Source organism: Aegilops tauschii, chromosome 6 (assembly GCF_002575655.3).
Source record: "Aegilops tauschii subsp. strangulata cultivar AL8/78 chromosome 6, Aet v6.0, whole genome shotgun sequence".
NCBI classification, from domain to species: Eukaryota; Viridiplantae; Streptophyta; class Magnoliopsida; order Poales; family Poaceae; genus Aegilops; species Aegilops tauschii.
In genome coordinates, this window is record NC_053040.3 from 474465226 (window position 1) to 474537314 (window position 72089).

Here is a 72089-nt window from a genome sequence, read left to right on the forward strand (position 1 = left end):
ATCACCAAAACATACATCAAGTGAATCACGTGAATATCCCATTGTCACCACAGATAAGCACATGCAAGACATACATCAAGTGTTCTCAAATCCTTAAAAACTCAATCCGATAAGATAACTTCAAAGGGAAAACTCAATCCATTACAAGAGAGTAGAGGGGGAGAAACATCATAACATCCAACTATAGTGGCAAAGCTCGCGATACATCAAGATCGTACCACCTCAAGAACACAAGAGAGAGAGAGAGAGAGAGAGATCAAACACATAGTTACTGGTACATACCCTCAGCCCTGAGGGTGAGCTACTCCCTCCTTGTCATGGAGAGCGCCGGGATGATGAAGATGGCCACCAGTGAGGGATCCCCCCTCCGGCAGGGTGCCGGAACAGGGTCCCGATTGGTTTTTGGTGGCTACAGAGGCTTGCGGCGGCGGAACTCCCGATCTATGCTGCTCCCCGAAGTTTTTAGGGTATATGGATTTATATAGGCGAAAGAAGTCGGCCAGGGGAGCCATGAGGGGCCCACGAGGGTGGGGGCGCGCCCAGGGGGGCAGGCGCGCTTCCCTGCCTCGTGGCCTCCTCGTTGCTTCCGTGACGTACACTCCAAGTCTCCTGGATTGCTTCCGTTCCAAAAATAACTCTTCCGAAGGATTCATTCCGTTTGGACTCTGTTTGATATTCCTTTTCTTCGAAACACTGAAACAAGGGAAAAAACAGGAACTGGCACTGGGCTCTGGGTTAATAGCTTAGTCCCAAAAATAAAATAAAAGTGTAAAATAAAGCCATAAACATCCAAAACAGATAAGATAATAGCATGGAACAATCAAAAATTATAGATACGTTGGAGACGTATCAGTATCTAACCCGCGCCGGGAGGTTGAAGATATGGGCCGAGCCTCACCTGTCAGTGGCAGCAGAGAGAGTGAGAGAGAGAGAGAGAGAGAGAGAGCGAGAGAGAGAGAGAGGTCACGCGAGGCGAGCCGTCGATCGCACATAAAATAGACGGCTCTCAATACCTGCGTAGTTTCGGAAAATAAAAAGGTCATGGGCCGGTTTGTCTGCTGGCTGTCTGGTCGTTTGCTGGGCTGGCGCTACTTCGTACCCAGTCTGGCTACAAAACAAAATGTTTTCTATTTATTTAAACAATAGAAAATGATATTGGTTCAAATATTAGTCTTAATCATTTTATAAAATCACAACATAATCCAAAAACTAAATATAATTACGTAGAGCTTGGTGAACATTTATTCCAGTTCAAATGCAACTTTTCATAAATATATTTTTATTATTTCATAAAACCGATTCAGAAAATAATAAAAATTCCTATGTTTTAGGGTTTATTAAATGTCCAATTTTTTTTTACAATTCTAAATAAATATTCAACTCATTTTCTAATTAATTTATATTTGAATAAGTCATATTATCTTCTCTCAATTGTTTTCTTTTAAATTGGAAACTTGTTTGAATATTTAAAAATCAAAATAAACTCTCAAAATTAATTGAACTACAACCAAATTTCAAATGGAGCATTTTCGAAAAGTCATTTCATGCTCTCTCTTTTTTTTTAAAAATTCAGATAAACTCTCTAGAGTTTCAAATTCAACTGAAATTCAAATAAGATCAAAACATGCAATCAATAATATTTTAATTAATATAACATTCCAAAATTGAAAATTTTGACATGTTACAGAGCCTGTCGTGGCCTCCGTAAGACCATCCGCTCACGCTCAGGCCCGCATGGCCCCCGTCGCGCCCGTCGCTGCACCCACCGAGCTTGTTTTGCTTCCACCGTCACCACCACCACTCCCATTCATGGGCATCCAAACAAATTTGGTAATTAAAATTAACATTTTTATACCAAACTCTTAAACGTATCTAAAATCATTTTACCATACTAATACATTAATGAGTCACAATGCTATTGTTTAGCTGACATAGGTAACCACAATAACAATGTTATGTATATTGATTATATCATTATTTTCTATAAATTTTAATGTTTGTCACTCAAATATCATTTCTAAATTTTAGCATTATGTGTTAACAAAACTTATGTTTAAATAAATTTTGAGATTCGCATAAATTATGTAGTGCATATGTATACATTTGTGTGTATTTGCGTATTGGTGCATACTTTTAATATCATGGTTGATATATGTAAAGTGTTGTTTCTAACTAATATCTTAATTGTAGTTTCTAATGTATTATTACATCAATATTTATAGAACCTCCTAGAGTATAAGTTGAAAAATTTGCAAATGGCGCAAGTTAGGTTCAGTAACATGTTGGCAAGATGACACTAGTAGGGTAACTAAACTCACTGTCGCCTATTGGATTCCCAGTTACCTATTAGAATGGTTTGTTTCTATGTGGTACACTGTGACGCCCGGATAATTAAGCTACAGTAACCATCTACTAGTGATGCCATATCACCACTATTACTGCTACTAAACTCACTCTGATTCAAAGCCCGTTCGATTTCGGAATTCAAAATCAAGTTAAACGGTAAAAGATTTCAAACATTAAAACCGAAGTGTTCGAAATGTGGGAAATAATTCATAGTTAATATTGGTGGAGAAGCCAAAATTTTACAATGTGTTTAAAGTTCTAAAATAAATAAAACATTGGTGAAACAATTAAATGAAATGCCCTTTTAAGAATTGTAAAGATGTAAACTATTTTGAATGTGTACCAAACACTTTGTAGGAGTAGAGTAAACTAAAACATTAATTTAGGGACTAGGTTTAAGTTTTATGAAACTAAAATAAAATAAGACAAAAGGTAAATAAACAAAACAAAATAATAAAATGAAAAGAAGCCCCCCTCCCCGCTGGGCCTTGGCCCAGATGGCCAAGAGGCCCAGCCAAACTGCCCAGCCGGCCACCCCATAGCCTATATGGCCTCACCCACCCAAACCCCAACCCACCGACACCCTCACTTCCCCCACTCGCTCGTTCTCTCCCCTTCTCCCGATCCGATCAAGATCGGGACTCGACGCCGTCACACATCGCCCCCGACGCCGCTGGACCACATCACCGTCGCTGGAGCAACCTCGCCGGAGCTGCCCCATCGTCCTCTCCGTCGACGACCTCGTCCCCGTCTTCCTCCCCGAGCCCCACTGCCCTGTCCCTGCGCCCCGCGGTGAGCCCTGCCGCCGCGCTCGTCTCCGTCGCCCCCAACTACTCTGCTGCTGCTCTGCCCCAGTTCGTCCGCACCAGCACGCCAGAGCTCGCGCTCCGGGCCGCACCCGCCACCGCAGGCCCGCCTTCCCTGCCGCTGCCGCCGTCCGCGTGCGCCCCCACACCGGGCGCCCCTGCCTCACATCGGCACCATGCTGCTCGCCCCGTCCCCGACCCCACCCATCTGGCCGCGCCCGCCACTCCCTCTGCTCGCCACTGCCGCAACCGGGCGCACCCCTGTCCACGGCCACAAACGGTCGAGCATCCCCCGCTTCGCCCCGCTGCGGCTGCTCGCCGACCAACGCCTGCTTCCGCTCGCCCTCCTCGCCCCGTGCCCGCACCTGCTACTGCCGCTCAAGCCCCCCCGACGTGGCCTTGCTCCCCTGCTGCTCATCCACGTACAGCGCCCGCCTTGCTACTGCCTCCGCCCGCTACCGCCGCCATGAGCTCGCTCCGGCCTCGACCCGCAGCCCTTGCTCTGGCTCCGCCGTGCCCGCTCGCTGCCGGCCCCGCGGTCGCCCTCGCAGCTCACGTCGACCGTTGCCGCCCCCGCGACCAACTCCGGTGTCCCGCCACGCCTCGGCGGCCGTCGCCCGCGGACCCGGGTTCGCTCTATCGGGCGCGTGCCCGCACCCGCTACGCTCCAGTGCCCGCTGCGCCTGTTCGGGTGGCGCACGCAACGCCCGAACCCACTATGGCCCCTGGGGCTAATGACAAGTGGGGCCCCGGCCCTGGAACTTAAAAAAATAATTAAAAAATAATAATAAATAAAAATGAAAATAATTATTATTTATTTAACTAATTAATAAATTAACTTAATTAAAACTAGTTAATTAACCTAATCATTTAGTAGTTAAATAATCTGTTAGGTTAGTTAGTAGTCAATGACAGGTGGGTCCCACACGTCAGTTTGACCCAGTCAACGTCCTGTTGACTGCTGACGTCATGACGACGTCAGCATACACTATTTTGGACAATGTTGATTTAAAATAATTTAGTAAATTCTAGAAAATGGTAAAATTCTTTTAAAATTAATATAAAATAAACCGTAGCTCGGATGGAAAAACTTTGTACATGAAAGTTGCTCAGTCGACGAGACGAATCCGGATACGCAGCCCGTTCGTCCGCCACACATCCCTAGCATAGCAAACACGCAACTTCCCCCCTCCGGTTCATCTGTCCGAAAACGCGAAACCGGGGATACTTTCCCGGATGTTTCCCCCCTTCGTCGGTATCACCTACTACTACGTTAGGTCACCTCTAGCACCGTGTAATGCCATGTTACCCTTTGTGATGCTTTGATTGCTCTGTTATTTATTGTGTTCCCCCTCCGTTACTTCTTTCCGGTAGACCCCGTGACTGCCGGCGACCCCCAGTTCGACTACGGTGTTGACGACCCCTCCTTCTTGCCAGAGCAACCAGGAAAGCCCCCCTTTGATCACCAGATATCGCCTATTCCTTCTCTCTACTGCTTGCATTAGAGTAGTGTAGCATGTTACTGCTTTCGGTTAATCCTATTCTGCTGCATAGCCTGTCATTGTTGCTACAGTTGTTACCCTTACCTGCAATCCTAAATGCTTAGTATAGGATGCTACTGTTCCATTAGTAGCCCTACACTCTTGTCCGTCTGCCATGCTATACTACTAGACCGTGATCACTTCGGGAGGTGATCACGAGCATATGCTATATACTTTATACTGTTACATTACTTATGATAATGTTCGGAGATGGGGCTGAAGGGGCAGGTGGCTCCATCCCGGTAGAGGTGGGCCTGGGTTCCCGACGGCCCTCGACTGTTACTTTGCGGCGGAGCAACAGGGCAGGTTGAGACCACCTAGGAGAGAGGTGGGCCTGGCCCTGGTCGGGGTCCGCGGTTATTTCATAATAACACGCTTATCGAGATCTTGGTATTTGATCTGAGTTGGGTCATTGACCTTATACGCACTAACCGCCACGTGGGACAAGATATGGGCAACCGGCGTCGTGGTATCAGCCGAAGCTCTTTTTGACGTCGGCGACTGAGCGCCGCGCGCCGCATTGGACCGTAAGCTCGCGCTTGTATTAAGGGAGCTAGGTCTGCTTCCGGCCGCGTATGCAACGTGCAGGTGTGCAATGGGCGATGGGACCAGACCCCTGCGCATAGGATTTAGACCGGCGTGCTGACCTCTCTGTTGAGCGTAGGTGGGGCTGCGACGTGTTGATCTCCCGAGGCCGGACATGACCCAGGAAAGTGTGCCCGGCCAGAGGGATCGAGCGTGTCGGGTAATGTAGTTCACCCCTGCAGGGAAGTTTATCTATTTGAATAGCCGTGATCCTCGGTAACAGGACGACCCGGAGTTGTACCTAGACCTTATGACAACTAGAACCGGATACTTAAAAAAACACACCCTTCCAAGTGCCAGATATAACCCGGTGATCGCTCTCACACAGGGCGATGAGGGGAGGATCGCCGGGTAGGGTTCTGCTATGCGATGATACTTGGTGAACTTACCATCTACTCTCTTCTAGATGCTGCAAGATGGAGGCTTCCAGAAGCGTAGTCTTCGATAGGATTAGCTATCCCCCTCTTATTCTGGCATTCTGCAGTTCAGTCCACCGATATTGCCTCTTTACACAGATAACCATGCATATGTGGTGTAGATCCTTGCTTGAGAGTACTTTGGATGAGTACTCACGGTTGCTTTTCTCCCCCTTTTCCCCCCTTTCCTTTCTACCTGGTTGTCGCAACCAGATGCTGGAGCTCAGGAGCTTGACGCCACCGTTGAAGACGACTCCTTCTACACTGGAGGTGCCTACTACTACATGCAGGCCGCTGACGACGACCAGGAGTAGTTTAGGAGGATCCCAGGCAGGAGGCCTGCGCCTCTTTCGATCTGTATCCCAGTTTGTGCTAGCCATCTTATGGCAACTTGTTTAGCTTATGTCTGTACTCAGATATTGTTGCATCCGCTGACTCGTCTATGATCGAGCACTTGTATTCGAGCCCTCGAGGCCCCTGGCTTGTATTATGATGCTTGTATGACTTATTTTATTTTTAGAGTTGTGTTGTGATATCTTCCCGTGAGTCCCTGATCTTGATCGTACACGTTTGCGTGTATGATTAGTGTACGATTGAATCGGGGCGTCACAAGTTAGTATCAGAGCCGACTGCCTGTAGGAATCCCCCTTCCAAACTCCTTGGCCGGAGTTGAGTCTAGTCAGTGAAAACTGTTTTACTAACATGGCTGGGTGGCTTACGGGCCCACGTCGCCATTGGGTGGTATTAGGATCTTTTTATTCCTTGACCTATACTATGGGACTCTGCTCTCTCCTATTCGGCTTTAATGAATTTACTAAAATCTAACTTTAGGATCTCGTTACTACTTCCTCCCGGAGAACCCCTCACTCCAGATGATTTCTCGGTGCACCAGAAGAATTCGAAGATACTCTCCGATATTCTCTCGAGACCTTGTGCCTGTCGCTTTTGCAATTCCCTACCACCGAAACACCCTATGGATAAATGCTTACACATGTCGTTCTTACTTTTATTCCCAGTCGATCTTGTTATTGCAAGATACCCCGGGAATACTTTGTGCCTACTGCCTTGCAGTTCTTTGCCACCTGAATACGCCTACGAATAATTTCTCGCACTTATCGAGTATCCGCTCCTCCCCAGTTGATTCAACTAATTGACAAAAATCTTCGAAATGCTATTTGAACTTCCGAAAATCCCAAGCAGCCTATTGCTCTTGAAATTCTTGCTTGCTTGCATTATGGTTAATACCATAAGTCTCGTAATCATATTGGCATCCCTTATCATTATCATTTTGAGTCCGTTGATTCAAAATGTTGCGAATGCTCGGAATCCTCAATCAGATCCTAGAATTCATCCTTTCGGCTCAGACGTCATTTGAAACATGAGCTGAATCTCGACCAATCAAATTGTTGTCGATTTTACCCCTAAGCTTACTCAACTTATCCATCCTTAATCAGAGTGTTTGCTTCTGATCCTTTGATTTGGAAATCATAATCCCTTTACATGTGAGCTTTGAATTAGCCAGTTGCTTCTATAATCCAATGCCTTCGCATTGTTTCTTCCTCTGGTTGTGTGCCGATACTCACATCAGCTTCGCTATGGACCGTCGAATCCTTTGTTGAAATATCATCCGACAGTGTCCTTCGTATAGAAAAACCTCGAGAAGTTCTTTCCCTCATACATAATGCCTTCAGTAAATTGTATCCTCTCGTTTTGTCACCCATGCTCTACTATCGAGCTTGTATTATTTACTATTGAAGCTTGTGGTATAAGTTCCCAAGATGCCCCTAAGGGTTGAACCTATGCCTTCCCAGATCCGGGTAAACCCGAGAACTATCACGAGTCATACTCTTCTAGCGTTTTGCTAGATAAAATTTAAACATTACAACCTCTTCGAAAAATGAGAAGTGAATGAAAGGTTATGCATTGGAGAAGTGGGAGTCGACCATGAACTTTGTGTTCATGCCCATGGACACGATGTAGATCCTATCATGAAAGCTTCTTGTATTAATAACTATTTCCTTGATATAATATGCTTTGGTATCGGTGAATTGATCCTTTGCAATCGTGCTTCCGACCATATGTTCTTCTTTGATCCCATTTCTCGCGCAAGTTTAAGCACTTGTCTTCTGTGGATCAATACCCTGGTCCAACCTCTACTTTGATCTTTCATCGAGTATTACACTCTGGTATCTCGAGAATATCATGGAACTGCATAACTTCTTATGAGTTCTTCATCAAGTACTACATTCTCACTGATTACAATTTTTCATGGGCTCTGAGTTATTACACACTCAAAGACACCAATAATTGAACCGAGTCCGCACTACGGTTCAACAACTCTTAGTAATCTTCTTTAAGTACGAGTTTGTACCCGATTACGCCATTCCTAGCCTGTTCGGCTATATCATTGTCGTGATGATTTTAACTGTGCTACCTGGTCCTTATTCTCGGAGCACCACTTTTGATGAGCTATGCTTACGTCGATTTTCCTCGTCATATCATTTCGCCTTGAACATCAAGCTTGATTTCGAATTTGTGTCGTACTCGTGGTTCCAATAACCTTTCGCTTCATCATTCCTTTGACTTGATGTTATCGCAGATTAATTACATCTTCATGAAATCTCTTGATAAATGTGTCTAGATCATCATCAACATTCTGAGCGTTTCCAGGATATCAATCGAATTCATGATGAGAGATATCGTCCTTTCCCCTCAATGAATTGGGTTATCATCAACAACATTATTGCCTTCCCTCCAACACATACTTGTTCATGTTATGGAGTTCTTTGCTATCCAGCTTATGTTATGTTCTACCTTTGGGTACCACCGTCCTTTATGTTAAGAATGTCGGGAGAATTTCACCACCCCTTAAGAATTCTTGATACAAGTGATACTTATTACCATCACCATTCTTTTCTTGGTCTCCGTGTTATTCCTAACCGGAATACCGACATATGGTCTGTAATGAGTAAATTCAAAACTTCTAGCAACCCTATTGCTTTGACGTTAATGGTTGATAGCTTCATTCCAAGTCTATTGCTTATTGAATCATCATTCGAACATTGATCGTGCTATCTAGTCCAAAATTTCCGGGTGCACCTTTCTATCATTGTTCAATCGTGTATGTTTTCATTGAACATACATCATTATATCATTCGATCTGACTAATGTTATCTCCTTGCACTACAAAAAAAGACACATCCGTGACAATTTGGGCCGAACGAAAATCTTTTCTGTCATACTTATGACACTTCTATGACGATAATTGTGACAAAACCCGGTATCATCATAGATGTGGTGGGGTCCTACTTCCATGACAAAAAATCATGACTGAAAATGGGCTTTTCGTCCTGGGCGGGCCGGAGACGCAGCTGCATGACATTCTTTGGGCCGTCCATGACGGAAAAAACCGTGGTAGAAGCGAGGGCGCGGAAAATATCAGGGAGTCCCCGGTTACGGTGGGTGGTCGGGGGCCGAGCGATGCGCGTTTCTCTCATACGTACGCGCGTGTGTGCGAGGCGTTGGGCTCTAACTGAACACGAGCAAGGCGTTGGGCTCTAACTGAACCCGAGCGATTGCACTACAGGCTAAGCATTACTGAACCCGAGCGATCGATCGATGGCTGTTAACTGAACCCGATCGAGTGATTCCTTCGCTACTGCTGCTAATTGAAGCCGATCGATGCTACCTCTGGATGAACAGTGAGTGTTGCTGGGGGGTTTGGATGAACAGTCCCGGTGGGGGTGGATGAACAGGACCCCGTGGCGTTGCCTCTGGATGAATAGTGAGCGTTGCTGGGGGGTTTGGATGAACAGTCCCGGTGGGGGTGGATGAACAGGACCCCGATCGTTCGAGCCGGTTGGGGCTGGATGAACAGGACCCCGTGGAGGGCAGGATGAACAGGACCACCCCGTGGAGGGTAGTATGAACAGTAGACGGTGGAGGGCTGGATGAACGGTAGCCCGTGGAGGGGTGGTTGAACAGGAGCCCGTGGAGGGGTGGTTGAACAGGAGCCCGTGGAGAGGGCTGGTTGAACAGTAGCCGGTGGAGTAGCGCGCGGTGGAGGCTGGATGAACAGGAGCCCGTGGATGAACAGTCGCAGGTGGAGGCTGGAGGAAGTCGACGGTGGATGAACAGTAGCCCGTGGAGGCTGGAGGGGGTCGACGGTGGAGATGAACAGTATCCCGTGGAGTCCTGTTTTGCGGTACGCCACACCCCTCCCGATGAACAGGACCCCCGTTTCGACCGTAGCACTCCAACACAAGTCCGTTTCCTCCGTTTTGCGGTACGCCACACCCCACCCGATTAACAGGACCCCCGTTTCGACCTAGGAGGTCCGTTTCCTCCGTTTTGCGGTACACCAGACCCCTCCCAATGAACAGGATCCTGTTTCGAACGTGGCCGGTCGAACACAAGGCCGTTTGCTTCATTCTGCGGTACGCCAGGCCTCATTTCCATCGGCTGTTCCGTCCAAGCCATCCCGATGAACACGACGACGCATTCCGTTCCGACCCAGCCGGTTGGTTCCCCATGAACATGACGACGACACTGTTTCTTCGTTCCGACCCAGCCATGTACACGAGCCCTGGCCGTACGTATGCACGAGTAGGCATTCGAGACCCTGCCCGTATGTATGTACGTGGCCGTATTTTCTTTCTTGCACACTGGCTGTTGTACGTACGTGTACATGCTACGTGCGCGTCTCTACATCGACCAGCATGTACGTACACGTTCGCGACCAGAATGATAACGCTACGTACGCTTCGACCAGGTGGGTCCTGACTGTCAGGCACTTCCTTGCCTGCGAAGATGTAGCTGGTGGGTCCCAGCCGTCAGGGGGGCGAATCGTTTTTTTGCCAGGACGCACTTCCTTGCTTGCGAAGATGTAGCTGGTGGGTCCCAGCAGTCAGGGGGAAACATTTTTTCATGAAATATGGTGGCCCGTCCGGTGGGTCCCCGCTGTCAGGTGGAGGAATAATTATTTTGCGCGTAATAAGGAGGGACTTCCTTGCTACGGCCGTGGACCCAACTGTCAGCCTCTCCACGTACAGTCCACGTCCGATGGAAGCCGTTCCTTGACCATGTTGACCACGCCGCGTCGAGAGCACCAGGGCAGTGGACGACGGCGAGGCCTAGGAAGGGGACGACGCGGAGCCAGGGAAGACGCGGTAGTGGATGCCCACGCGTAGAGGAGTACGAGGGTTCACTGGTTCGTTGCGGTGTGAGGCTGCCGTCGCCGCAAAATAACGGGGTGTGTGGGTGAGTAGAGGGATGGCCTGGCCAGCGGTGGGAATAGTAAGGGGGCGGTGAGGCCTCTGCGGCAGCACAGCCGGCCACAGGAGGTAGGAGCAGGCGGCACGACCGGCGCTGCTTTGGGCGGCTGGAGCAACAAGACCAGAGGTTGAAGAAGCACTACGGCCGTTGGATGGACATCGTATGGTCACTAGAGCTAGAATCGTTCATATTGACTAAATTGACAAAGCACTCCGTCCCCGTCAACTTAGTAGGCCCACAAGTCAGCCTCCCACCTAGGTGGGTCCCAACCAGCAGGGGGAGTATTCATTTTTTGTGCGTAATAAGGAGGCACTTCCGGTGGGTCCAGGCTGACAGCAGGGGGAACGTTTTTTTTGCGCAATACGGTGGCCCATCCGGTGGGTCCCAACAGTCAGGGGGGAAACGTTTTTTTCGCGAAATACGGTGGCCCGTACGGTGGGTCCCTGCTGTCAGGTGGAGGAATCATTATTTTCCGCATAATAAGGAGGCACTTCCTTGCTGCCGTCGTGGACCCAGCTATCAGCCTCTCCACGTACAGTCCACGTCCGATGGAAGCCGTTCCTTGACCATGTTGACCACGCCGCGCCGAGAGCACCAGGGCGGTGGACGACGGCGAGGCCTAGGAAGGGGACGACGCGGAGCCGGGGAAGACGCGTCAGTGGAAGCCCGCACGGAGTGGAGTACGAGGGTTCACTGGTTCGGCTGCGGTGTGAGGCTGCCGTCGCCGCAGAATATCAGGGGGTGTGGGTGAGTAGAGGGATGCCCTGGCCAGCGGTGGGAGTAGTAGGGGGCAGTGAGGCCTGCACGGGAGGCGGGGGCAGGCGGTCCCGCCGGCGCTGGATTTGGCGGCTGTAGCAAGAAGATCAGAGATTGAAGAAACACGAGGGCCGTTGGATTGACATCCAACGGTTACGTCTGCTACAATCGTTTGTTGACGTATATAATAACTAAAAAAATCTTGCATACACGTCAACTTAATAGGCCCATAAGTCAGACCAATCCCTCTTTTTTTTAATAATTTATATATAGCTCATTGCGACTTCTTATGCAATTTATTGCAGTCCATTTTTTTTTGGTTTGCCAGGGCCAATTTCGCATATTTCTGTGGGTTCCAAACTATTTTTAATACCAAAATGTCGAGCCAGATTTAAAGTACTTTGCATACATATTTAAATTAGGTTAATGCCCAGTGAAATAGGAATCTGAAAATGTGAATTTTTTTAGAAATTATAAAGTAATTGCCAATTTGTCATCTGTTTTTATATTTACAACCCATTTCATATTACTTTCAAGATTTGCAGGCATCTTGAAAGAGTTGCAGCCCATCAGGGCGTAGAAAAATAAGTAGGCCTGGATTGGGTATTCTTCAGAAAAGATAAACTGGGCTCATTTTCACAAAGAAAAAAAATAGCTGGGCTGGTCACATGGTGAACATAGAATATAAACCTGGGCTAGACAGGCCACAGCCCAGTTCAAACCCTGCTCCGTCTTAACAATAAAAAAAATACTGCTCGAGCTACTACGTTCCAGGTGTCAGCCGATCTTGTGCTGTTCTCTTGTCTATTGACTATATACGCTCACAATGTCGTGGGTCCCAGATGTCAGGAAAACACTAGGAGGAAGCATTTTATTTTTCCATACGCTGACATGGTGGGCCCTAATGTCATCCTCTCCACTTACTTCTACCGATTCCTGTTGTTTGTTGACCATGTTGACAACACGAGAGGGCGGCGCCGCGGCGAGCGCACCAAAGCGCGCGGAGGATGACGGCGAGGCCTCGGACGTCGGCGTTAATGATTTAGGAGACGGTGGGGCGGCGATGCTTGCGCTGAGGCGCAGCCAGCCATGGGAGGCGGAAGCAGGCGGCCCCGCCGGCGTTGGTTTGGTTTTGGCGGCTGGAGGAAGACAGGACTGAAGAAACACGACAGACTGTAAAAGCAGCAGGAGTACTTAACAACCTTAACTGAAACCAGCAGGGGCACTTAACAACCATAGCTGAAAGCAGTATGAGTACTTATACAGGTTCAACCGTACAAAGCACGCCTCGAACAATGCTACTTTTCCTACAGTTGACCAAGCGTGAGGCCGCCAAGCCCCAGGACAAGGCCCAGGCACCACCCCGCGCATCCACAACCTTCTGAAAGCGGCTTCATCTCGCAATGTGGTCAATAAACAGGATATTCGCTTTAGATCCATGGAAAAGCAGGAACATAATCTTCTGTCCTATTCTCCAAGATGGACGGGCCTTCATTATTTGAGACCACCCATGAATAAGTATCTTTTCACCTCCAAGGGGAATGGAGTAGGTCGACATAAACGTCATGTTCTGACCAAGCGCAAGTCTGACCCGACCATGGTCAGGCGTATGTATAGGAACAATAGAACTGGGCAGTTTCTATTTCAAGAAGATCACAGCTGTAAAACTGTGTATAAGCAATAGTTTATGAACAACATATATAACAGAAAATAGCTCATACCATAAGTTTCTCGACACAGTTGGACCTGTTCAACGAGTGCAGCAGTGGCACACATATCCCACGTGGCCTTCCACCATTGAAACGCCCCATAAGGACCTCAAGACGATCAATAAAGTGTAGGAACTTGTGGATGTTGTCCCAGTCAACTTCAGTGCCATCAGTAACAGCCGAGTTGTTACAGAATAACAAACAAGTAGCCTGCTTAACTCTAAAAAAACCTAAACGTGCCACCAATTATAAGAAAATATTAGTTAGAAGTAGCATCTTCGTGAGAGATTCGTTGCTACTTCTACAGTTAAATTGTGATCACTTAGATAGAATAGGTGGATTAAGAAGTAATTGAGGCAACGAGCAAGAACCAGATACAAAACTAACATGGATGAACAATTGGAATGACGTCGGGGTGGAAGATCGCAGTGAAGATGAGACCAGGTTCTGCTATTTCCATCAACATTCGTGCGCCAACTTTCAGTCCGTAACACTTGAGAAAGTTTATCCAAGTTCGGCCATAAAAAAGCAGCGATCTTCTTGGTTCATGAACCCAACTCGAAACTTATATCTATGGGTTGTCTTCACTGCTACCATTAAACTGGTGTATTCAGTTATGGCAAGGCCGAGCATCTTGAGTACAGGTGTTCTGGCAGAGCAAGGAATGCACTGCAGGAAAAATAATATGAGAACACAATGTGTTCCCTATATCCAAATCTAGAAATACTTTCCTCCTTCACGTCAGTGTTGACCATGGTACTAGTACCTTTTATCCAAACATAGCAATCCAAATTTCCAAATTAGTCGACATCATGTTCAAAAAACCCCACCCTCCCGTATAGAAAGGAGGATTCTAGGAACATACTGTGCGCGTTTTAAAATCCTGTGTTAGGATGAGAAGGAACAAGTGTGGTGTAACACCCCAAAAATTTGACCTTGTTTTACTAATTAAAATTTTGCCAGGAAATTAATTTTTTTTTTCTGGATTTCCCTTTGATTTCAGAACCCCTCTTCTCTTTAATATTGTGGGTTTTTACCTCTAGTTGAAACTTTTCAAAAGTATTATTGGACTTGTATGCTCTCTCAATAAAACAATTCTTTATCAGTGGATTTATTTGCATAATTGTTTTCCTGAGCTTTATACTTTTAAAATGATCTTTCATTGATTTGGAGCCTCTTTTGCACTGCAACCATTTGATAAATGCTTTTGAAAATTTCCACCAAAATTTGGGGATGTCATGTGATGTTTCCCCATCACTTTTATGCAAAAATATCCTTTGGTCATTTGAGATTTTGAGCTCTACATCAATTTTTCAAATCTGGTCCAGTAGGTATTTTTGCAATACAACCTATATAAATATTCTTCTAAAAATTCTTCCAAGTGTTTGGAGATGTCAGTGGATGCTTATAATTCAACTTCATGCAAAAACCCAGTGATGTTCTTTGAAAATTTTGAGTGAATCATCTTCATTTTCATTCTGGTCCAGTTTGGTGATTTGTACTGCAACCCTATTTTATTTGGCTCTAGTGCTCATGAGCTTTTTCCCTACTTGTAGTCCTCCCTACCAAACACTTAAGTCCAGGAGATTGGACCCATTGGAGTATGTTTAGTGCATGCAATGATAGCCTTTAGTTTCTGCCCAAAACTGGTTTTCTCAAAAACTTGCACTAACAAGTTCCTGTTTTTGCCAAACTAACCTTACCACCTTCTTGAGCTCCTAAAGAGACTAGGATCTGGAGAGTCTGGCCACCCCAAGAGTTGCCTAGATGCCCATGGCATTCTGTCGAACACTTGGTGTGCCAAGTCAGATTTTGACATGAGTTTTAGTTTGCACTGTGATCTTGCTCCACTGACCCAGCAACCTTGTCCACTTAACTCCTAGCTATACCTTTCCTAGCCCTGTTAATTGCCAGCCTTCCTCTCGCACTCTTGGCTGCCCTGGCATTTCGTCGAGCATGTCCTGTGCGTGCTCTGGGCGCGCCCAGAGCGCACGTTTTGCACGCGCGCGCACTGAGCCGCCGCGTCGCACTGCCGCCCTCGTCGCGTCCCGTCCCTGGCCCCTGCTCGCTTGCTGAACCACGCCATGCACTCGCCCACTCGCCAGAAACCTCCAAGCCTCCCTGGCGCCCTACAGCGCCGCCGTCAGAGCTCCCTTGGCGGCACGCCGGTGTCGGCAGCGGGCTCTGCCGTGGACGGCGCCGCCCAAGCCACCCGCGCGCGCCAGCTGCCCCCTGTGTACAGCCCGAGCTCATCCACTTGCTCGTCGGCACGCGCTCGTCGCCGCCACGACGCCCTACAGCTACAGAAAGGCGGTCGCCGGCGATCTTATCCACCACCGCGGGAGCCAGCCCCGTCGCGCTATTTAAGGAGACCCCGAGCTCAACCTAGCACTCAGGCAACCCCAGGCCACCCCCAGAGTGCTCCCGCAGCCAGCAATCGACGGGGAAGGGCCTCCTTCCTCGCCTCCGGCCAGTTCGGCCGCCGCCGAGCTCGGGTGCAATACGTTGCAGCCAGGCCCTCCCCCGCCTATCCAACGCCACCAGACGTCTCCCCATGTCTTGCAGAGCTGCCCAACACCTCAGCCTCGACCAAGGACCACCGTAGCCTAAAACCCACTTTGCTCCCGAACCACCATCCGCCGCGGAGCTCGCCGCCAGTGGCTTACTCCGTCCCCACCTACCCAACGACCACCGGGAGGACCGCCCCAGTCTGGCGGGTCCATCCCTGCCCTCAGGTGCCCTCGAAGAGCCGCCGTTCGTCGACAGCGATCGCCGGAGGCCCGCCACCGTTCGGGCAGAGAGAAAGGAGGGAGAGGGAGACCAGTCAAACCTGACCAGTGGGCCCCCTGGACCCACTGTCAGTGACCCACTCGCCCGTCCTCTCTGGTTAAGTGAAAGCGCAAAGTCTGGAGTACGTCTCCTCTGCTTCAAAGGCGTATTTTCCCCGAAGCGTTTTCCTTTTTCTGATTTTATTAAAACAGAACTTTGACTGGCTATATCTTTTAAAATAAAACTCCAAATGAGTTGATTCTTTTTCCTACATCTCTCAAATTTCATCTAGTTTATTTTAAGATTTATTTCAAAAATATTTGGGACAACTTTTTGTACTGTATTTGAAATGTGTGTTATTTGAATATTTCTCAAAATAGGATTTTGGAGAAAAGGCAACCTTCAAAAAAAATGCACCCCACATGCATACTCTTGAAGGCAAGCATTCTGAACCCTGGCTTAATATTTTTGGTTGTTGTTGATACGGTTACAACATCACCTTGACCTGGAGCATACGCTATTTTATGTGACGGTAAGATCATACGCATGAGTGCATAAATGGAGATTTCTTTGCTGTTATAAACGGATATGCTGGTGATAGTGATCGTCCTCGTAAGCTTCTCATGCATGCCGGAAGGAAGTCGGGAAAGTCGCGGTCTTGGGTAGACGCGAGCTTGTCCCTAGTTCCTCGTTGAGACGAGTATGTCCGGTATGGCATGGTGGGGCTTGATGAGTGCTAAGCTTATCTGTTATTGGAAATATTTTTGTTATGCTAATCATGCAGGGAACACTTGAACCTCCTGAGTCGGCCTTAGATCGAGTCTTGTCCAGTAACCCCCACACTTGCTTCGTACTACCACTTGTCCCTGCCATAGGTAGGGTACGGTTCAGTAAGTTGTCAACCCCTTTCTAGCACACACCGTACAGAGAGGCCGGGATGAGGGTCCCGTGGCCATGGATTAAAGCCAGTCATCCGGTCCGGGGGCATGGGTGTTTCGGTTGTAGCCGAAGGGGTAGCTCCCCTAGTTTGCGCGCGGTATAAATTTTGTGATCCCATGCTACGTCGAGGTTGTAGCCTCCCCACTTAGAGTTTCACTTGACAGGTGTCGTGGGTGATTCCAGACACCGGTAAGTTAAGCTGGTGTGTGCAGGTCAGGCGTGTTTTCAATTAAAAGACCGTAGACGGAATTAGTCCCGATGGACTAAAGAAATCCGTTACCCGTGGGTAAAGCGTACACCCTCTGCAGAGATTATACATCTATTCGAATAGCCGTGTCCATGGTTAAGGACTACAGTCTGGGATAGGTCAAGTGTCAGTCTTAGTGTCAGTCTTTGGAGGAAAAGCGGCTAAACCAGAACATTGATTATGAACTGTGACACATATGGATTATGATCATTATTATTGTGGACTAACCATTTACTTTATTTGAATTATTGAGTATCCCTGGGACGGTTCTACCTCCTGGATATTCACTGTGATTGTCCTTTATAAGCCCTTTATGTGGTGTCGCTCAGACGCCCGACTGCGGCATGCTTGTTATTTAATTATCCTTTATAAGCCCTTTATGCAGTGTCGCTCAGACGCCCGACTGCGGCATGCTTGTTATTTATTTATTCTTTATAAGCCCTTTATGCGGTGTCGCTCAGACGCCCGACTGCGGCATTGTTAATTTATTTGCACCCCTTTTTGAGGAGTCATTTCAGACACTCGATCACTGCATTCTATTTATATATTGCATATTCTTATTTTACCCGCATGCGTACATCATGGATTTCGCATATTTCGTGACTGACGTGATGCTCATAGAATATTTTCGGAGCATGATTACCCCTTGTTATATTATACCCGTGTTCTAAATGTTTGCGAGTACATTCAAACATACTCACTGGCTTGTCCCTGGCTATTGTCTTGGCCAGATTTCTTGCATGGAGAAGAGCGTTACGACGACAGCCCCAGAACCCATGTAAAGGTGATAGCAACCTCGCGAAGATAGGAGTTATCCTGTTCAGCTGTTCTTGTGGGAAATGGAGTCCCATAGACGCAGATGAACCTCAAACCGCTTCCGCCATCAACCACTAGAAACCAAGTGTTGTACTCATAGGCCACAATGGTCTTGTACTACATATTTTGTACTTTGCTTGGAATTCTTGTATCAAGTTGGTGCCTCATCAGCTAACAGTAATCCTGGGGCTGGTGAGCACAAGGGCCGTTTTCTGGAGAATTAATATCCCGAAAATCCGGTCCTGACAGACTTGGTATCAGAGCCAGGCTGACCATTGGCTAACCCTATCTTAGCCAGGTCAATAAACCTAGGTTAACCAACCCACCAGACCTTAACCTAACCCCGGCCAAGCTTCTCGTGTAAGATAGCCACACAATGACCCCGACGCTTTTGGCAGTCGATGCCCAACCTATCAACTTAGCCTGTCGATCACGCGCCAGTGACCGACACCTAACTTGTCTCATTCGCAAGCGTGCGAAGGAAGACTCCGCCCCTTTTTCTATATAAAGGGCACACTAGCCTCAACACAGCACAGCCTCTTTCCTAAACCAAGTCAAGATGCCTGGCCCCATTGTTCACAATGAGACCACAACGACCAACCTTGGAAGTTTTGTGACCGTGCTCGCAAACCTCACCCGCCGTGCCTATGCATTAGAAGAGCCCCCAGAATATGTTGTGTACCAAGAACTCATGGGCGGTGAGAGCCGTCAGTTCTGGGTCACTGTACACATTTATGGTAGGGGTCTATCGCCAGAACGCCCCTACAGGTTCACTGGAAGGACCACTTCCTTTGAGCCACAAGCCATCCAACTGGCAGCTCGAGAAGCTATAGTTCAACTCCGGCACTTGTCACCCAGAGTTAACTGTCGCTCGTTCTACTACTACCCCAGTCGTAACAGGTATGGTAGGCCGCCCCAGGTTGCCAATGGAGATCACGAGACGGACCCTGCACTACTGCATCTGGTGCGCTATGTAGGTGCACTAGAGGAGCTGTTCGATCAAATCACTCTTGATCTGATCGCAGCTCGTGGAGAACTGTTTCGCTGGGCCCCGGCGAGAGGAGAAGTGGAGCCCGACGTCGACAACCCAGTCGTGCTGTTCGGACACCCAATCGAGCCCTTGAGGTCTGCCCCAGCCATCGACCAAAATACTTTGATGTCCCCAGAAGTGCTTTGCCGCCTTTTCGGAACACACTCCAACAGGGTTGTGGCCAACAACCCCCGCGATGGTCATCATCGCTACCCCGACCCTGCAGCCACGCAACCTCATCCGGCTAATCCCGACGGTGAAACCCGTGGAGAAGCTTCATCGTCCACTAGGCAAGCCCGCTTAGATATTAACGGAGTAGACTAAGTCACTAGAGTAGTAGCGAGCCTTATTATCTTCTTTGCCTTGTAATTGTGTGATCCTGTATCGCCATTATAAAAGGATGTCTGCTTGTGCGCCCCAGTACCAGAAAATGTTTTCTCAGGACCCTGTCCTTTTGCCGTTTACATTATAAACATCATAGCTATGTTTATTTGTGTGTTGCATGCTTATGTTTGTACCCTAAATTCGTGCTATGAGCAAACTCTTGGTTGCAACTATGGGAGTATTATTTTTTTACAACCCTTAGCAAATCTCGAGGACGAGATTTTTCTTAAGGGGGGTAGTGTTGTAACACCCCAAAAATTTGACCTTGTTTTACTAATTAAAATTTTGCCAGGAAATTAAATTTTTATTTTTCTCGATTTCTCCTTTGATTTCAGAACCCCTCTTCTCTTTAATATTGTGGGTTTTTACCTCTAGTGGAAACTTTTCAAAAGTATTATTGGACTTGTATGCTCTCTCAATAAAACAATTCTTTATCAGTGGATTTATTTGCATAATTGTTTTCCTGAGCTTTATACTTTTAAAATGATCTCATTGATTTGGAGCCTCTTTTGCACTGCAACCATTTGATAAATGCTTTTAAAAATTTCCACCAAAATTTGGGGATGTCATGTGATGTTTCCCCATCACTTTTATGCAAAAATATCCTTTGGTCATTTGAGATTTTGAGCTCTACATCAATTTTTCAAATCTGGTCCAGTAGGTATTTTTGCACTACAACCTATTTAAGTATTCTTCTAAAAATTCTTCCAAGTGTTTGGAGATGTCAGTGGATGCTTATAATTCAACTTCATGCAAAAACCCAGTGATGTTCTTTGAAAATTTTGAGTGAATCATCTTCATTTTCATTCTGGTCCAGTTTGGTGATTTGTACTGCAACCCTATTTTATTTGGCTCTAGTGCCCATGAGCTTTTTCCCTACTTGTAGTCCTCCCTACCAAACACTTAAGTCCAGGAGATTGGACCCATTGGAGTATGTTTAGTGCATGCAATGATAGCCTTTAGTTTCTGCCCAAAACTAGTTTTCTCAAAAACTTGCACTAACAAGTTCCTGTTTTTGCCAAACTAACCTTACCACCTTCTTGAGCTCCTAAAGAGACCAGGATCTGGAGAGTCTGGCCACCCCAAGAGTTGCCTAGATGCCCATGGCATTCTGTCGAACACTTGGTGTGCCCAGTCAGATTTTGACATGAGTTTTAGTTTGCACTGTGATCTTGCTCCACTGACCCAGCAACCTTGTCCACTTAACTCCTAGCTATACCGTTCCTAGCCCTGTTAATTGCTAGCCTTCCTCTCGCACTCTTGGCTGCCCTGGCATTTCGTCGAGCATGTCCCGTGTGTGCTCTGGGCGCGCCCAGAGCGCACGTTTTGCACGCGCACGCACTGAGCCGCCGCGTCACACTGCCGCCCTCGTCGCGTCCCGTCCCTGGCCCCTGCTCGCCTGCTGAACCACGCCATGCACTCGCCCACTCGCCAGAAACCTCCAAGCCTCCCTGGCGCCCTACAGCGCCGCCGTCAGAGCTCCCTTGGCGGCACGCCGGCGTCGGCAGCGGGCTCTGCCGTGGACGGCGCCGCCCAAGCCACCCGCGCGCGCCAGCTGCCCCCTGGGTACAGCCCGAGCTCATCCACTTGCTCGTTGGCACGCGCTCGTCGCCGCCACGACGCCCTACAACTACAGAAAGGCGGTCGCCGGCGATCTTATCCACCACCGCGGGAGCCAGCCCCGTCGCGCTATTTAAGGAGACCCCGAGCTCAACCTAGCACTCAGGCAACCCCAGGCCACCCCCATAGTGCTCCCGCAGCCAGCAATCGACGGGGAAGGGCCTCCTTCCTCCTCTCCGCCCAGTTCGGCCGCCGCCGAGCTCGGGTGCAATACGTTGCAGCCAGGCCCTCCCCCGCCTATCCAACGCCACCAGACGTCTCCCCATGGTCTTGCAGAGCTGCCCAACACCTCAGCCTCGACCAAGGACCACCGTAGCCTAAAACCCACTTTGCTCCCGAACCACCATCCGCCGCGGAGCTCGCCGCCGGTGGCTTACTCCGTCCCCACCTGCCCAACGACCACCGGGAGGACCGCCCCAGTCTGGCGGGTCCATCCCTGCCCTCAGGTGCCCTCGAAGAGCCGCCGTTCGTCGACAGCGATCGCCGGAGGCCCGCCACCGTTCGGGCAGAGAGAAAGGAGGGAGAGGGAGACCAGTCAAACCTGACCAGTGGGCCCCCTGGACCCACTGTCAGTGACCCACTCGCCCGTCCTCTCTGGTTAAGTGAAAGCGCAAAGTCCGGAGTACGTCTCCTCTGCTTCAAAGGCGTATTTCCCCCGAAGCGTTTTCCTTTTTCTGATTTTATTAAAACAGAACTTTGACTGGCTATATCTTTTAAAATAAAACTCCAAATGAGTTGATTCTTTTTCCTACATCTCTCAAATTTCATCTAGTTTATTTTAAGATTTATTTCAAAAATATTTGGGACAACTTTTTGTACTGTATTTGAAATGTGTGTTATTTGAATATTTCTCAAAATAGGATTTTGGAGAAAAGGCAACCTTCAAAAAAAATGCACCCCACATGCATACTCTTGAAGGCAAGCATTCTGAACCCTAGCTTAATATTTTTGGTTGTTGTTGATACGGTTACAACATCACCTTGACCTGGAGCATACGCTATTTTATGTGACGGTAAGATCATACGCATGAGTGCATAAATGGAGATTTCTTTTCTGTTATAAACGGATATGCTGGTGATAGTGATCGTCCTCGTAAGCTTCTCATGCATGCCGGAAGGAAGTCGGGAAAGTCGCGGTCTTGGGTAGACGCGAGCTTGTCCCTAGTTCCTCGTTGAGACGAGTATGTCCGGTATGGCATGGTGGGGCTTGATGAGTGCTAAGCTTATCTGTTATTGGAAATATTTTTGTTATGCTAATCATGCAGGGAACACTTGAACCTCCTGAGTCGGCCTTAGATCGAGTCTTGTCCAGTAACCCCCACACTTGCTTCGTACTACCACTTGTCCCTGCCATAGGTAGGGTACGGTTCAGTAAGTTGTCAACCCCTTTCTAGCACACACCGTACAGAGAGGCCGGGATGAGGGTCCCGTGGCCATGGATTAAAGCCAGTCATCCGGTCCGGGGGCATGGGTGTTTCGGTTGTAGCCGAAGGGGTAGCTCCCCTAGTTTGCGCGCGGTATAAATTTTGTGATCCCATGCTACGTCGAGGTTGTAGCCTCCCCACTTAGAGTTTCACTTGACAGGTGTCGTGGGTGATTCCAGACACCGGTAAGTTAAGCTGGTGTGTGCAGGTCAGGCGTGTTTTCAATTAAAAGACCGTAGACGGAATTAGTCCCGATGGACTAAAGAAATCCGTTACCCGTGGGTAAAGCGTACACCCTCTGCAGAGATTATACATCTATTCGAATAGCCGTGTCCATGGTTAAGGACTACAGTCTGGGATAGGTCAAGTGTCGGTCTTAGTGTCGGTCTTTGGAGGAAAAGCGGCTAAACCAGAACATTGATTATGAACTGTGACACATATGGATTATGATCATTATTATTGTGGACTAACCATTTACTTTATTTGAATTATTGAGTATCCCTGGGACGGTTCTACCTCCTGGATATTCACTGTGATTGTCCTTTATAAGCCCTTTATGTGGTGTCGCTCAGACGCCCGACTGCGGCATGCTTGTTATTTAATTATCCTTTATAAGCCCTTTATGCAGTGTCGCTCAGACGCCCGACTGCGGCATGCTTGTTATTTATTTATTCTTTATAAGCCCTTTATGCGGTGTCGCTCAGACGCCCGACTGCGGCATTGTTAATTTATTTGCACCCCTTTTTGAGGAGTCATTTCAGACACTCGATCACTGCATTCTATTTATATATTGCATATTCTTATTTTACCCGCATGCGTACATCATGGATTTCGCATACTTCGTGACTGACGTGATGCTCATAGAATATTTTCGGAGCATGATTACCCCTTGTTATATTATACCCGTGTTCTAAATGTTTGCGAGTACATTCAAACATACTCACTGGCTTGTCCCTGGCTGTTGTCTTGGCCAGATTTCTTGCGTGGAGAAGAGCGTTACGACGACAGCCCCAGAACCCATGTAAAGGTGATAGCAACCTCGCGAAGATAGGAGTTATCCTGTTCAGCTGTTCTTGTGGGAAATGGAGTCCCATAGACGCAGATGAACCTCAAACCGCTTCCGCCATCAACCACTAGAAACCAAGTGTTGTACTCATAGGCCACAATGGTCTTGTACTACATATTTTGTACTTTGCTTGGAATTCTTGTATCAAGTTGGTGCCTCATCAGCTAACAGTAATCCTGGGGCTGGTGAGCACAAGGGCCGTTTTCTGGAGAATTAATATCCCGAAAATCCGGTCCTGACATGTGGCGTCTCGCCGAGGGCGTAGGAACCTGTAGGGTCCTCGCACTTTGGGCACTGCAAATGAAACACACTAGATTCAGTAGGAAGAAAAATGCATCAATGGCGGCGGCTGCCATCCTAGGAGTACCTGCGACCAAGGGACTTGGATTTATCGGGGATGAATGAAGAATTCGTACTAGGTTCTCCATGAGAAAACCCTATGCAATCGCCGAGCGGGGGTTTTCTCTGAACAAGCAGACAAGGGAGAAGGGATTCAGGCCGAGTGAAATATTGCCACTTCGTCCGTCCAGCTTACTGCTAAAGCTGGAAAGGTGGGGGTTTTTGTGATTTGATGGCTCGTTGGGCATTAATGCGGCGCTACGACCGGGGTGTGTCTACCGTGCAGTTGTGCACTCTAATTTGGTGCATATGGCATGTGGACCCCGTTGCCGGATGCCCCACATATCAGCACAAGGAAGTAGAAAGACAGGAATAACTAGTTATTACACAAAATTATATTTTTGACAGAGAGATATTCCCTCTGTAAAGAAAAATCAAGGGGAATATATATAACATATCTCTACTACCTAAAAGAAACGTAAGGTTCCCTCTCCCCTCTTACGTTTCGTCCAACCTCCTCTGGTCGTGCGTCGTTAGCAATTTTGCAGAAAAGCCCCTGAAGTTTTAAGTAATCAACCCGCAATCCTCAACATAAGTCAGCCCGAATCGGTTTGGAGAGAGAAAGGAAAAAAATAGCCCAACCACCGCACGGCCTGCCTCCTCGATCCCATCTTGACCTCCAGCCCCACCCCGCCTTGTCCTCCGCTGCCGCTCGCCGCCCACCCCCGCAGCCGCCACCTCCTGCCCCGCCCCGCCCCGCGCCGCCTCACCGGGCGCCGCCCGCCGCCGTCGCGCGTTGCCCGCCCCCGCCGCCGCAGCGTGCCGCCGGTCGCGCTCGCAGCCGCCCTGCTCGGCGCACCCACCTCGCTCGAGGTTGGGCGAGCGCGGAAGTAGAGTTCGGGACGGCGGATCGGAATCCATCGACCGATTCTCTCTTTCTCTCCTCTCCCTTGGATTCCTGTAGGCGGTGGATCAATCTTGCCTTCGTGGTGGCGGCAGAACGAGCGCCGTGAGATCAGGTGGACCTGCTTCTGGTAATCTCAGTTTTGTTAGTAGCAAGTGGTCAATTTAGTATTCATTGGCAACAAAAAGAAGTGAATGATATCATGCCATAATTTAGTGTTGCTTCCCGGTCCTGGATAGATGATGTATTGTATTTCTGCATAAGCTAGGAAATCTACAAATTGATTATCTGTAAACTATTTGTCCATACTTCTCCAAGATCTAAACATATACCATCTTTGCTGATCGATTTTATTACTAAGTAGCAGATTCCTCCTGGTGCTTGGGACGTTTTCAGCTAGATTGATTTACTAGCTACGTCCAAGCAGGCCACTGGATTGATTTCATGAGGCTTACTAGCTACGTCCCAATCAAGATAGCTAGACTTACTAGCTATGTCCCAAGCAGGCCAATCCAATATGTTGATCAATTTGATTGTTCTGGCTGGAGGTCAGGAGGTCAGAAGGTGCGCCCTTCACACTAAATCGTACCCGAAGTTCTACAATTAGGTATGATTACAACTAGGAAGCTACCCTTCCTGGATAACTATTTTAGTACCTGTTTTTATTTACTGATGAGAACTAAATAAATTGGCTACTGTCATGTTTCTCCCTTAAAAAAAGATTCTGGTAGATGTGCTTGACAATAATAATGGTAATACCTAAAGGAGTTCTCTTGCTCCAAGTTAGCGCCTATATATTCTTATCTACCATGTACTTGGGTTACTGGTTTGTGTTAAGGATTCCGCTACTGTTGCCAAGGTATCTACAGAATTTTGTTATAGTACTAGCTGAACAGAAAAAGAGATGGCCGCCAAACCTCAAAAAATATCAATCGGCTATTAATTTACTAGACTCTATTTCAGTCTAATTAGTGGAGACTTAGAGAGTGGAAAAAATGTTTAAAAAACCTAATATAAAAATATGAAATATTTAGTTATTCTCTATATCCGAGAAAGCAATAAAGAACTTTGTGTTAGGCAGTGCACTGCGGAAGCGTGTACTGCGACTATTTCTGCACTGCCGAGGAAGGCTTGATCTTTCCCACAGGTCCACCTTCTTTACCTTTCCGTTCTTTGAACTGGATAAGTTTTGATATTCTAACATTGATGGAAAATCATTATCTTCTGTAAAGCCACATTTCATTTTATGATTTTTAGCAGAAGCTCGCTTCGAGGTCTTGGTGTGGGGCTCCTGGGGAAGGGAATGTCCTTCTACTTAGTGAAAGTCGTTGTTGCTGAGGCTGATTTTACCTTCTTTCTAAGTGTTCTATTTTATTAGTGCAATTGGTTTGAGTTAAACTAACATCCATCGTACAAATATTTGTGGGACATATTCAGGTAAATTTACCATGTTCTGTTTTCATTACCCAGCGCTAAAATGTAGATGTTATGATGACCAATGACCATAAAGTTTTCTCAAGAAATCTGGAAAGAAGCGAGGATTCTCAAGTAAGATAAGTTTGCTTACAAAAATTTGCCTACTGGAAAGTAGATAAGAGACTCATGAAGTAAGAATACATGCCTACATATTATACATAGCAGGCTTCTGACTTCTCTGATTCTGCAAGCCTTGAGGCTGTGAAACATCTATGCTAGGTCGCCACACTTCTGCCACCTTCATTTGATGAGGTACATTCAGATTCGGTTTGTCTATTACTTTATGGATGCTTCTCTTCTCATTACAGTGCTGGGCAATTTGATGAGAAATTATCTTCTCTTTGATGGTCCAGGTTCAGCGTTCACTACTATGAAAGAAGAAGGCATATATTTTCCTTGTGGAATTTCCAGTAGAATGGCAGTGAGAACGAGTAAAAATCTACAACAGGTAATACATTATTTTGAAGCTACATGGAAAGCAAAGTAAGCACATGGATCCCTCATTTGAGAGTGGGGGTTAAACTTCCCTGGACTTCTCCCTTAATTCTTACTTCAGTCTTTTTATTCACATTTCCTATTGTGTAGTTGGTGACAATGATGAATTGTCATCCACTTGAGAAAATAAAGATTAAATCGATGATGCTCTCAAAAGTAAAATGACTTTCTGAGATGGATAGAGACATTGTGAGCATCAATATAGAACTTATAAACCTTTTTCCTTGTTTGTTATAATGATATTTTCATTTTCCTGTGTATATTAAACTTGAGAATATTATTCTGCATTACTTCAACCATTAATTTTTATGTGTTTGCAGTATGACTGTATGGTTCTCACTCAAAGTAGAGGCCCAACAAACTTTTTTGAAGTAGGAGTCGAAAACTACAAATCCATCTATTCCTAGAATGGAGCTGGTTGGAGTTGAGCCTACAATTGAGCGGGTAGTTCGGTGGCACCGACATCCAGCTGAAAGTTTTATAGGAGGGTTAGTAAAGCAAATTTGTTCATGAGGAAATGTGCCAGCAAAACATTGAGTCAGAGTGCAAGACAAATGCTCTTAACAGTTTTTTTGGTCGCTTTTCTTTAATTACAATTCTTATTATTTTTAGTTGGCATTGATGTACAAAAGAAAATTCTGTGCCTTTTTTGTCCTCTCATTGACCATTGTATTTTTGAGTCATATCAGTCTATGTAAAAGAATTCAGTACCTTATGTTTTGTATATTTGGAAATGTCTAAAGGCGTGGTGTTATATAATAACTGTATGATATGCTTTGTATGCCTTTCCTGTAGCCTTAGTATGGTCATCGTTTTCTCTTTCATGTCCTTCATCTTAAATTAAAAAATATGAACAATTGCATTGTGCTAAAGTTTATCATTATTATTTAATTTATTTATAGGCAATATTTCTTCTAGAAAAAAATGTAAATTTCATGTAACATGCTAAAATAGAATCTTCTCTGAACATGCCACATGACTACTGAGCTGGCATTATTTGCAAATTCTATTAGCTGACAATGTTGATGTGTATTTGACACCATTCATTTGAACCACCAAATAATAGAAGTTGTTTGATTGGTAAAATAATTTTCAGGTTTGTAACCACACGCTTATTTATTTTGTATTCGCTGTAACGCATGGTCTTTTGTGCTATAACATAATGTCAAACCACTAAAATTTATATGCCCCGTTGCAACGCACGGGCCTTGTGCTAGTATAATTATAAAAAACAGAGTTTTTTTAACACGTTATAGACGAGTTGGTGATGATGGTGTGCCTGTCATCCTGCAATATAGGCCGTCCGATTTATATCTGACGGATAGGAAGGAAACTATGGCAATTTTGCAAAAAGGTACCCACACACCTCTCCGCATGTGCAAATAAGGCCTTCCCTCGTTCATCCTTTTCTCTCACAAGATAAAATACTCATACAAATGCATCTTGATGTTACGTGCAACGCACGGGCATTATGGGGGTTCAGCTGAGAAATACTCAGACAGGCTCACGGTTCTGGACTTTGGGCCATAGGCCGGTGGGCCTGCATGTTTGGGGGCCCATGTGTTCTACCTCAGCGCTTTTCATATTGCAAGCGGTCGGTACGGCACTGGTTTTAGATGCTGTCGCAAGGCGAATACACAAAATTGAATAAAGCACAACAGCTATTGGAATGAACTCAAACGACAGTTCCTAACCAGCAATCAGAGTTGCAATTCTATCAATGATACTTCGTACTACTTATACACACAGGACACTTGTTTCACCATGCCAGAGTATTACATCAAAATCTCTCAGCGGATAGATCAGTTCGGCACTACTGAAGAATTTCAAAGTTGATTTGGACCAGCTCTCCTTGCCGAGAAAGTTCGATTTTGACATCATCCCCTACCGCAAGATATGATTTAGATTTGAACCTTGACCATCCTTTAGCATCAATCATCATGCGACCATCCTTTGTACTTACGGTATATTGAGCAGGTTCATTCACACCAAGGCTGCGCATGGTAAGAGAAACTTGGCCGCTGTCGCTCGGATTGTTGAACGACTCCCTCGTTGCTCTAGGAATTCTTTGTTTGCAAACAAGAAGACATACCCAAATAGTTAGATCAACACAGTGAATCATGCGAAACAACATGGAAATAAAAAAGAACGAAACACTTGGGCGGCCAATGCTTACCAAGAAGGTGGACATGTCGGTTTTTGTAAGGACTTTGGTATATGAAGTGCGAACTGCAGCCCAGTCTGTTGCCGGTGCAACTGCTCGTTCGGTTGCCGCTGCACGGGCCGGAGCAGATGCAAGTGCAAGTGTTGGTGCAGGTGCCGAAGGCGCTGCTGCTGCCGGAGATGGTGCTCCTTGTAGAGCTGGTGCCGGTGTCGGAGCAGGTGCCGGTGTCGATGCCCGATCCTCCGGTAGATCAGCCTGATCCGCTGACGCGGTCGGTGCCCAATCCTCAGCTGGATCAGACTGAGCTGCTGCCGCTGTCAGCGCTAGAGCAACTGCCTATGCTCGATCCATTGCTGAAGATGGTACCGATGTGCGAGACAGCGGCGATCGTGTCTGGTCTGGTATGATCAGCTTTCTAACTTGACTAGGCTTCGTGACCGTGATCCATTTTTTTCTTCATTTCTTTTAAACGCGAGAAGGACTAATTGTGGCGTTTTTGTTAAACCAAACTGCAGTTCATCATAGGGATTCAGCTTGTACTCAGACAACAGACTGATCCAATTTTTTCCAGTAATATAAGTGATGGACAATGCCTTCGTTACTGACACGACATAAGAAGTGAAACCTGCAAAAATAGCCATCGTAGAGCAAACCAAATGGTTTATTCTGCGATGAATGTCACATGGCAAAACCTGCATCGTAAAATTGCAGGAAAAGAAAGAAAACATAACATTAAATCAATAAGATTTAGACAGTAAATCAATAAGGTTTACTTGATGTGACACGAGTGAATCCTTACCAGGAAATCACTATGTTGAAGTACTAAACAGAAGATTGATCATCCAACTACGGGTGGCATGCAGGGGCCCCGCCTACTCCCACAAGCAGGACAGTCCAAAGGTTGTGACAAATCATATGGCCGAACATCCATGGGACTGGAAATCCTAGTGGGTGCGATAAACCTTGCAATGCATACAGATACTGGAGTGTAACCATAATTGATAAACCGTCCTCACAAAAAAGATGATCTGGATACTTCAAAATATACAGACTGAATTGAGTGGACAGACATTAACATAGACCGTTCTCAGGACTGACCACACACCAAAAGCGGCAGTACTAATAAACAATACAGGGTTCACAAACACAAATCAAGTACTGAACAATAGTACTTACTACACACAAGCAAAGTTGCACTAATTACACTCTGCAGACTATTCTTGCCACCGACCTACGGGATGAACCCCGCATAACTGACTAGGCCATGGACTTCGTGAGAGATGTCTACATGCACCATCACCATCTTGTCAACCTTGGAGAACCTAACAGAGCGGTCTTTCCACTCATAAACATGATCATGAAGACAGGCCGCATCAGATTTGTTGGGAAGCTTTACAAGAACCACACCCTTCATAATCGAAGGCACAGCCAGGAAATTGTTGTGGTCAAGTACAGACTCGAGAACACGCCTGACAACAATGATACAAGAAAACACTAGTTCAGGACACGTGGCGACAAGGACACAACAACTGGATAGTTTAGCAGTAGAACTCATCCTCAGGTCTTCCAGTTCACATGGCATGACTTTGAGAACTTCATCTCCACCGCGGACCTGGTTCTAATTCAAACAGAAACCATATTTTATTACTACCTCCGTTCAGAAATATAAGATTATTTTTGATATTATACTCCATATATGACTACATATACGCACAGAAATGAGTGAACAAAGACACTAGAACATGTCTTCAAAGGCATGAGAGCAGAGGGATTACTTGCAATATCCATAACACAAGTTACTGAGGCAAATATGCCCTCTTCAAAGGTAGCATTGATGTTCATAAAGTACTCCCTCCATCCCAAAATTCTTGTCTTAGATTTGTCTAGATACGGATGTATCAAGTCACATTTTAGTATTAGATACATCCGTATCTAGACAAATCTAAGACAAGAAATTTGGGACAGAGGGAGTAGTTGAAAGTAATCTATAAGAAATCAGTGTCAACCTCTCGCATGTTTTGGTCAAAAGAGGAATTTAGAACCGTCATTTGGCACACAAAAATCACATGCAAGATCACCTAGAAAGTTGCACTACTAGTACTACTACTGCGTGTTAGATGAAAAAACACAATCAAGATCGAGAAAAAGATCGTCAAGAAGAGATATTACCTGGACTTGCTTAATGAGGGATCCCGGAGAGGGGGGCTTGGATAGGGCGATGGCCTTGAGCTTGTCTGCGGTAGTCTCGGCGGTGTGCTTGCGCTTCTTCGTACCATGAGCCTCGACGGTTTTGGCCAGAGCCATAGACATCACTTCGGCCGGTGCTCCAGCGTCCATCAAGAAACTGTCAAATAGAAATAAAAGAAAAGAAACCATAATCACAAACCCAAAAGAAGAAAAGAGAGGGAGTTATAGGATCAGTCTCGGGGTTGCAAGACCGGGCCTTGGCCAGAATCAACACCATTGATGCGCTCACCTTTCCTTCTTTGGGAGAGAAGAACAGTGGCAGAAGCAGGTCGGGGTTTTCTTGAAGAAATGAGGAACAAGATGAGGGAGAAGCGAGGGTTGGGTAGAGAGGAAGCTGAGAGAGAAGAGTGAAATGATGGTTGCTTCGTCCGTCCAACTTACTGCTGGAAAGGAGGGGGTTTTGTGATTTGACGGCTCATTGGGCATTACTGCGGCACTTCGATCGGGGTAGTCTACCGTCACTCTACTACGGAGTAATTTAGTGCATGGCTGGTGGACCCCGATGCTGGCTGTCCCACACGTCGGCGAAAGTGAGTAATTTAGTGCATGGCTGGAGGAGGATCCGCACGGTAGAGCGTGTCCACTGTTTTTCTGAAGAAAAAAAAATGATTACAACAAGCGTTTCCACTCTTACGACGGAGGAGTGCGAAACACGGCAACCACTTGAACATACACAGTGCTCCTACTACTAGGCATGTGCAGTGGTTCATACGTCAGTACTACATAATCTTGTTGCTAGTGTAGTAAGATATGACGACGACAAATGATGTTGTGCGCATGTCAACTATATGAACAATAATGTAGTAACATAATACCGCTTTCTCGACTGTCCGGTCGAGAATGAACGGTGAGATCAATGTTAACAGAACTAGGTCTACAGCGCACGAAGAGTACGGTGCTACAGTACTCCACGAAACATGAACCATATGAAGCATGAATAGTGTTAGGAAGGGTGTAGGAAGGGTGCACGGGATGGGAGCAAAAGTTCCCTTCTCGACCCACTTTTGGGTGTTTGACAGAGTGCATGAAGGGTGCATGAGTCCACACTAGTAGGTTAACACAAATACACGAAGAGGAAACAACTACTCCGTCTAGGTGTGTAAGTCATCTTACGTTGTGCACTGCGACCAAGGAGGAGAGGAAAACGAGAAAACTTAATGTCTTTTTGCTAATTAATAGCATTGCATGCAATGAATTAACCACTGCATGTCATGTTTATTAGTCTCAAGTCATTGAAAGCATGCACGGCCCACGTCTCTTATTGATTGATATGTCACAAAACAAGAAACGGGGAGGGAGTTAATGTACTGTGCCTAAGTGTTTTTGGGATTATTTGGTTTTTGTAAGGTGACTTACACACTATATTGAGATGAGAATGCAACCAAACACACCCACACGCTTTGTGCTACAGTGACTGATCTGCACCGTCTGAGTTTGATCCAACGGTCATGTTGCGCCGAGACATGGACATGCCCATGCAGAGGGCGCCTAAACAGCACCGAAGTCCCTCTGCTTCTCGAGGCGCACGACGTTGGTGATGTAGGGGGCGAAACGGCTGAAAGGCAATGCAATCTACGGGAAGGCGGAGGGAGCCAGCCGAGGAGCGGGGAATCTTTTGGTTTTCACCATGGTAAATCACCAGTCGACAACTTCTCACATCAGGGAGCAGTGGGTTTTACAGGCGGAGTCATCGTGACTAATTGCTGCCGCGCCTGCTCCCGTCAATCAAAAAATTAAAAATCCTGCCGCGCCTGCTCCCGTCAATCAAAAAATTAAAAATCGTGCCGCACTCAAACACCAGAGCAACGCCGCGGTGGATGTTTAAATTTACCTGCCGGCAAGTAGATAAAAAAAGGGGTGAAAAAACAAATGTGGCGGCGGCCTAGCTAATCGGTCGAACTAGCCCAACTAGCTAGTGAAGGAAATATGCCCTAGAGGCAATAATAAAGTTATTATTTATTTCCTTACATCATGATAAATGTTTATTATTCATGCTAGAATTGTATTAACCGGAAACATAATACATGTGTGAATACATTGACAAACAGAGTGTCACTAGTATGCCTCTACTTGACTAGCTCGTTGATCAAAGATGGTTATGTTTCCTAGCCATAGACATGAGTTGCCATTTGATTAACGGGATCACATCATTAGGAGAATGATGTGATTGACTTGACCCATTCCGTTAGCTTAGCACTCGATCGTTTAGTATGTTGCTATTGCTTTCTTCATGACTTATACATGTTCCTATGACTATGAGATTATGCAACTCCCGTTTACCGGAGGAACACTTTGTGTGCTACCAAACGTCACAACGTAACTGGGTGATTATAAAGGTGCTCTACAGGTGTCTCCAAAGGTACTTGTTGGGTTGGCATATTTCGAGATTAGGATTTTTCACTCCGATTGTCGGAGAGGTATCTCTGGGCCCACTCAGTAATACACATCACTATAAGCCTTGCAAGCATTGTGACTAATGAGTTAGTTGCGGGATGATGTATTACGAAACGAGTAAAGAGACTTGCCGGTAACAAGATTGAACTAGGTATCGAGATACCAACGATCGAATCTCGGGCAAGTAACATACCGATGACAAAGGGAACAACGTATGTTGTTATGCGGTCTGACCGATAAAGATCTTCGTAGAATATGTGGGAACCAATATGAGCATCCAGGTTCCGCTATTGGTTATTGACCGAAGAGGTGTCTCGGTCATGTCTACATAGTTCTCGAACCCGTAGGGTCCGCATGCTTAACGTTACGATGATAGTTATATTATGAGTTTATATGTTTTGATGTACCGAAGGTTGTTCGGAGTCCCGGATGTGATCACGGACATGACGAGGAGTCTCGAAATGGTCAAGACATAAAGATTGATATATTGGAAGCCTATGTTTGGACATCGGAAGTGTTCCGGGTGAAATCGGGATTTTCCGGAGTACCGGGAGTTTACCGGAACCCCCCGGTAACTTAATGGGCCTTAGTGGGCCTAGGTGGAAGAGAGGAGAGGAGGGCAGGGCAGGGCCGCACGCCCCTCCCCCCCCAATCCGAATAGGACAAGGAGAGGGGGGCGGCGCCCCCCCTTTCCTTCCTCCCCTCCACCTCTTCCCCCTCTCTCTCCTAGTCCAACATGGAAAAGGGGGGAGTCCTACTCCCGGTAGGAGTAGGACTCCTCCTGGCGCGCCTCTCCCCTTGGCCGGCCGAACCCCCCCCCCCCCTTGCTCCTTTATATACGGGGGCAGGGGGGCACCACTAAACACACAATTGATCATTGATCTCTTAGCCGTGTGCGGTGCCCCCCTCCAGCATATTACACCTCGATAATATCGTAGCGGTGCTTAGGGGAAGCCCTGCGTCGGTAGAACATCATCATTGTCACCACGCCGTCGTGCTGAAGAAACTCTCCCTCAACACTCGGCTGGATCGGAGTTCGAGGGACGTCATCGAGCTGAACGTGTGTTGAACTCGGAGGTGCCGTGCGTTCGGTACTTGATCGGTCGGATCGTGAAGATGTACGACTACATCAACCGCGTTGTGTTCATGCTTCCGCTTTCGGTCTACGAGGGTACGTGGACAACACTCTCCCCTCTCGTTGCTATGCATCACCATGATCTTGCGTGTACGTAGATTTTTTTTTTGAAATTACTATGTTCCCCAACAGTGGCATCCGAGCCAGGTTTTATACGTTGATGTTATATGCACGAGTAGAACACAAGTGAGTTGTTTGCGATATAAGTCATACTGCTTACCAGCATGTCATATTTTGGTTCAGCGGTATTGTGAGATGAAGCGGCCCGGACCGACATTACGCGTACGCTTACGCGAGACTGGTTTCACCGTTGCGAGCACTCGTTGCTTAAAGGTGACTGGCGGGTGTCTGTCTCTCTCACTTTAGTTGAACCGAGTGTGGCTACGTACGCCCGGTCCTTGCGAAGGTTAAAACAGCACCAACTTGACAAACTATCGTTGTGGTTTTGATGCGTAGGTAAGAACGGTTCTCTCTAAGCCCGTAGCAGCCACGTAAAAACTTGCAACAACAAAGTAGAGGACGTCTAACTTGTTTTTGCAGGGCATGTTGTGATGTGATATGGTCAAGACATGATACTATATTTTATTGTATGAGATGATCATGTTTTGTAACCGAGTTATCGGCAACTGGCAGGAGCCATATGGTTGTCGCTTTATTGTATGAAATGCAATCGCCATGTAATTGTTTTACTTTATCACTAAGCGGTAGCGATAGTCGTAAAAGCAATAGTTGGCGAGACGACAACGATGCTACGATGGAGATCAAGGTGTCGCGCCGGTGACGATGGTGATCATGACGGTGCTTCGGAGATGGAGATCACAAGCACAAGATGATGATGGCCATATCATATCACTTATATTGATTGCATGTGATGTTTATCTTTTATGCATCTTATCTTGCTTTCATTGACGGTAGCATTATAAGATGATCTCTCACTAAAATTTCGACATAAAAGTGTTCTACCTGATTATGCACCATTGCGAAAGTTCTTTGTGCTGAGACACCACGTGATGATCGAGTGTGATAGGCTCTACGTTCAAATACAACGGGTGCAAAACAGTTGCACACGCGGAATACTCGGGTTAAACTTGACGAGCCTAGCATATGCAGATATGGCCTCGGAACACTAAGACCGAAAGGTCGAGCGTGAATCATATAGTAGATATGATCAACATAGTGATGTTCACCATTGAAAACTACTCCATTTCACGTGATGATCGGTTATGGTTTAGTTGATTTGGATCACGTAATCACTTAGATGATTAGAGGGATGTCTATCTAAGTGGGAGTTCTTAAGTAATATGATTAATAGAACTTAAATTTATCACGAACTTAGTACCTGATAGTATCTTGCTTGTCTATGTTAATTGTAGATAGATGGCCCGTGCTGTTGTTCCGTTGAATTTTAATGCGTTCCTAGAGAAAGCAAAGTTGAAAGATGATGGTAGCAATTACACGGATTGGGTCCATAACTTGAGGATTATCCTCATTGCTGCATAGAAGAATTACGTCCTGGAAGCACCGCTGGGTGCCAGGCCTGCTGCAAGAGCAACACCAGAAGTTATGAACGTCTGGCAGAGCAAAGCTGATGACTACTCGATAGTTCAGTGTGCCATGCTTTACGGCTTAGAACCGGGTCTTCAATGATGTTTTGAACTTCATGGAGCATATGAGATGTTCCAGGAGTTGAAGTTAATATTTCAAGCAAATGCCCGGATTGAGAGGTATGAAGTCTCCAATAAGTTCTACAGCTGCAAGATGGAAGAGAATAGTTCTGTGAGTGAGCATATACTCAAAATGTTTGGGTATAATAATCACTTGATTCAACTGGGAGTTAATCTTCCGGATGATAGCGTCATTGACAGAATTCTTCAATCACTGCCACCAAGCTACAAGAGCTTCGTGATGAACTATAACATGCAAGGGATGAATAAGACAATTCCCGAGCTCTTCGCAATGCTAAAGGCAGCGGAGGTAGAAATCAAAAAGGAGCATCAAGTGTTGATGGTCAATAAGACCACTAGTTTCAAGAAAAAGGGCAAAGGGAAGAAGAAGGGGAACTTCAAGAAGAACAGCAAGCAAGTTGCTGTTCAGGAGAAGAAACCCAAGCTTGGACCTAAGCCTGAGACTGAGTGCTTCTACTGCAAGCAGACTGGTCACTGGAAGCGGAACTGCCCCAAGTATTTGGCGGATAAGAAGGATGGCAAGGTGAACAAAGGTATATGTGATATACATGTTATTGATGTGTACCTTACTAATGCTCGCAGTAGCACCTGGGTATTTGATACTGGTTCTGTTGCTAATATTTGCAACTCGAAATAGGGGCAACGGATAAAGCGAAGATTGGTTAAGGACGAGGTGACGATGCGCGTGGGAAATGGTTCCAAAGTCGATGTGATCGCGGTCGGCACGCTACCTCTACATCTACCTTCGGGATTAGTTTTAGACCTAAATAATTGTTATTTGGTGCCAGCGTTAAGCATGAACATTATATCTGGATCTTGTTTAATGCGAGACGGTTATTCATTTAAATCAGAGAATAATGGTTGTTCTATTTATATGAGTAATATCTTTTATGGTCATGCACCCTTGAAGAGTGGTCTATTTTTGTTGAATCTCGATAGTAGTGATACACATATTCATAATATTGAAGCCAAAAGATGCAGAGTTGATAATGATAGTGCAACTTATTTGTGGCACTGCCGTTTAGGTCATATCGGTGTAAAGCGCATGAAGAAACTCCATACTGATGGACTTTTGGAACCACTTGATTATGAATCACTTGGTACTTGCGAACCGTGCCTCATGGGGAAGATGACTAAAACACCGTTCTCCGGAACTATGGAGAGAGCAACAGATTTTGTTTGGAAATCATACATACAGATGTATGTGGTCCAATGAATATTGAGGCTCGTGGCGGATATCGTTATTTTCTCACCTTCATAGATGATTTAATGGGCCTTAGTGGGCCTAGGTGGAAGAGAGGAGAGGAGGCCAGGGCAGGGCCGCACGCCCCTCCCCCCCCCCCCAATCCGAATAGGACAAGGAGAGGGGGGCGGCGCCCCCCCTTTCCTTCCTCCCCTCCACCTCTTCCCCCTCTCTCTCCTAGTCCAACATGGAAAAGGGGGGAGTCCTACTCCCGGTAGGAGTAGGACTCCTCCTGGCGCGCCTCTCCCCTTGGCCGGCCGAACCCCCCTTGCTCCTTTATATACGGGGGCAGGGGGGCACCTCTAAACACACAATTGATCATTGATCTCTTAGCCGTGTGCGGTGCCCCCCTCCACCATATTACACCTCGATAATATCATAGCGGTGCTTAGGCGAAGCCCTGCGTCGGTAGAACATCATCATTGTCACCACGCCGTCGTGCTGACGAAACTCTCCCTCAACACTCGGCTGGATCGGAGTTCGAGGGACGTCATCGAGCTGAACGTGTGCTGAACTCGGAGGTGCCATGCGTTCGGTACTTGATCGGTCGGATCGTGAAGACGTACGACTACATCAACCGCGTTGTGTTAACGCTTCCGCTTTCGGTCTACCAGGGTACGTGGACAACACTCTCCCCTCTTGTTTCTATGCATCACCATGATCTTGCGTGTGTGTAGATTTTTTTTTTGAAATTACTACGTTCCCCAACAGCTAGCCACCGTCCTTCACTGATGTACTCGGCGGGAAAAGTGGTCTTTCGTGATTTGACGACTCATTTATTTACTTGCTTTGGCGAAAACGCGTGGTAGGGCGTCCCACATCAGGAAGAATATATGCGTGCACTACCCGCGAGGACCCCGAAACCGCGCGGTAGGGTGTGCCATGTCTCGGCACGGAGGAAAATGTGCGTATAAAAAATTACTGTATCGGACGTAGTACCTATGGTTCGACCTCGGGATCCAGCCAGTCGGTCGAAAACACCCCACTACACAGCTTCATCATGCTAACATGGCACAGAGGATAGGTGTGGTTAGCTCCGTCTCGACCAGCCACAACGTCTCTTGTTCTAGGCGATTCTTCTATTTTCCAAGCTTTTTTTTAGTTGTAATAACACCACGGCAAGCTAGCGCCGCTCCTCGTGTGTGCCCGTGCAAAGGTTAAACGATGGAGAGAAGAGAGAGATCGCAGATCTGGGACCCACCAGTAACTGAGTCAACGGTCATGCACGTGTAGACGAGGCACTCCCTCTACTCTACTCAACGTAATGCTGGATAAAATCAAGTTATGGGACAAAGCCAACAACCGTTGTTGTTTCAGGCTATCGACTTACGCTTTGTAATCCAGGTTGCCAGTTCGAATCTCGTCTTTCAGATTTGTTAGTTTTAGGTCCAAATTTGATTAATGACAAGTGGGACCCCCGTGTGTTGTTCCGATATTTCAGTGTAGGATGGTTTTTTTAACAAACACTTTGCGCGGTTAGACAAGTAATGGCACAAGTTACACGTATTTTGCAAGTTTACGAACAAAAATGACAGCGGCATAGAATATCACATCCACCCCGTAGCTTAGATGCTATGGTGATACGAGTTTTTACACCGTTGGAAGTGAGATCCAATGGCTTGGGAGTAGTCTTTGTAATTATGCGCAATTTCCAAACTCTCCAAAGGTTTTTTTGCAAATAAAACATTCAGGCCTCTTGTGTGCCGCTGCATCTTGGATCCAATGGCTCCCCGTTGCTCATATTAGGTGCTCCTCGTAGCTTAATTACCCGCTACGGTGATATGAGCATCTAGGTCGTATGATCAGTGATCAGATGGCACATGCGTCGTACTTGTACTTTTTGCGCAATTCCCAAACTCTCTCAGCCGTATATTGCAAAAACATTCAAACCTCCTACTGTGGGCCGTTAGATCTCCGTGAACTCGTATCACCATAGAATCTACGGTAGGGGAGCACCTCATATTCTCCCGTGCGAGAAAACATAAGGTGCTCTCGCAGCTTGGATGCTACGCTGATACGAGCTTCGAGGTCGTATGGTCTGAGATCCAATGGCATCTGAGAAGTCTTTGTGCTTGTAAGCAGTGGCCGAACTCTTTGGGGGCTTTTCTGCAAAAAACCATTCGAACCACCGAGGAGGCGTTGGGTCACAAATCCAACGGCTCCGAAGAGCTTGTATCACCAAAGCATCTAAGGTGTGGTAGCACATGATATTCTTACATACAGGAGAATATGATGTCCTCCTTCATCTTAGATGCTACGGTGATACGAGCTTCGAGGTTGTTTGATCTGAGATCCAATGGCATCTGAGCAGTCTTTGTGCTTGTAAGCAGTGGCCGAACTATTTGGGGGCTTTTCTGCAAAAAACTATTCGAACCACCGAGGAGGCGTTGTGTCACAAATCCAACGGCTCCGAAGAGCTTGTATCACCAAAGCATCTAAGGAGTGGTAGCACATGATATTCTTACATACAGGAGAATATGATTTCCTCCTTCATCTTAGATGCTACGGTGATACTAGCTTCGAGGTCGTTGGATATGGGATCCAAGGGCATCTGAGTAGTTTTTGTACAAACTGTGTGCAATTCTCAAACTCATCAAGGTTTCCTGTAAAAATATTAAGACATCATGTGAGTTGTTATATCTCAGATCTACAAGCTCCAAGCAACTCGTATCGGCATATAGCATCTAAGGTATGGGGGCACATGGTATTCTCCCAGGGAGGAGGGGTGGGGGTGCACAACCAATCGGTGGTTGGGAGGGTGGGGACAAATATAATCTAAACAACCCTAAACAGAGCTTCACAATTTTATCTAAGGTCGAGGGGGTGACCCCCGACAATCATAGCTCCGCCTAATTAAACACAACATTTGCATGTGCTGTAGCACTAGACTTAATATTCATGTTTCAGTTTCATGTTCATTTTAAATATTGAATTGAGGACCATGCATGTCTTACATTTTACTCCCTTCGTTCCTAAATATTAGTCTTTTTAGAGATTTCAAGTGGTCTGGCACATACGGATGTATATAGACATATTTTAGAGTGTAGATTGACTCATTTTGCTTCGTATGTAGTCGCTTGTTGAAATCTCTAAAAGACTAATATTTAGGAACAGAAGGAGTATTTTTGAATTCATGTCATACATGCATGGTTTGGAAAAATAGATGCACTATACTTATTGGATTGTTGTTGTGTTCGTGTGTGGGTGTCATTTGCATTGAAAAACTTAGCAGGGATACCATGAAATGTGAAATCCACGTTGAGATCACTATATCACAAACTCACTCTAACTCAACAACTCGTCATAAATCAATTACCACGTTGAGATTAGTATTTGCAAGGAAAATACGGGCATTGTAATACACATAGATTCGTTCGGCAACTTAAAAGGTTCCTTTCGTATTCTCAAATGGTAGGACCCACCGGTGTACCAGCCAGACCTTGGCTCGTGTTGATCCTAAAAAAATAAAAATAAAAAAACCGGGCTCGTGTCCTTCTGGTGGCGTGCGTGTTACGCACATTAGGCAATCCCAACCAGTTGAGCCTCCGCGTTTCGAGTTGAAATATCTGGCGGGCAGAATTCCAGCCCTAGGAAATTCCCATCATGTCCCCGGTCCATAATGACTACCGATGAACAACGGAGGGATGCTTTAGTAACTAGACAACGTTGTGTTCAAAAAAAGTAACTAGACAACGTTACCTACCATGTTGAGCACGGTTCAATTCCCTCGGTCGCCACTCACCAAGGTCACCCGTCAACTGCATTGCCTAGTGGTAGTAGTACTACTACACCAGGATGAGCACAGAATTGAGCCCGTTTGTTCGTGCCTAGTACTTGAGTTAATATATCAGGCAATAAACTAGTATAGAGGGATTATCCTTTTGCTCTGCATATATATCTTGTCTGAAGTCTAAAGCAAAATGTTTGACCAAATCCTTTCTTAAGAAATACAACAGGACAGATGTATGGCTTGAAAATTTATTGCATGATGCAGGTTATGATATTGTTTCGAATCCTGGATCTTAAATTTCAGAAAATCCAAAAGTGACCATAAATTCTTGAAACTGAGCATGGTCACGTGATATGGCACAAATATTACTTCGTAATTTTTTCTTCAATTTGAGATAAGTTGCTTATGACAAGTTGCACAAATGAAGAGCCAAGGTATTTTGGAACAAAGACCTGTCACGTTAAGGCGAACCCTTTCACTATTGAAACCGTGGGCGTTTACGTGCCGCCACGGGTCCCGCTTCTCATCGGCAGGTGCCGTCCGAGCAAGCGTGTGAGTCGACGGGGGGCGTGCAAGAAGCAGACCGCTGCGCCGGCTGACAGGGAGGCATGCGAGCAGACCGCTGTGCAGGCTCACCGGGAGGCGAGCCCTTTGACCAGGCTCCGCCGCCCACCTTCGTCCAAACTGCTCCCACTTTTAATGTCGCCGGCGCCGTAGTTTAAAATCAACCCCGCACTACCCGGTATCGTTACAATCTTCTCTCTTCCTCTCCGATTCTCCTGTCGTCTACCTCCAACCAGCCTGACCTAAACGTACGCCTTGCCGCACCACGATGGTCTGCCCTTAGTCTTCCAGTTTGCTGAGGAAGACACCCAGCCGGAGTCTCAAGAACATAAGGCGCTTTGGGACGAGCTTGAACTGGCCTTGCGGGAAGGCGTCGCGCCTGTCCTCGCTCTCGTTCCGGCTCCCGTCGCCCCGACTGCGCCAGCGCCCATCCCCGTGGCATTGATGGGCTGGGAGCCGCACATTGTCGCCGAGCTTGATGCCACGGGGTTCCACGAGGTCCCCGCCGACATTCACGCGCCCGTGCACCTGCCAGCGCATGCGCCTGCGTGTGCACTGATGCGCACGCCCGTGCCAGTGCACCTGCCAGCGCATGCGCCTGCGTGTGCACTGACGTGCGTGCCCGTGCCAGTGCCCGTGCACACGAATGTCTCCGCCGCGCCGTTGACAGCGCCTGTCCCCGCGCGGGTGCCAGTGCCCCCTCAGGGGCATGGATGGCCGCCGTCGACCGCTTCCTTGCACCAACGCCAGTCGCCTCCTCCCGCCAGTTGACTCGCTCCTGGAGACCGAAGTCCAGAATATTGTGGCCTTCCTTGAAGCTAGGGCCAACGTCCACGAGTACGCCAACAACGGTGCAAGACGCCGCCGTCGCCGTCGGTCAACGGCCCGACGACACACAGAGCACGGCAGAGGAGCCGCTTCCCACCACAAGACGCCCCCGCCGCCGCCGCGTAATCTAAATTTGCCATGAAAAACGTTCGGATTGCCATGCTTAAAATCCGAATGTTTATCATTTCCGTTTATTTTAGATCGATCGTCGTATAATTTAAAGTTGGAGTCAGACTGAACGAAATCTATGGTTTGATCGATTGAATGTTCTGCTAGAGCCGTATCAAATTAAATATAAAACGTCATCAAGCCACATGTATTCCTTGTCATCCAACGACCTAGACTACTTCAATGTCGAGCGCTCAACACGTTTAGCGTGCAGTTAATTTCATGCCAAAAATAGTGCTAATCACATAATAACACGCAAATAATATCCAACTTAATATCCGCATGCACTTAATATACTTCCAAATTAACGTGCATTGCACGTACACACTGACTAGTGCTGCTAGCATGTGAAACTGGTGCCGTAACTTATGAATGCGTCCAGATATGGTCAACGACAACATCGTCCGTGAGTTCTTCGTGTATGCCCGTGCGTCTAAACGCAGAAGAGGAGGAGGAGAGAGAGAGCACACATGGAACCCACCAGTAAGTGAAGGAGAATAGTACTAAAAATAATATTACATGTTATCAATTAAATAGGCTGTGGTAATATAAAAACATTATGTGAACAAAGGGAGGTACAACAAACATTGTTGTTCTACGTATGTTGCCTATTGACGTGCGGCTTGAAGGCCCTGGTCGCATGTTCGATCCTCGTCCTTTATTTGTTAATTTGTATATGGGTCTAAATTTGTTTCATGACATGTGGGCCCCTCGGTGTGTAGTTTGTAGCACTTTAATTTGTGGGTCCAAATTTGTTCCATTCCAAGTGGACTATTGGTGTGTAGTTTTGTAGCTTATTTATAATAATTAAAGAGAACAACAGAGTTTTTTGCAATAATACCATGGTGCGACGTTGAAGCCGAGAAAGGACGTGCGAGAGAGTGATGACCGAGCCAGAGGGAAATCAACTAGGGGAGTTGCGGGGGTTGCAACGGTGTTTCGAGTAGTTGTGGGCCGAATGCTACGAAAATATAATCTAAACCGACCAGAATAAATGCCTACACAAATTAATCCAAGGTTGGAGTGCCCCTCGCAATGTAAATAGCTCCGGCTTTGCGAGGGATGGAGAGGTATCTTCAATGTGTGGAAGATACGGCGTGAGAAAGCAAGGTCAATCGAGAGACATATAGATAGAGAGACAAAGTGAGTGTGGTCCGACATTCATGGAACAAATATATATGCTCTGGAGAGATATTGTCCGATTGAGCTTTTGGCAAGGGTGAGGGCTGTAAGATATTGCTTGAGAGATGATCCAGTCACAGACATGTAGATATATTTTGTGCGTGGGAGGAAGCAAGGTCGATCGATCACATAGGGTCGTCGTGCAATCGAAAGAGTGAGACGGGTTGGAGAGAGTGACCTAGATAGACAATGTGTGTGACAGAGTATACAATGTGAATAAGTCCAATTGGGCCCAAACATGGTGATATATCGTTTTTGACCGAGAAAGAGCGAGGTCAATCAAGACATACAAAGAGAGAGAGAGAGAGAGAGAGAGAGAGAGAGAGAGAGTGAGCGTGGCCCGCCATGAGGTCGAAAGAGTGGGGGCGGCTTCGATGGACTGACCTAGATAGACAATATGTGTGAGAGAGTATAGAGTGTGTTGATCGAGGCCCGAACAGGGAGATATACCATTTGTGTGTGAAAGAAAACGAGGTTAAACGAGACTCAGATAAAGAGAGCGAGATTGAGCGAGTGTGGCCCGCCGTGCGGAAGAAAGAGTGAGACAGTCTCGAGGGAGTGACCTAGATAGACAACATGCGTGAGTGCGCACGAGAGGTTGGGGGCTAGATAGGCAATGCATGTATTTAGCGCGAGAGGGTGAGAGGGAGAGATCTCGGCATGGGGTGCAATGGCGGGTGTGTGAGGTAAATACATTTCGTAACAGAGTGGAAAAAGGGGGTTGTGTAGTTGAGAGAGTTAGAGATCGAAACATGGAGAGAAAGAATGGATGTGTGTTGGAAACCGATAGCTTCCTAAGGTGGTTAGGAGAGGAAGATTGACCGATACAAGAAGTATGTAGCGTGTGTGCGGGGGGCTAAAAACATCATTTGAATGTAGATAGTACGAGACTTAATATCGATGTTTCAATTCGGTGTACATTGTAAGATTTGAACTGAGGACCATGCATATGGGTAATTATTTCGAATTCGTGCCATACTAGGTTTCGAAAAGTTGACATTGACTCGATTTGTTGTGCTATTTTGTAGGTCATATGTTTGAATCCATCCAAAAGTTTTCTCACTACCATGGTGTTCATCATATACATATGAATTTGTATTAAAAAAGTAGCGTGGATACAGTGAAATGCGAAATCCACGTTAGAATTGGGGATCGCTATGTGACACACACTCTAATTCAAATAACTAATTATGTGACACACACTCTAATCCACGTTAGCGTGGATACCGTTTTGATTATTTTTCAAATAACTCCTCATTAATTAATTTATAGTATCTCGTTTCGAATGAATAATTATTGCAAGGAAAACACGGGCATGGTAATACATACAGATTCGTTTGCAAATGAAAGAAGATTCGTTTGCATTCTCAAATGTAGGCGCACCAGGGTCGTGTCGTGGTGGTCGCGTGTGTCGGACGGACGCGTAGCACCCAGCCACCCACCCAAAAAAAGGACGACGACAAAATAAGTTCGCGCTTCCACGTTTCGGATTGAAATATCTGGCGGCCCCAATTCTAGCCCTGCAAAATTTCCCTTCTCCACCGTCCCCTTCCGCGCCCAGATTGCTCAAATCCCTAATTCGCCGCCAACCCAAGCAAAGTTCGAATCGCCCCTCGTCTCGTCTCTCTCCCCACCTCTGTGCCGGACGACGACGACGAAGACGACGGTCGCGCTTCACCACCACACCGGAGCTACCTCATCTACACCCTCGTCCACCGCACCGGGTGGTCCACCGACAACGTCGGCCGCCACAACCGTTGTGCCTCACAGACACCGACTTCCACCTCATCAGGTGCGCTTCACCGACGCCGTCTCCCAGCTCACCGGGGCTACTTCACCGAGCACATCATCGCTCCTCCGCCCCCCGAGGCCGCTGGGGCTTCACCAACGGTCTCGTCCACCGCATCATAGCGCTCCGCTGCCACTCAAGATCTGCATCCGTGCGCGGCCAGCCAACGCCAGCGCATCACCCTCAACGGCTCTGAAGTGACCCGCACTCTAGCTAGGCGAGCATGCACAAACGCCGGCCCGAACTAGTTATCCACACATCACTCCCTTCACTGTTCCGACGATGTTTGGATATACTTTCACTGCTCTCTTAGCTTACACGCCTATCCAACTCTGACTTTAACTCTTATTTCTTCTAGAGATATCATCTGAAACAAGCAAATCCATTTTTTAGCGAAGCATGACGACGCTACGGGATCTGGTACACATCCTGCACACCCGTATAACCTTGTAAGTATCTGTCCTCCGGTACAACAGCAAGGTCAATTCCTCTTATTTGATCATCCATTCACCGTGTCAAAAATGCAGAGGGGGATGCAAGGAGCACAAGGCCTGCACATCCAAGCAAGTGGTAACATGGACTTGTACATGGAACATCCCAAGCGCAAGCAGAGCTGCAGTGAGCCAGTACAATGAGCTAGCGTAAGTCCCTGCATTTCATTTAATTCGTACTGGCATTCGTGTATGATTTGTGTGCAGTGGCGGATCCACGAATTCAAGTTACCAGGGGCGAGCATTTAACTTAAAAAATACGAAGGTACTTGCACTCCGGAAATCAACATAACTTGAGAAATGTGAAGCTACATGCACTTTGAAAACCAGCTAATGATCCAAAGTAGTTCAGATTATAAACACTAAATGATGCAAGCACCAAAAAACACAAAATGCAGCATGGTGTAGAAGGACTACAAACATGGTCTGTACCTGCTTGAATTATTCGTTCTCTGGCTGAAAATATCGAAGTGTAATTGCACCTATAACAAGTGTGCAAACTGCATATCAATATATCTATCCTGCACAAGTACGCCAATAGTTTCAAACAACAGATTAGAAAAGTATTTATGCTACGTTGTCATGATACGGGGACTTTCTGGTAGATGGCCTCGACGTTTCCTCAAGCCAGGAAAATGCACTATAATTTGCTTGTCCTCAATGCCTGCAAATCTCTATGTCTCTCTCAACATAGCAGATCATCATTAGACACTAAATCCTTCAATGGGAGCTTGCAAAATGCTTGCATTAGATACCTCATTAGACACTATATGTTCATCACCAGGAGCATGTAAAATGTTTGCATCAAGTCCTTCATTAGCAGTCTGTTCATTAGACACTTCAGGCTCAAGAACAACATGAGCTTGGATGTTTGCACCGGAAACTTGATTAGATACATCAGATTCAGTCAGTTTAGTATTGATTGGGGGAGTTATAAAATAAGTAGAAATTGGTTTCATTTTCTCATAGATTCCCTACATACAAGCAGTTTTACAACACCGTCAGGTTTAACTATTGGCCAGAAATTGAAGAGTTGAATTAGATATAATCAGGGCTGTGATGTACCTGCTCGTTGCGCATGCTACTCTTGCAAGCTGTGACTGTCCGTTTGCGCAAGCTCGATGCCATGCCCGTGCTGCCGCCGCTGCCTCCCACGCAGGCTACACCCAGGGTTGGATCTTCATCTTCTTGTCCTTCCGTTCGCTTGAAGCCCGGCGACCGCCCTCCAACGAGGGCGCGAGGAAGTGATGTGTCGGTCTGTCCAGCGGCGGCTAGGTTAGGAGCGAACTAGACTGGAGGCTCGAGCGGATGAATTGGGATTTTTCCTGCTGTCGATCGATATGGGAGGCGCTCGTTTGGGCCGCGAGCCTGCTATAGGGCCTGTCTTGCACTTATGTTATTGGCCTATCCAAATTGAAACATTTTTCTTCATTTTTTACATTGCCTGCTCGTGCGTTGGGACGAACAAAACTAGCCTGGGCCAACCTGGACGACTCAAACTAGGTGCACACTTTCGAGCCACCCGAGGCGGCCGCCCATACCAGCCCCTATGGTGGTGTCGCCCCTTTTGCGTGTATGATAGGGGTAGTGAAAAATATTCCAGTGGCGCTTTTGATTTACCCACAGAATGGTTGAATTGCTTGTTTCTATGAACTGAGTTCTCCAATAATGTGAAGGATGCCAGTCTTTTCATCCTATTGTAGATTGCTTAGATCTCGATATGTCAAAAGTAATCGCATGAAATATATAGTAAAAGCCAGTGTGATGTGTGTGGCTACAACTAGTCTGACTACACGTCCTCATATAACATATCAAGGACGCACCATCTTACCAGATTAACCATTCGACTTACCAATGCAGCATGGGAAGAAAGGAGTATTGAGACTGCGTATCCAAGCAATTGCTGCCATGGACTCCTTCGTACAACCTTGTAAGCAAAAAGAAGTTGCAATGTGCTTGTACAAAGAACTAGTGTAAGTTCAGTTACCTACTTCTCGGAATTTAAGTTAGCCACTTATTGCAAAATTGTTCAATTACGTTGCTTGGCTTAATTTAGTTTGCTACTGATTACATAATGCCACAGCCTGTTAATCCTATTATAGACTGCACCTATCTATGTGTTTGATACTTACTGTTAAGAATTACCTGTTTGCCTGAACTTAAATAGCTACTTGTTTGTTTAACTGCTTTGCTGCTGCAACAACGGGTTACAATGATGTTAATAACTACTTTTCAGCATCGAATTGAAACTCTTTAATTCCTTGTTTGTTTCACTGGTTTGCTGTTATAACTCCCAGTTGAGATGTTTTGCTAACTTCAACTTTTCTGAATCCAATCAGAACTTTAATGGCAAAACAGGTTAGCCCAAGATCAAAGAGCGAGGTCCCCATGGACGTTGTATCATCCCATAGCAGTGGCACCGGCCCAATCGTGCATTATGAATTGCCAACTGCTGATGCTCTAGAGGCTAAACTAGTGGTAGAAAGAGATTCTGCTTCTGCACTTAGAGATGAAGTTGACATGTTGAGGAAGCAAATAACACAATCAGTAGCAGTACTCAAGACAACCATTAAATATTTGGTGGATTTCAAAATGAAGCAAGCTGAGACTAACCACATTGTTAAGGTCCTGAAGGAAAAAAGGAAATTAAATTCCCACTTGGTAAATCATAGGTGAAATGTTCTTTCCATCGTTGAATAACCTTTGTGTTGTTTGTTCATGTAATCAATCAAACCATTTGTTTTAGAGATCATGTAATAATTGTTTTTTGTTTTTTGGTTTGTAATTTCATTTGAGCACAAGTCTGTATTAATTGATAAGACTCGGAGACATTTCATTTTGATTGCTGTGCCAGACCTACAAATATGCCAATCGGGCTGAATGTGCATTCAGCAATAATAGTAGTATAGATGGACCACAAGTGGCACGCATCGGAAAGGGCCAAGATGCTGTAGTAGCTTGGCTAAAAAAAGGATGTTGTTGTAGCAAAGAAAAGTACAGAGGCCTGGCTTATGTATGTTAGTTGATATTATTGATCCATATACTCTATAAGTGTTTATATGTCCGTTAGTTCTGCACATTCTTGGTTGATTCACTCAGTATTTGAATCTTGATACATCGCTTGTGTACATATCTAAATGGGAGTACACATTATGCTGCGTGTGACATTTGAGTTGGACATGAAGTGTTCCAAATATTCGAATTCACCTTAAACTGGATTCTAGCTTCTGAATTTGAGTATCGGCATTTGTAAACCATATTCATATATGACAGTGGAATACATCTTTGTCATCCTTTTAAAGATATATAAAAACACATAGAATGATTTATAAAGATTCGTATAGGAATACAAAATAGATTCGAATTTAGTTGCCAGGGTAAACGTGGATGCTTATTATCCCAAAATTTGAAAGAAGCAGCAAAATGTCCACTCCCACGTCGGCTTCCCGAAGGCAAGTGTTTGGGAGATGGAAATTACTGTCTACCCATTACACGGACAATCCATCGGCCCGAATTCCACTACTCTAAATAGGGGTAGGATAGTAACTTCAATAAGACGTGACACGACCGCCTCTGAGCCCATTCCGACATGGTGGGCGCCAAACATGGGCGGCAAAACACATTTGATTCAAGCCCGTCCGAAAGACCTCTGTTTCTCCCTCCATTTGCCCATTCATACACGGTGGGCGGCAAAACAAACTCGACTCGGCCGAAATCAATGTAGGCAAATATTTTCAATAGGGGCAGGTTTGTAACTTCACTCAGACGTGACACAACCGCCCTCCCTGTCAGCCCTGTTCATACACCGTGGGCGCCAACCACCATCTCCTCGCCCGAAATCTCTCTGGGCAAATATTGGCGAGATGCGAGATTACCGTCGTATCCCCAACCGACGAGACGTCCAAATTTTAAACGGGGGCTAAGTTCGTAACTTTCCCATATTTCAGACAGGCACGTCCCAAAAACATGGTTCCCCGTACCTCTCCCTCCATTTTCCCATTCATACACCGTTCGCGCTAGAACATGATAACCCACAAGTATAGGGGATTGCAACAGTTTTCGAGGGTAGAGTATTCAACCCAAATTTATTGATTCGACACAAGGGGAGCCAAAGAAAATTCTCAAGTATTAGCAATTGAGTTGCAATTCAACCACACCTAGATAACTTAGTATCTGCAGCAAAGTATTTAGTAGCAAAGTAATATGGAAGTAACGGTAATGAAAGCAAAAGTAGTATTTTTGGGTTTTGTAGTGATTGTAACAGTAGCAACGGTAAAGTCAATAAGCGGAGAACAATATGTGAAAAGCTCGTAGGCATTGGATCGGTGATGGAGAATTATGCCGGATGCGGTTCATCATGTAACAATCATAACATAGGGTGACACAGAACTAGCTCCAATTCATCAATGTAATGTAGGCATGTATTCCGAATATAGTCATACATGCTTATGGAAAAGAACTTGCATGACATCTTTTGTCCTACCCTCCCGTGGCAGCGGGGTCCTAATGGAAACTAAGGAATATTAAGGCCTCCTTTTAATAGAGTACCGGACCAAAGCATTAACACATAGAGAATACATGAACTCCTCAAACTATGGTCATCACCGGGAGTGGTCCCGATTATTGTCACTTCGGGGTTGCCGGATCATAACACATAGTAGGTGACTATAGACTTGCAAGATAGGATCAAGAACTCACATATATTCATGAAAACATAATAGGTTCAGATCTGAAATCATGGCACTCGGGCCCTAGTGACAAGCATTAAGCATAGCAAAGTCATAGCAACATCAATCTCAGAACATAGTGGATACTAGGGATCAAACCCTAACAAATCTAACTCGATTACATGATAAATCTCATCCAACCCATCACCGTCCAGCAAGCCTACGATGGAATTACTCACGCACGGCGGTGAGCATCATGAAATTGGTGATGGAGGATGGTTGATGATGACGACGGCGATGGATTCCCCTCTCCGAAGCCCCGAACGGACTCCAGATCAGCCCTCCCGAGAGGTTTTAGAGCTTGGCGGCGGCTCCGTATCGTAAAACGCAATGAATCCATCTCTCTGATTTTTTCTCCCCGAACACGAATATATGGAGTTGGAGTTGAGGTCGGTGGAGCACCAGGGGGCCCACGAGGCAGGGGGGCGCGCCCAAGGGGGCAGGCGCGCCCCCACCCTCGTGGACAGGTGGTGGGCCCCCTGGCCTTGATTCTTTCGCCAATATTTTTAATATTTTCCAAAAATAAGTTCCGTGGAGTTTCAGGTCATTCCGAGAACTTTTGTTTCTACACATAAATAACACCATGGCAATTCTGCTGAAAACGGTGTCAGTCCGGGTGAGTTCCATTCAAATCATGCAAGTTAGAGTCCAAAACAAGGGCAAAAGTGTTTGGAAAAGTAGATATGACGGAGACGTATCAGAACACCATCCCCACACCAGCCTCCGTCCGCCACCCCATACATCGCCGCCGTCGTCCACCACATCCATCGCCACCGTCCTCCACCACATCCATCGCCACCGTCCTCCACCATGCCGGAGCGCCTACCAAGACCGCGTCGTCCACTGCTAGAGATGGACGTTTCTCATCCACGGCAACAGACCAAGAGCCTTGCATCACGCCCTCTCGCTTCATCGGCGCCATGGTCCTCTTTGCCGGGGCCGCTCACACGACCTTCTCTTCCACCGCAACAGGACTTATCCCCCGATGCACCCGTCTACCGTTGCAGATCTGCTTCAACGCCACCGACAGCCATCGCACCCCCGATGCCTACACGGCGCCGCAAGAGAGGTGGTACTTCATATCTCCTCAACCTTTTGATCTCAACCAGAAAATAGATCTTTACTTGGTTACTCTACTTTCTTTTCAGCTCTTAGAATTTAGTTCTTAGTTCGAAGCAAACAATGGCTGCTAAATATCATTTCTCCGGTTTCCCCCTTTTATGATCACTATACGGTACGTGCTTCATGTCATAATAGCACTGCTCGACCCATCAAGCTAAACAAGCTTAGTTGTTCAAATACGAATCTGATATTATTAAAACAGATTCGTTTAATTGGTCAGCTAAATGTTCCTAAATTAGTTTCGAAAATGCATGTTCGCCGCTGGGGTGTGTATCTCTACAGGGTGCCCACAGTGGGCCGGCCCACCCTGGGATTTTGGGTCGTCCCAGGCCCCGATTCCCCTCTGTTCTGCTGCGCACTTCCGATCTCTACTCGCCCCCAGCCACCTGCCTCGCCGGCGACTTGCCGTCCCCAGACGGCATGACTCTAGGAGGAGATGCCGGACTAATAGGAGGTCAGGAGCCGCTCGCCCAACAGCGTCACCGCTGCCCGGGCGCGCCGCCGTGCCTACCTTCCCAGTTCGTTCAGGGCTCAGGCGTGCAGCACCCACTAAGCCAACCCGATTTATCCTCAGATAAGTCCTCAACACTCAGCAGCCACTCATCATCACCCATTTTCTAATTGATTCATTAATCATTAGGCAGGACTGTCATTTGGGTTTGTTGTGTGCTCAGTGCTACCTACACTTAATGGTTCAGATGTATTTCGGTAATCTTTAGTACCTGTAAAGTTCACATGGTTTTCAAAATTCCGGCCCTAGGAACAGACACTAGTCATTTTGGATTGTTGGTCGTAGTGACATTGACCAAGATTACTACTGCAAGCCAAGTTTGTTGAAAATTTTACTTGTCTTTCTTACTCATTCGATATAATATCCAATTATTCACGTCGATTAGTTGCAAACAATAAGTGCTAGACAAACTTCTTGATTCAGATTTTGGACGGTCTCTTACTGCAGTTACAATTCTACATACTTGTCCTAGTGAGCTCACAAGTAATTGATTGATTCACTACATCTATGCTTGCCTTGTCATATTTGTTGTCAATATTCTTTTAGGGTGGACCACCCTGTTTCTAAATACTGCAACCGTAGACATAAGTGAATAGTATTTCTCTATGTGATCTCTTCCATCATGTGTGGGCAACGAACACTGCATTGTATAGAAAGAAAGTGTCATTTCCAGCTTTTACATAGGCTTCGATCTTTTACAGGGAATACAATCTGCCTACTTGCTTTGTGTCGCACTACCAACACTCCACCCTTGAAGCTAAACATTATGCCACTCATAATTCCTTAGTTTATTTGTTCAAATACGAATTTCATATAATTCTAATGTTCCTACTTCAGTTTTGAAATGTGTGTCTTCCTGTTATATAGAGACATAAGGGGTTTGTATTTCTGTGTGTGGTCTGGTCAGCACAGTTGGGGGGTGAACTTTGCATATGTAGGGGTTTATAGGGAGACACTCTTCGAGTTGAATCCGCAATGCATTCCATAGATAATCTGACTACTTTTTATGTTTTCTTGAATCTCAGATTCTGAACAGCATCATAATGATTATGAGCTTGCGCGCATGAAAAGAATAAAGCAGAACAATGCCATGGCTGTCAAACTTGGCATTAAGGGACTGAAATCAAATATGGATGCAATGCAATGCAAACGCTCCCCACCTACAGATTCATGCTCAGAATATGATCCTAACAGTGATTCTGAGCTAGAGGGAGACCTAAGTCAATGTAGCTCCCTAGTGGAGGGTCAGAGGAAGATGCCCTATCTTATTCACCCATCAAGGTGCTTGCTCTAACTTTCCAAGGTTATATTTGTCGCACATATCTTGCAACTGATGCTTTGCATTGCTTCTACTTTGTTGAACTGGCATTAGCTTAGTTTACACATCGTGTATGTGAATACGGCCTGCCTATCCATTTTCAGTACATATTTCATCTGTCATCATACCATATTTATCCATTCAAATGTTGTTCTTGTGTATCAAACGTTCAAAAGGAAGAGGGCGATTGCTGATCGTGGAGGAGCGCAAGCAAAGTATTTGGAAAAGGTAGTCGCACCTGATAAATCAAATAGCCCATTAGGTGTAGTTGCAATATCACCTGACCCACAAAACACCGCAACTCTAGCAGACTCTAGCCCTACTACACTGGTCATTTCTGATGCCCCAACTCAGCAGACCCCAACTGCAGCAAACATTATGATTATGCCAGTTGTCGGTGTCAAAACCGGCGGATCTCGGGTAGGGGGTCCTGAACTGTGCGTCTAAGGCGGATGGTAATAGGAGGTGGGGGACACGATGTTTACCCAGGTTCGGGCCCTCTCGATGGAGGTAATACCCTACTTCCTGCTTGATTGATCTTGATGATATGAGTATTACAAGAGTTGATCTACCACGAGATCATAGAGGCTAAACCCTAGAAGCTAGCCTATGGTATGATTGTTCCTGTCCTACGGACTAAACCCTCCGGTTTATATAGACACCGGAGGGGGCTAGGGTTACACAGAGTCGGTTACAAGAGTGGTTTTATATGGAGGACGTCCCCCTTCCGGACCCTGTTCGGATGGGCCTTCCTGAGTTTAATAACGCCCCTTTGAAGAAACGCCGCAGCTGGCGCCCTCGGAGCCCCCAGGAGGAAGATAACAGAGAGGTCCTTTACCTGATGCGCCGGATACAAAATCTGGCCAAATCAGGATAGACAACAGTCGAGGTTATGTCAATATGTATAATGCGGGGGGTGCAGCCACTTCAATATCGGGGACAACCCATGTGGCACTTCAATGGAGAAGATGATGCCACCCGCTGCGGTTGTAAAGGTCCGGACTCCGTCGCTGCTCTAGCGAAAATACTGTCCGATTTATACAAAGGAGAGGAAGAGGAGTTCATCTGTATCAAGCCACGGGATGGATTCTCAATGTACAACCCCCCAAACTGGGTGAGCTGCTACTTTTTACTCCAGACCTTCCCGCATTCTTTGTCATAAATATTTACCTTGCTATTTCATAGCAGGAACTGCGAAAAGCTGTGAGGGAGGTCCACAGCCCGCCTCCACAACCAGAGGACCCTGACCGGGCCCTCGACCCCGGACTCGAAGAGGATCCGGACACATTTGTGGAGCTTACTGACAGGACGTTCTATCAGTTGAGCTGCGATGATGCCATGGTGGCCATCATAGCCGATTATCCTGGACTACTCCCTGCATCGCATGTAACTAAAACCGGATTCCCAACTTCCGAGAAGGATCCCTTTTTCTGCACTTCACCTACCGCACACATATGGTGTCTTACAGGGAAGGCCCTCGGGACGCCATGCCGAACCCGGAGTGACTCACCAACAAGGGGCACCGAAGCCGGGTAGGCTTAAAAGGAAGGCAGTCAGGACTGAGACGCCGTCGCAGAGGTATGAAACAGAACCCCGCTCCGTGGTTGTCGTCTTTTAAAATATAATAACGTCCATATTTCCTAGTAGGAAAAACGCTCGCCGGACTATATCCGGAGAGGTTGCCGGCCACGCCTCCACCAGCCCGGCTCCAGAGCCGGACCTAGAGGCGGATGCTAACATGGGGCCAACACCGGATGTTCCTCCTACAGAGGATGCGGATAGGTTGTCCGCTACAAATTCCGAAGTGGAGAGTGCCACGAATCACAGGCGGCGCCGGGCCGTACTCCGCGACGCTTGTTTCTCCCAAGAGGCGTTCGACGCCTTTAACTCAGGAGACGCGTACATCCGAGCTGCTCAAAATGGTCTTGCCAAAGCCACGGACCAGTATGTAAAGGATATACGGGTAAGAAAATCTAATAATTATGTATATCAGTAGCCCCTGAGACTTGAAACAGTTGGCACAACTGATTTAAGGATCATTGTTTGCATAGGTTCTTATGGAGAAGAATACCCGGTTGTCTCAAGAGCTGGAGGAGTGCAACGCCCAGCTTCAGGCCGCACTTGCCGCAGTAAAGGAGTCCGAGAAGGCCCCATCTGGTAACACTTATTTCTATTGCAAAGAATGACATGTACCAGGTAGTGTGCGGCATGCATGCAAATCTAACAATAGATTCTGCAGATAACTCCGGAGTGAATCCGGAGGTCGTGATAGGGGATGAGCCACATGCTCAACGACAGCTAAAGGCTGGCGAGCGCGTGCTTACACGGGTTAGGCGGGAGAAAAATTATCTCCAAGACGCCAATATCCGGCTGGGCGTGGAACTGAAACATGTTCGAGCCCAGCTTGCTGACTCCGTAAAGGAGAATAAGAGGCTTCGACGCGGCATTTTCAATAAGTGCTTGAGCGAACTTTTGAAGAGTTCGGCGAAGAAACCGGCTGACAGAGTTATATCTGCAGGTATGCTGACGGGTCGTCCCGTGGAGGAGATGCCCGGGTCTGCGGGTGATCTTCTGCCAGAGCTCTCACAACTGCACGATCAAGTTCGGCAGGTGATGCAGGGCATTGCCCAAGCCTTTTGGCCATCCGCCTCCCTGCCAGGAGGCATGGTGGAGCTTGTAGAGAAGCTCAAGGGAGCGCGGTGGCGCTTCCGATTATGGAAGATATCAGCCTGTCGACAAGGTGCAAGGGAAGCCTGGGCCATGGTGAAGACGCGATATACCAAGGCTGACCCGAACCACATGGCCGAGGTCGGACCTGTGGGGTCTGATGGGAAAGAGATCCCCGTCAGTTTAGTGTATGATCAGGTAGAATTAGCCACAAAGTATTCCCAACAGGATTGTAGGCTAGACAGCCCGTTGGATGGTATAGAACAAGAATTTAGTCAGTCTAAGTGAATGTGTATTTCAAGTGACATGTATTGTCCCTAGCCGGGTTGTAAAACATTTGTCATGGCGGACCTTTTCGCTTCGACCTCTGGACCCGACAGTCCGGAGTGTATCCGAATACCCGCTCAGTTATGTAAAAACCGGGGTACGCGTGGAAACCAGGCGTAGGGGTCATAAGTGCTTGAACAGACAAGTACCCAACTAGCTATGTTATATTACATGGATAGTAAGAAACATCTTCGAGGGAGAATAGTTCCGTTAAGGGTTCCTTTCCCTGGGTACGCATGCCCTAATGTGCATGTCTGAGCTGTGAAAAGAGACGCGGGATATAAACATCTGGGGGCATGTATTACAATAAATAAAGGTCATCTTTTGTTCACCGACCGAATATTCCCTTAAGAATGCTAGCTTTCGGCTTCACCCAGTCTGAGGTACACATCCGGCTGACCCGGCAGTAACAATCGCAGAGGTGCTCCCCTTATGCCCTAGCCGAATTTACGGGAACATAGGGCATAAACACAAGAGCCAGGCAACCCAGCTTGGCCAAAACTTAAGTCGTATCGATGCATATAATGGCGAAAAAAGGTACATGTGGAAGAATAACACATGTGTGGGGCATAGAGCCCGGAAAATAGTTATATTAAGCTTCTGTATAAGAAGCCCCCAGGTATAATGAGCGCGGCTAGCGCATCAAGATTGTGTAGTCAAGACACATTTTAGCCTTTTAAGGCCTTGAAGGAAAAGGGAAGAAAGAAAGGAAGAAAAGACAGATAACGGATATATAAAAAACTGACGGAGGTAAGGAGACGAACATAGAGTCCGGCACTAGGCGTAGAACCTTCGGAGTCTGGCTGCGTTCCATGGGTTTGGTTCGAGTCGATTGTCCGATGCATCCCGCAGACAGTACGCTCCACCGGTCAGAACTTGGTCAATAATCAAGGGACCTTCCCATTTGGGCTTCAGCTTGTTCTTTTTCTTCTCCGGTAGGCGTAGAACGAGTTCACCAACGTTATAAGTTTTGGCCCGTACTTCTCTGCTTTGATACCTTCAAGCCTGTTGCTGATAAAATGCAGAACAGGCTTCTGCCACGTCACGCTCCTCCTCCAGGGCATCCAAACTGTCCTGCCGATCAAGCTCGGCTTCTTTCTCTTCGTACATGCGCACTCGAGGCAAGTCATGAATGATGTCGCAGGGCAGTACCGCCTCTGCGCCGTACACCATAAAAAACGGTGTGTATCCGGTAGTGCGATTCGGCGTGGTCCGCAGCCCCCATAGTACGGAGTCGAGCTCCGCTACCCAGTGCATATTTGATTCCTTCAATGATCGCACTAATCTGGGTTTAATGCCGCTCATGATAAGACCATTTGCTCGCTCGACTTGACCGTTAGTTTGCGGGTGATAGACAGATGCATAATCGAGCTTAATGCCCATGTTGCTGCACCAAATTTTTACCTCGTCGGCTGTAAAGTTCGAGCCGTTATCGGTGATGATGTTGTGGGGGACGCCGTAACGGTGTACAACCCCGGATATGAAGTCTATCACTGGTCCGAACTCGGCCGTTTTAACCAGTTTGGCTTCTATCCATTTGATGAATTTATCCACCATGACCAATAAGTATTTTTTCTTATAGCTTCCCCCTTTGAGGGGTCCGACCATATCAAGCCCCCAGACCGCAAAGGACTAAGTGATGTGGATTGTTTGGAGAGCGGTAGGCGGCATATGTCACGACCGGTTTTCAATAAAAGTATTTATTGAGAAACTGATCCCTTTTACGGACCCGTAGAGAAGAATTCCTTCTCACAGGTAGACAATATCTTGATCACAGAAGAAAAATACCAGGAGTACTGAATATAATACAAGGTTGAGCGGAGACTGCTCAACAATTTATTACAAACACGCCAATAATACATAAAGGCGGATAGGGTGGCATAACTACTGACTCACGATAAAAGCGGTGGTGGATATATCACAGCGAAGCGGGTGATATGACTCCTGAATCTAACAACTCTTCGAGCGTCGGAGTGAGGCTCGAGGAGACTTATTGCGGGTGGCGGAAGCGAATATAACACAAGTGACCAATATCCAGGATCGCACGGGACTGACTGGGACTCCTCTAGGCGTCGGACTCACTATCGAACTCTTCATCCATGAGATCGCCTTCGTCAACATCTGGTCAAATCAACAAGCCAGGTGAGTACTATGAAAGTACTCGCAAGACAGTTCGGACATAAGATATAACAAATGTAAACATGATGCATATGAACAGATTAACAAGCGCACTCAGACAATGAGATAATAATGCGAGGGAAAAAAAGGAGAAGTTGGGCGGTAGTCCTCCCGAAATCCCAAAGTAATACTGAGGGCCAATCGAGTGTCTGAATGACTCCTCGAAAGGATACAAATGAAATAACATTGCCACAGTCAGGCGTCAAGGCGACACCACATAAAGGGCTTATAAAGGAAAAACAAATGACAGTGCGTGCCACAGTCGGACGTTTGAACGACATCACATAAAGGGCTTATATCAAAAGTAAATAACAAGAATGCCACAGTCGGACGTCTGAGCGACATCACATAAAGGGCTTATATCAAAATTAAATAACAGGAATGCCACAGTCGGACGTCTGAGCGACATCACATAAAGGGCTTATATCAAAAGTAAATAACATGAGTGCCACAGTCGGACGTCTGAGCGACATCACATAAAGGGCTTATATCGAAAGTAAATAACGGACATGCCACAGTCGGACGTCTGAGCGACATCACATAAAGGGATTAAATCAAAAGTAAATAACAAGAGTGCCACAGTCGGACGTCTGAGCGACATCACATAAAGGGCTTATATCATAACTTAATAATTCAGTAGCTCATGAATTTAAATCATTTCAAAGGAATACTCAGGTAAGAGATAAATAAAGGTTAGTCCATCCACAGGAATAATCAATGCAACCGGGTTTACCACTGAAGCTTGTTCACCGGGGATTTACCACGAAGATCAACATAGATATGGATATACTGGCCATGGTCCTTGATCACGGACACGATGACTCGGAAGGATTTGACTCTGCAGAGTTTGTACTTCAACCACAGCCAACGGCTTTCAGTAGTCACAAGGACTAGTTCCGTTTACGGTGTTTTAGGAGAAACACATCTAACCAGTACACACCCATTCAACATTCCGAAGCCAGGAATCACCCTCGGCAACGTTCAAGAAAAACCTTGAGACGGGGAGGCTACAACCTCGCGTAGCATGGGATCAAATTTATATACGCGCGCTCTAAGGGGTGCCCCCCCTCTCGGTCCCAACCGGAAACACCCATGCCCCCTGACCGGATGACTGGCTTTAATCCAGGGCCATGGAACCCTCATCCCGGCCCCTCTATTTGGTGTGTACACGAAAAGAGGTTACCAACTTACTAAACCGTATCCTTTGCAGAAAACATGTGGCAGCACGGAAGGGGAAGAACGATAACGTGACTCAGTCCACGTTAACGTCGGAGTTTCACGGACGTCGTAAGGCTGGCATGCTACAACAATACCACCTTACTGCCTTTCATGTCACCACATGACTAGGCCATCTCTCATCAAAGATCACAGTAACCTCGGAATACACGGATAGTTGCCTTACATGCAACGAGATACTCACCGATGCTCATATGCCATGCACAACCATTCAAGCAAACATGCAAAACACCTATCATATCAAAGGTTCAAACATGCTTGCCTGGTTCGGAAAAGTCGGAGTCTGGTTCGGCGAAGTTCGCGGCTCCGTCACCCCCTCCGGAACCTACGGTATAGCGAAAACGTATACTAACGTGAACATCGACGCGTGCATACAAATTGTTCCAAAAAAATTCCAAATAAATACTATAAAAAACTAGACAAAAATACAAGACTGACAGAAAAAGAATCACTCAAAAATCATCTTTTATTAAAAAGTTATGAGGGTTTTAGTCCAGGGACTAATCTGTGATGAAACAGAAAAGATCCAGGGACTTAACTGAGAAAACAGAAAACGCTTCGGAAAGAAATGCGTCAGCCCCAAAGAGAAAACGTATTTTCCCGAAGGCGCCAACAGAAAACGTTTCGAGGGGGAGAAGGAAGAGAGGCTGACGGGGGGGGTCCACACGTCAGGTTTAAAAAGTTCGCCGGCGCCCGAAGGTTGCGGTGGTCGCCGGCGTCGAACCACGGCGAGGCAGGGAGATCGGAGTGTACCAAGAGGTTCAGTGCGTCCTTCCGCGTCGGTGGGTGGTGGACTTGACCGACGGCGAGCACCACGTCGACGGCGACACTTTCTCCGGTGGACGGCGGCTCGGGCGATGGTGGAGAACTCCGGTGGGTGCTGCAAACTCCGAATTGAAGGGCGGGTCAGGAGAGTGGATGCACTAGAAGGCTACTGGCAAGAGTTGAGGGGTAGAGATGCACGCACGGGAGCGAATCGAGCTGAGTCCCGTGGCGGGTCGAGGCGGCCGGAGTTGGGGAAGAAGGCTCCCTCGAAGCTCTTCCAGTGGCTTGGCGTGGTCTTGGTGGAGTGCAGAGGTGGTGTGGGTTCGAGTTCGAGCTCGGGGCCTCTATTTATAGGCGGTCCGAGGGGGTGGCCGTGAACGGGAAATCTCCGGCGAGCGATTACGGCGAGGCAGTGGTTGAGCAGGGAGTTTAAGTGGTCAGGCAGCATCAGGGAGGTTCACTGGTGCCGTTCCAATGCTAACCTTGGTCGGGTTTGGCGTAATGGCGCCGGTCCTCGACGGAGCGGACGTACGGGCATGGCGGCGGCAGAGAGCGCTCCGCGCCTAGCAATTCACGACGAGGGTGGCAGCGCGCACGGGGGAGTGGATGGCCACGCGGCGGCCTCCGGTGGCTTGGGCGGCGCTGGACGGCGCCGTCTACGCTGCGCCCCTCTCTGGCAGCCGCAAAGCCGCCGCTGCCGTCGCTCACGGGGTGGCGCACCTCCTCCTGCTCGTCGCCGACGCCCGCAACCTTCCAGGCGTTCGTGCGGCGCCAGGGACAAGAAGGAGGGGACGGGGAGTAAGGCGCCACCGCGGCACTGGCGAGATCGACGTCGGGCTCTGAAGAAAATGACAGCAGCTCTGAAACTGTTACTCTGAATTAACTGAACATGATAGCAACAGTGTCCAGCAGGTGTTCGATGAAATGATTTGGCAAGGAGAATTTTTTTTCTGGAGCTGGGACTTGGTGAGGTGACCTCTCAATGCACCCAGAGGCTGCCTGGATTTTCTCAGATTTTTAGGAGAAGAATTCAAATGAATTTTATCAAATTTGGCAAATCTGGTCCAAACTTGCAGCAAGAATAGTTTGAAATATTTGAACTGGAGACCAGTGGATCTTCATGGATCCTGGTTGAGGGCTCAAAGGACTAGCTAGGGAAATTGGTTTGGAGGCAAAATTCAAAGTAGAATTGGTAGCTCCTTTGAAAACCTCCAAGGATCAAAGTAGAAGGCAGAAATTATTTATGATGAGAAATAAATGGAAACAAATATATGGAGAGGTTCAACTTGCTGGATTTGAAACATATCATGATCCAAAGATGTGGAAAGGCTTATGGGAGAGGATTTCCACTTGGGTCATGGCAAGAGGGATTTTTTTGAAAGGGGAGAAGATCACTTCAAAAGCCATAGGCTATTTTAAAGATTTCCAAAAAAAATATTTTCAAATAAAAATCATTTGAGTCAACATGAGAATGAAAAACCTCCAAGACCAAAAATCAAGCTTTGGGTGACTCCAAACAAAACACTTGTCATAAAAGAAAGTATTTTGAGAGGGAGAGTTCTTTAGAAGAAAAATTTAAATCACCTCCCTCAAATCAAATAAAAGATTTTGATAAAACCAAAGTAAATTTTTTGGGTGTCACAGCATATGGCTTTGATTTGCAAAAAGCTGGCAACGGATGCATCGTTGAACGAGATCCTGTGCGTCTGCTCGGGCCGTCGGCCAGTAAAAACCTGTACGGAAGGCCTTGCTTACAAGGGCCGGGCTGCGGCGTGGTGGCCGCCAAGTCCAGCTCGAATTTCTACCAAAAGTTGCCGTCCTTCCTCTTCAGAGATGCACCTTTGAAGGACTCCGGTAGCGCTTTTCTTATAAAGCTCTCCCTCGTGGACCTTGTAGGCTTTAGACCGCCGCACAATGCAACGTGCCTCGTTTGGGTCCTCAGGTAGTTCCTGCCTAGTTAGGTATGCCAAGAAGGGTTCTGTCCACAGGGCGATGACAGCCATAATCACGTGGGCGGAAGGTGTTATTTCGATGGCAGAGCCTCCGATTACGTCAGGGTGCTTGCGATCTGGCGTTGTGGCCTGGTTCGGACTATTATTTCCGGTCTCTCCTTCCCATACCACAGAAGGCTTAGATAGCCTTTCCAAGAAGATATTAGGTGGGACAGGGTCGCGCTTAGCGCTGATGCGGGCAAGGATATCTGCCGCCTGATTGTTTTCCCGGACCACATGGTGGAATTCAAGCCCCTCGAACCGAGCTGACATTTTGAGGACGGCGTTGCGATAAGCCGCCATTTTTGGATCCTTGACGTCGAAGTCTCCATTTGAGATATTGCGAGGTTCGAATCCCCGCGCACCTCTAGGCGTTGAATGCCCATGGAGACTGCCATCCGGAGACCGTGTAACAGGGCCTCGTATTTTGCTGCGTTGTTGGAGTTTGTGTATAGTATTTGGAGTATGTATTGGACTTTATCTCCGGTGGGGGATGTCAGGACGACACCAGCCCCCAGACCAGCCAGCATTTTAGAGCCGTCAAAGTGCATGATCCAATTGGAGTATGCGCCGTACTCTTTAGGGACTTCGGCTTCTATCCATTCGGCGACAAAATCAGCCAGTACTTGTGACTTAATGGCTCGCCGTGGTTTGTATATTATGTCGAGCAGGAGGAGCTCAATAGCCCATTTAGCAATCCGGCCCGTGGCATCGCGGTTGTTTATTATGTCGTTGAGTGGTACTTCAGAGGCCACCGTGATTGAAAACTCTTGAAAGTAGTGTCGTAGTTTCTGGGATGCCATGAAGACCGCGTATGCTATCTTTTTATAATGTGGGTACCGTGATTTGCATGGAGTGAGGACAGTGGATACATAGTATACCGGCTTTTGAAGTGGGAACTTATGTCCGTCCGTCTCTCGTTCGACGACGAGCACTGCGCTTACATCTTGGTGAGTTGCCGCTATATATAACAGCATTGGTTCACCGACATTTGGCACGACCAAGATTGGGTTGGTGGCCAGGATGGCTTTTATTTCTTCCAATCCGGCCGTGGCCACATCCGTCCACTTGAAGTGTTCGGTGTGCCGAAGAAGGCGATAAAGGGGTAGTGCCTTTTCTCCTAATCGGGAGATAAAGCAGCTTAAGGCAGCCACGCATCCAGTTAGTTTCTGGATTTGCTTGAGGTCTGTTGGGATAGCCAACTGTGACAGAGCTCGGATTTTAGCCGGGTTTGCTTCAATTCCTCTATTAGAGACGATGAAGCCTAAGAGCTTTCCGGCGGGCACGCCGAAGACGCATTTTTCCGGATTGAGCTTGATGTCGTATGTTCGGAGATTGTCGAACGTGAGCCTCAAGTCATCTATTAAGGATTCAACGTGTCTGGTTTTAATGACCATATCGTCTACGTATGCCTCCACTGTTTTGCCGATTTGTGTTTCCAAGCATGTCTGAATCATGCGTTGATAGGTTGCACTGGCGTCTTTGAGCTCGAAAGGCATGGTGTTGAAACAGAAGGGGCCGTATGGGGTGATAAATGCCGTTGCGGCTTGGTTGGACTCCGCCATCTCAATTTGATGGTATCCGGAGTATGCGTCGAGGAAACACAATGAATCGTGTCCTGCGGTAGCGTCGATAATTTGGTCGATGCGGGGGAGGGGTAAGGGATCTTTGGGGCAAGCCTTGTTAAGGTCCTTGAAATCGACACATAGGCGCCAGGATTTGTCCTTCTTTGGTACTATCACCAGGTTTGCTAGCCAGTCCGGATGTTTTATTTCTCTGATGAATCCGGCCTCAAGTAACTTGGCTAGCTCCTCTCCCATGGCTTGTCGTTTAGGTTCAGAGAAATGCTGAAGAGTCTACTTGACCGGCTTGAACCCCTTTAGAATGTTAAGGCTATGCTCGGCCAGCCTGCGTGGAATTCCTGGCATGTCTGAAGGATGCCAGGCGAAGATGTCCCAATTCTCGTGCAAGAACTCTCGTAGTGCGGCGTCTACTGTGGGGTTTAACTGTGCCCCGATGGATGCTGTTTTTGTAGGGTCCGTTGGGTGGACTTGGAATTTGACTATTTCATCCACTCGTTTAAAAGAGGTGGATTTGGGTCTTTTGTCGAGTATCACGTCGTCTCTGTCCACTGTGGAGCGCAGCGCCGTCAGTTCTTCGGCCACGAGAGCTTCGGATAACGCCTCGAGGGCTAGTGCGGCGGTTTTATTTTCAGCACGGAGTGCTATGTCTGGATCACTAGCTAGAGTGATGATTCCATTGGGCCCGGGCATTTTGTGCTTCATGTACCCGTAATGGGGTAGAGCTTGGAAGATCGTGAATGCCTCCCGCCCTAAAAGGGCGTGGTATCCGCTACTGAACGGGGCCACTTGGAATGTGATTTCTTTGGACCTATAATTCTCCGGCGTGCTGAATACCACGTCTAGCGTGATTTTTCCTGCACATCGTGCCTCCCTACTAGGGATGATTCCTCTGAAGGTCGTGCTGCTTTGCTAAATGCGGCTCCTGCCTATTTCCATTTTGCTAAGAGTTTCTTCATAGATGAGGTTTAATCCGCTGCCGCCGTCCATGATGACTTTAGTAAGCCGGAAGCCGTCCACAATTGGACTAAGGACCAAGGCGGCTGGTGCTCGGGCTGTTCGGAATTTAGGTTCGTCACTGGCATTGAAGGTGATAGCCGTATCACTCCATGGATTTATTGCTGCCATGTGGTAGACTTTGGCAAGGCTGCGGAGTGCTCGCTTACGCCTATTATTTGAGGCGAAGGTCTCGAAGACTGTCAATACTGTATTGATGTTTTCTGCGGGATGGTGCTCTGCGGTATTGTTGATGAGGAGATCCTCACCGCTCTTGGCCACCTGCCAGAGTACCCAACATGCTCTAAGGCTGTGTGTTGGCATGGTATCCGCTGTACTGTGAATTTTGCATGGCCCATTAAGCCATCCCTCCAATACGGTTCCGCGCCATGTAGTAGGTTTTTGTTTCTTTGTAATTGGTTCGGGTGACTTACGAGAGTACACCCTTTTAGTTCGGACGGGGGGTTTAGTGAGGGCCGGAGGATCCCAGAATTTTGTTTGGGTTTTCCAGGCGCTTTCCATCGCACAGTACTTTCGTACTATGGCCGCCAAGTCAGCGAAGTGTGCTATGTCACGGCGACTTATGGCGTTGAGGATTCCCTTGTCCGTGCAATTATTGCAAAAGAATGAAATTGCGTCTTCCTCGTGACAGTCCTTGACCTTGTTCATTACAAGGAGGAATCTGGCCCAATAGTGATGTACTATCTCCTGGGGCTCTTGTCTAATGTGGGAAAGACCGCTTATATCTAGGTGGGTGGGTGGATTTAAGTCCGAACCTTGACCCGATCTGAGACCCAGTGGCGGAGGAGTTTCCGATCTTAGAAGTTCGGGCTCCGGGATGTTGCCCAATAGGTCTGGCCCGCTGTCTGATTCTAGGTTCAGAGCTTGGGCCGTGTCCTCCCGTAGACGGGTATCCGACTCGGAGAGCTCAGGAATCCGGACATAGTTCATCCTCAAGATAGAGGAGGAATCGATGCGTTGTTCCTCCACCACCGCTATCTGATGGGTGACCGGCAGAGAGTTAATCTCCCTCTGGTCGGGTTTAAGCCCGATCCGATCATAGTCCATAGCGACTCCCAAGGCGGCGATGCGATCCAAGAGCTCGTTCAAGGAGGAGAGCTCCATTGGATCCATCTGCTCGGTGAATCCCGAGCCGACGTGGAGGTTGTTTTTGATGACCCGAGAAGTCATCATCGGCGCCGCGGCCGAACGGGCGGTCATGACGAAGCCGCCTAGTCGGAGAGTTTTGCCTACAGCCAGGGCTCCCCCAAAGGTGATGTTGTCCTTGACAACGAGAACTTTGCCTATTGGTCCGCCTCGTTCAACGAGCAGGAAAATGGTTCTCTTCGTCCCTCGCCCTTGGTATCGATGTTGTTGCCAAGATAACTGACAGGCTACCCTCTGACATGCCTTGCTATCATGACCGTGCAAGATGTCAATGCCCTTTCTAATTTTAACCCACATGGTGGGCCCATAACCCATGGTTTCACAGGATCGAAACCTGACTCTCCTGTACACCCCTTGTTCCCAAAGTTATTCCTCACGTGTGGCCTCGTATGTAGTTCACGGGCCACCTGCCTAGTGATCTATTCTGGTATCAGACGCAATACTTATTCCCATTGCTCTGAACCACTTTCACATTTCGTATCAGGCAACGAACGATTGCCAACCCACTCGAAACTTCCCATGATACCTCCTTACTTTGCTCTCAATATTTTTTTAAGTTTCAATTTGGGAGTTACTTCCCGCCACCTTCCTTGGTTTTATCTACCAGATAAGCAACCTTGTAGAGGACCATTCTTTCGATGTTACCCCTTGTCCTTTCGTAAGTACGATGGAGACCCCGAAGAAGGATGACGACTTCATCATGATGACCTAAAGTAGAGAAGCGAAGACATCAATGTAATGGATCGACCTCTTCGAGAAGAGCAACCAAGACTGAGAAGATTCGTTGGAATTTCGTAACCACCTTACTTCACCTCTTAAAATCTCGGGACGAGATTTCTTGTAGTGGAGGAGAATTGTGACGCCCGGATAATTAAGCTGCAGTAACTCTCTACTAATGATGCCACATCACCACTGTTACTGCTACTAAACTCACTCTGATTCAAAGCCCGTTCAATTTCGGAATTCAAAATCAAGTTAAACGGTAAAAGATTTCAAACATTAAAACAGAAGTGTTCAAAATGTGGGAAATAATTCATAGTTAATATTGGTGGAGAAGCCAACATTTTACAAAGTGTTTAAAGTTCTAAAATAAATAAAACATCGGTGAAACAATTAAATTAAATGCCCTTTTAAGAATTGTAAAGATGTAAACTATTTTGAATGTGTACCAAACACTTTGCAGGAGTAGAGTAAACTAAAACATTAATTTAGGGACTAGGTTTAAGTTTTATAAAACTAAAATAAAATAAGACAAAAGGTAAATAAACAAAACAAAATAATAAAATGAAAAGAAGCCCCCCTCCCTGCTGGGCCTTGGCCTAGATGGCCAAGCGTCCCAGCCAAACTGCCCAGCCGGCCACCCCATAGCCTATATGGCCTCACCCACCCAAACCCTAACCCACCGACACCCCCACTTCCCCCACTCGCTCGTTCTCTCCCCTTCCCCCCGATCCGATCTGGATCGGGACTCGACGCCATCACCCATCGCCCCCGACGCCGCTGGACCACGTCCCCGTTGCCGGAGCTACCTCGCCGGAGCTGCCCCATCGTCCTCTCCGTCGACGACCTCGTCCCCGTCTTCCTCCCCGAGCCCCATTGCCCTGTCCCTACGCCCCGCGGTGAGCCCCGCCGCCGCGCTCGTCTCCGCTGCCCCCAACTACTCTGCTGCTGCTCTGCCCCAGTTCGTCCGCACCAGCGCGCCAGAACTCACGCTCCGGGCCGCGCCCCGCCACTCCCTCTGCTCGCCACTGCCGCAACCGGGCGCACCCCTGTCCATGGCCACGAACGGTCGAGCATCCCCCGCTTCGCCCCGCTGCGGCTGCTCGCCGACCAACGCCCGCTTCCGCTCGCCCTCCTCGCCCCGTGCCCGCACCTGCTACTGCTGCTCAAGCCCTCCCCCCCCCCCGACGTGGCCTTGCTCCCCTGCTGCTCATCCATGTGTTGCGCCCGCCCTGCTGCTGCCTCCGCCCGCTACCACCGCCATGAGCTCGCTCCGATCGAGCTCCGGCCTCGACCCGCAGCCCTCGCTCTGGCTCCGCCGTGCCCGCTCCCTGCCGGCCCCGCAGTCGCCGTCGCAGCTCACGTCGACCATTGCCGCCCCCGCGACCAACTCCGGTGCCCCGCCGCGCCTCGACGGTCGTCGCCCTCGGACCCGAGTTCGCCTTGTCGGGCGCGCGCCCGCACCCGCTACGCTCAAGTGCCTGCTGTGCCTTTTCGGGTGGCGCCCACAACGCCCGAACCCACTATGGCCCCCTGGGGCTAATGACAAGTGGGGCCACGGCCCTGGAACTTAAAAAAAGAATTAAAAAAATAAGAATAAATAAAAATGAAAATAATAATTAATTAATTAACTTAATTAAAACTATTTAATTAACCTAATCACTTAGTAGTTAAATAATCTGTTAGGTTAGTTAGCAGTCAATGACAGGTGGGTCCCACACGTCAGTTTGACCCAGTCAACGTCCTGTTGACTGCTGACGTCATGTTGACATCATGACGACGTCAGCATACACTATTCTGGATAATGTTGATTTAAAATAATTAAGTAAATTCCAGAAAATGATAAAATTCTTTTAAAATTAATATAAAATAAAGTGTAGCTCGGATGGAAAAACTTTGTACATGAAAGTTGCTCAGTACGACGAGACGAATCCGAATACGCAGCCCGTTCGTCCGCCACACATCCCTAGCATAGCAAACACGCAACTTTCTCCCTCCGGTTCATCTGTCCGAAAACGCGAAACACCGGGGATACTTTCCCGGATGTTTCCCCCCTTCGTCGGTATCACCTACTACTACGTTAGGTCACCTCTAGCACCGCGTAATGCCATGTTACACTTTGTGATGCTTTGATTGCTCTATTATTTATTGTGTTCCCCCTCCGTTACTTCTTTCCGGTAGACCCGGAGACTGTCGGCGACCCCCAGTTCGACTACGGTGTTCACGACCCCTCCTTCTTGCCAGAGCAACCAGGCAAGCCCCCCCCCCCTTTGATCACCAGATATCGCCTATTCCTTCTCTCTACTGCTTGCATTAGAGTAGTGTAGCATGTTACTGCTTTCGGTTAATCATATTCTGCTGCATAGCCTGTCATTGTTGCTACAGTTGTTACTCTTACCTGCAATCCTAAATGCTTAGTATAGGATGCTAGTATTCCATCGGTGGCCCTACACTCTTGTCCATCTGCCATGCTATACTACTGGGTCGTGATCACTTCGGGAGTTGATCACGGGCATATGCTATATACTTTATACTGTTACATTACTTATGATACTGTTCGGAGATGGGGGCTGAAGGGGCAGGTGGCTCCATCCCGGTAGAGGTGGGCCTAGGTTCCCGACGGCCCCCGACTGTTACTTTGTGGCGGAGCGACAGGGCAGGTTGAGACCACCTAGGAGAGAGGTGGGCCTGGCCCTGGTCGGCGTTCGCGGTTATTTCATAATAACACGCTTATTGAGATCTTGGTATTTGATCTGAGTTGGGTCGTTGACCTTATACGCACTAACCGCCACGTGGGACAAGATATGGGCAACCGGCGTCGTGGTATCAGCCGAAGCTCTTTTTGACGTCGGCGACTGAGCGGCGCGCGCCGCATTGGACCGTAAGCTCGCGCTTGTATTAAGGGGGCTAGGTCTGCTTCCGGCCACGTACGCAACGTGCAGGTGTGCAATGGGCGATGGGCCCAGACCCCTGCGCGCATAGGATTTAGACCGGTGTGCTGACCTCTCTGTTGAGCCTAGGTGGGGCTGCGACGTGTTGATCTCCCAAGGCCGGACATGACCCAGGAAAGTGTGCCCGGCCAGAGGGATCGAGCGTGTCGGGTAATGTGGTGCACCCCTGCAGGGAAGTTTATCTATTCGAATAGCCGTGATCCTCGGTAACAGGACGACCCGGAGTTGTACCTTGACCTTATGACAACTAGAACCGGATACTTAATAAAACACACCCTTCCAAGTGCCAGATATAACCCGGTGATCGCTCTCACATAGAGCGATGAGGGGAGGATCGCCGGGTAGGGTTATGCTATGCGATGATACTTGGTGAACTTACCATCTACTCTCTTCTACATGCTGCAAGATGGAGGCTGCCAGAAGTGTAGTCCTCGATAGGATTAGCTATCCCCCTCTTATTCTGGCATTCTGCAGTTCAGTCCACCGATATTGCCCCTTTACACAGATAACCATGCATATGTAGTGTAGATCCTTGCTTGCGAGTACTTTGGATGAGTACTCACGGTTGCTTTTCTCCCCCTTTTCCCCCTTTCCTTTCTACCTGGTTGTCGCAACCAGATGCTGGAGCTCAGGAGCTTGACGCCACCGTCGACGACGACTCCTTCTACACTGGAGGTGCCTACTACTACGTGCAGGCCGCTGACGACGACAAGGAGTAGTTTAGGAGGATCCAAGGCAGGAGGCCTGCGCCTCTTTCGATCTATATCCTAGTTTGTGCTAGCCATCTTATGGCAACTTGTTTAACTTATGTCTGTACTCAGATATTGTTGCTTCCGCTGACTCGTCTATGATCGAGCACTTGTATTCGAGCCCTCGAGGCCCCTGGCTTGTACTATGATGCTTGTATGACTTATTTTATTTTTAGAGTTGTGTTGTCATATCTTCCCGTGAGTCCCTGATCTTGATCGTACACGTTTGCGTGTATGATTAGTGTATGACTGAATCGGGGGCGTCACATACACACTATTGTTCCATGGTATAGATTTGTTCTTGCAAATTTATGATTTTTCTTTTTATATATACAATAACTTTTTTACACTTTTGATCCATTGTATATAGTGATTACAATTCATGAATATTTTTTATTTATTTTCATAATTTCACCAATTATTCTAAAATTTGTGAACTTTATTAATTCATGAGCATTTATGAACATTTTTATTCAGCGAAAAGGTTTTTAAAAATTTATGAACATTTTTAAAAATTATTTAA

At 47.2% G+C, this 72089-nt stretch overlaps 1 long non-coding RNA gene across 4 annotated transcripts; it reads left to right on the plus strand.

Moving 5' to 3' along the window:
- Window positions 1-25546: 25546 nt before the first annotated feature.
- On the plus strand, window positions 25547-27726 carry LOC120968832 (uncharacterized). 4 transcript variants are annotated; one of them, XR_012186900.1, is made up of 5 exons: window positions 25547-26117; window positions 26231-26518; window positions 26612-26698; window positions 26800-26894; window positions 27262-27726. It is a non-coding gene; the product is annotated as an uncharacterized lncRNA (long non-coding RNA). The 4 variants fall into 4 exon arrangements; XR_012186901.1 differs by having other exon boundaries at window positions 26095-26518; window positions 26609-26698; XR_012186899.1 differs by having other exon boundaries at window positions 26097-26518.
- The last annotated feature ends 44363 nt before the right edge of the window (window positions 27727-72089 follow it).